The 72,089-nt window shown below is 39.0% G+C and overlaps 2 protein-coding genes, 1 long non-coding RNA gene and 1 pseudogene across 8 annotated transcripts in view; 1 reads left to right on the top strand and 3 right to left on the bottom strand.

Moving 5' to 3' along the window:
* Window positions 1-1,348, bottom strand: part of LOC120111576 (uncharacterized) — a 3,642-nt gene extending 2,294 nt beyond the window's left edge. For all 4 annotated transcript variants that reach the window (XR_016413140.1, XR_016413143.1, XR_016413141.1 and 1 more), the window contains exons 1-2: window positions 395-1,348; window positions 54-303 (exon numbers count right to left, since the gene is read on the bottom strand). This is a non-coding gene — a long non-coding RNA (uncharacterized LOC120111576). The remainder of the gene's footprint in view (window positions 1-53; window positions 304-394) is intronic.
* A 2,346-nt stretch (window positions 1,349-3,694) lies between these two features.
* Window positions 3,695-4,862, top strand: LOC103716577 (PRA1 family protein F2 pseudogene; annotated as a pseudogene). Its single transcript, XR_015986980.1, has one exon. The product of XR_015986980.1 is annotated as a PRA1 family protein F2 pseudogene (transcript).
* A 19,482-nt stretch (window positions 4,863-24,344) lies between these two features.
* On the bottom strand, window positions 24,345-32,250 carry LOC103716584 (E3 ubiquitin protein ligase DRIP2-like). The gene is made up of 7 exons (XM_088722957.1): window positions 31,905-32,250; window positions 30,645-30,744; window positions 28,449-28,647; window positions 28,073-28,311; window positions 27,935-27,985; window positions 25,035-25,107; window positions 24,345-24,491 (listed from the first exon to the last, which is right to left on the bottom strand). The coding sequence occupies exons 1-7, from the start codon at window positions 32,047-32,049 to the stop codon at window positions 24,345-24,347; spliced, it is 954 nt and encodes a 317-aa protein (XP_088579083.1). The 5' UTR covers window positions 32,050-32,250.
* Window positions 32,251-37,489: 5,239 nt separating this feature from the next.
* Window positions 37,490-66,523, bottom strand: LOC103716585 (E3 ubiquitin protein ligase DRIP2-like). 2 transcript variants are annotated; one of them, XM_039129574.2, is made up of 7 exons: window positions 66,143-66,523; window positions 64,866-64,965; window positions 62,146-62,377; window positions 61,747-62,009; window positions 61,609-61,659; window positions 53,417-53,489; window positions 37,490-37,855 (listed from the first exon to the last, which is right to left on the bottom strand). In XM_039129574.2, exons 1-7 carry the CDS (start codon window positions 66,270-66,272, stop codon window positions 37,685-37,687), a joined length of 1,020 nt encoding a protein of 339 aa, XP_038985502.2. In that variant the 5' UTR covers window positions 66,273-66,523; the 3' UTR covers window positions 37,490-37,684. The 2 variants fall into 2 exon arrangements, with proteins under 2 accessions (XP_038985502.2, XP_089786806.1); XM_089930680.1 differs by lacking the exon at window positions 37,490-37,855 and adding an exon at window positions 50,891-51,182.
* Between the last annotated feature and the right edge of the window lie 5,566 nt (window positions 66,524-72,089).

Genomic DNA, 72,089 nt, shown 5'->3' with positions numbered 1-72,089 from the left:
GCACTAGTACAACTGATGCATGATAAAATTTATGAATGTTATAGAAATTGAACCTGCAAGATGAGGCAAGCTGTCTCGAAGCCAATCCTGTGTGCACACCAATACCTCAACCGTATTTGGAGATAGACTACTACGAAAATCATCCAAAACTCTGCCAGCAGTGCTAAAGGCAGACTCAGATGCAACAGTAGAAATGGGAATTGCCAAGATATCACGTACCATCCTAGACAATATTGGATATTTTGATTCATTGAATTTCCAATACTGTAGAATGTCAAAATTTTGATCTTCTAATGGATGAATCTGCTCCAAAAAATTAAATGGCATGTCATTTTTATTAGTATTATTGACTAATATTTTAATGTAAGCATCCAAATTAGAGATCGTAAAATACCTTCTCTTCCAAATAAGTCTCTAATTCTGACTTAGATGGTTGGGTAACTTGTACTCCATGGATGAATTCTTTATAGCCATGCAGAAAACGATTCTCATCTCTTCCACCATGGGATGTAGACACCCTCTCATCCACTTGATTAAGAAAGACATTTGTGCCATATCAAATTGCATAATTATCATACAAAGTTTGAAGAACATCATGCACTTTGTTGATCTCAAATGAAGCACGATCATCATTACCATGGATTGTCTGAAAGCAATATCTAATAAGATTCATCTTATGTCTTGGATCAAGGACAACCCCTACAGCAAGAATGTGAGAGCATTCCTTCCAATACTTGTCAAATTTTTCTTGCATCTTTAAAGCCATCATCATCACAACTGCATTTGAACTCCTAGATTCTTCAATCAAGAGCATATTTATTCTCCAAATCTCATAGAAATACAAATTTGCAGTTGGATTTTTTGTTTGTGAAAAAACTTCAGTTATAAGATGAAAAACCTTTAAGAAGTCACAAATAATGATGCCTTGAGACCAATCTTCCTCAGTTGGCGCACCTTCAAAATTAGGATCCCGGGCCACAAGTCGCATAAATACATCCTTGAATTGTATAGCATCATTTAACATGAGATATGTAGAATTCCAACGAGTAGGTACATCTAAGCATATCCGTTTTTTACCATTCATCTTGAATTGTTTCACAATTCCCATAAATAATTCCAACCTTCCTTGAGATGATTTTATATATTTAACAGCCTCGCGGATCCTATGAATAGCACCCTCCGCTACCTTCAACCCATCCTTCACAATCAAATTAAGAATATGTGCACAGCAACGCACATGAAAGAATTTACCATCCAAAAGTAAATCTTTTTTAAATTGTTTTTGAAGTTCTGTTGCTACAACTGTATTTGCTGACAAATTATCAAGAGTGATTGAACCCAACCTTTTCTCAATATTCTAAGATAAAATACAGTTAGCTATAGCATCACTAATGACTAAGCCTGTATGTGGTGAAGGAACCAACTTAAAATTGATAATATGCTTTTTCAGTTTCCAATCATTAGTGATATAATGTGCAGTGAGACACATGTATCCCAATGTTTGATTTGATGTCCACATGTCCGATGTTAAGCTGATTCTTCCACAGTTCATCTTGAACAAATCTTCAAGTCTTCGTATTTCCTTTTCATAAATTTTAAAGCAATCAGAAGACAATGTTGTCCTTGAAACAATATGAAATTCTGGTCTAAGGTTCCTAACAAAGGTCTGAAATGCTGGATGTTCAACTGTTGTAAATGGCATCTCTTGTAGAATTACCATCTTTGCAAGGTCCTCACGACTTCTTTCCTGATCAAATGAATAGGGAACTAACTCGTTCAATGGAACACCATCTTTTGAAGTCACGGTGCCTATTAATATTTTCTGTTTCTTATCATTATATTTTTTTGCCTTACAAATATTTGCATGTTTGTGAAGATGGCTTGTCCCATTTTTAGGATCAGCTGAAAAAATAAAATGACAATAATTGCATCTAGCCTTGTCTTTTTGATTTTCTACCTCACAATAATGATTCCATATCTCCGACCTCCTTTTTCTGTTCATTTTAGAGCTATCTGTATTAGAAGGCTCCATTACTTGAGAACCACTACAACGAAGTACACTTGAAACTTCAGCCATGTTTTCATTGCTATCCATCTCGGACATTAACCTATTTTGCATGCAAGCATTAAATATAGATGTATGAGCATAAAATGCAACTTTATACAATGAAAACAAAAAAATTAACGGCTTAATAACGATGTATATCTATGACAAATAACTGAATAAGTAACAAATATTTTAAATTTATATAAGGACAAAAATTTGCCACCAAAAATATAAATAAATAAATTCCTTCTTTAGAGTAGAAACTTCAACTTGAGAGTACAGATTTCAATTGAATAGTTACACACTTACACTGTTACACAGTTACACTAGCAGGAGCTAATTAATATACAGGCATACGGACAATCTAAACTTATTGTGAGCTAATTAATATACAGGAGCTAATTAATATACAGGCATACGGACATTAACCTATTTCATAGGCTTATAGCGTATTCATTGAATTTCATTCTCCACCATCCATGTTTTTTCATAATTTACAGAATTACAGCATGCAAAGCCAACTATAGAAATCCCTACTGTATGGATCCTCCAGTCAAGACCCAAGCAGAGAAAGTAGATCGAGGAAGACCACAGCACTGTTCAAAACCTCTTGCAGAATATCACAAGTTATGCAAAAAAAAACAAAAACCACAGCACTGTTCAAAACCAGATCAAGGAAGACTTTAGCAGAGAGAATGTCGTGCATATAAAATCTTGAAAACTATGATTAAATCTCAAAAAAATTGTGCAAACTAGGTTAGATCTCACAGATTGGTAGAAAATAAAACAAGTAGGCCGAAATGATGCTCCCCAAGTGTGGCACGCCCCTCCTCCAAATCTTCCGACTATCCCCGAGGACCCCGACGACCCCCACCTCTCCCTCTCCCTCTCCCTCAAGTCCGGCGTCGTTGCCCTGTTACAATGTAAGCCCCCTTCGCCGGAACCATCTCCCGGCCTATGCTAAAAAAAATACGGAGGACTGGAGGAGGGACATACCTTGGGACGCCGAAGAATGGAAAAAGGGAGATCCGCGGAATGGGGAGTCGGAAGTCGAAAGATCTAGGGCACCGAGCACGGAAGCGGGCTACTCTTCTCCAAATGATCCTCCGCCGCAGCTCAAGATCTAGGGCACAGCCGCACGGGAGATCTAGGGCACCGAGCACGGAAGTGGTCTACTCCTCGACGTCCTCGTCTCCTCCAGATGATCCTCCGCCGCACGGGACTCGGGAGATCTAGGGCTAGGGCACAGCCGCTGCGCCGCACGGGAGAGAAAAAGGGAGGAACGGACCGTCCAAGTTCCAACAGGTGAAGCGGTCCAGCGGATGATTTATATATCATCCGTTGGACCGTTGCGGGCTGCGGGCAAAGCACAGAGGCCAGAGCACACCTGTGACCTGTTGTAGCACTGCGGGCCTGCGGCCCAATGGGCTGCATGTCTTAAAAAAATGATCCAAAAAATTGGGTCAGGTCGGGTCGGGGTGCGGGTCGAAATTGGACAGACCCGACCCGACCCGAAAAATAGAACGGGTCCAAATTTAGGACCCGACCCGGCCCCGCGGGTCCTAAAATGCGGGTCGGGTCGGGTCTTAAGCGGGTTGGGTCGGGTCGGGTCACGGGTCGACCCAACCCATTTGCAGCCCTAACCAGAATCACTCCCCCCATCAGATAGGCCTGCCGAGCCGTAGCCAACGTCTTTCCCTTATTCGTAGATCTTGAGATATAATTCTTTTCCTCTCCGTCTTTTACGGTTCTCGCGATGAAGACCGTCTCGCCCTCCGGCTACGGCACCATCCCCACCGCCGTCCCCCCTCCGCCTTCGGAGGCGCCGCCGGCGCCGTCCGCCGCCTCCCGCGCCACCGATCTGATCACCGGATTCAAGGAGCAGGGCCAGGCCCTGATCGCTGCGCGGCGGCCGTGGCAGGAGCTCCTCAACTCGGGGGCCTTCGCCCGCCCCTCCACCACCGGCGAAGCCTCTGCCCGTCTTCACCGCAACCTCGCTTATTTCCGCGCCAATTACACAATCGTCGTCCTCGTTGCTGTCTTCCTCAGCCTCATCTGGCACCCCTCCTCCCTGATCGCTTTCGTCGCCCTCTCCGCCGCCTGGCTTTTCCTCTACTTCTCCCGCAACGGGCCCCTCGTCCTCTTCGGCCGAGCGATCGACGACGGCGCCGTCCTCATCGCCCTCTCCGTGGTCACCGTCGTCGCCCTCATCGTCACCGACGTCGCGTCGAACGTCCTCGCGTCAATCATGGTCGGGGTCGCCATCATCGGGATCCACGCGGTCTTGAGGACCACGGACGATCTGTTCCTCGACGAGCACGCGGCCGCCAGTGGTGGATTGCTCTCGGTGGCCGGAAGCCCGGTGCGGCAGGCCTCCGTCCGGGTGGTGTGATGCGATTGATTGCTTTAGCTTGGGCTGGAATTAGTGTTTTCTCGATCCATGTCTTGAAGGATTGGAGGGGAATAGGATAGGAGTGGTTGTTTCTTCGAGATTTCGGGTCAGTTATCTGTTGATGGTTTGGATTAAATGATTTTGGTTGGTCTGCATTCTTTCTGTTCGTGGAGTGCTGATGGCTTATTGATGTGATTTCTTGGCTTGAGGAGACCGACGTTTGTGCTTACTCCTCCAGATTATGATTGCTGCTTTCCATTGGATGTTAATTTTTTATGATTCTCTGTAAATGCATTGGTGGGATTACTTGTAATAAGTAACAGCTCTTATGGTGGTAAGACCACACTATGTATGAGTTTCAATTATAATTTTGTATCATGACTATCAGCATTTTTGTTTTGAATATCATGTTGAATTAGGTTACATGAGAATTATGAAATTTCAAAGTATTCATGCTCGGATTAACTTCATGCATAGCTTGGTTTAATGAACTTTTGGAAATTCTATGATATTTTGATGAAACCATTCATTGAACACATCTAGTTTGAATTCATGTATTAGGTTCATAAAAGCACTCATTGTCATGAAACTTTTTGGTGACTCTCGCTTTTAAAACTTTTATTTATCTGTTCATTATCTTGCATTTTAACAATAGCTATAGTTCTTGATCATCTTATTGTTTCTGAGCTTTATAAGCAGATGGTCTCTTATGCCTACTTTCACCCAACTTAATCAATACTTATATTGATTACGAAATGCCATACTCATATATTCTACTTATGTTCTTTGTTGACCAGATATAGTATAGTTTTCTCTCCTTTTATAACTATCCCCGTCTAGATGTTTTTTTTAAAATTAGTTTCTAAGGCTTTAGTTGCACATTGCTTTTTCAAGGTAATTGAATGATATAATTTGCTTTTTTAATTGCTACATCATGGTAAAAGATGCTACCAATTTCTTTGTAAGTTCCTTCCCGATTTTTTTGTTTCTACAAGTATACTACCTCAAATTTCAACATTAACTTGATTGTTCTCATGCAAATTTTTGGATCTATACAAGTATCATAGTCTTTGTTTTCCAATGATATTGAAGAAATTCCTGTTAGTGCTGAATGCTAAATTCTGTTTTAACTTAGCATAAGCCAATATAACAAGGCTTACCAGCCCATGCTCATGTAAATGGGTTTTGCTTTATAAATCATAGAAGCTCATTCCATGGGGATCATGTGCAGCAACACCAAATTCCACATCCTTCTTGACAACTTCTATCAAAAAGTTATAATGCTTGTCATCCCAGGGAAAGTCTTCACCTGTGATCACCTGAAGAAGAGAATTGGAGATCTCCTGGGCTGCGTCTCCTTTTGGGAAGTGAAGACCAGCTAACTTCCTTTCTAACCTTGTATGATGATGCATAGAAAATATGTCATGGTGGGAAATATCTTGGGCATCTCTTTATTGAGGCTTGTAAGATCTTCTTTTTTGATGGAATAAGGTCCCTTCCTAATTGTTCTCTTTTCTATTTTATGAGCAATTTTGAGTCAAGAATATTTGATCATGGAAAAGATATTGGTTGGACTTCAGCAAATGGATGGTGGTTCTATTGGTATATTGTATATTTATATGACCCTTCATAATTTGTTTGCTAAAAAAATTGGATGTATTTGCTCCAAATAGTTACTTTTTATGCACTTTTCAAGAATATACACTTTCTCAATCAGCCCCTGTTAATTTTTTCGAGTGTATTCCAATTAAAGGTTCTTTTCCTATCCTCTTTGTTACTCTGACTGATTATTGTAATGATATCTTTTTAAAGATTTTCCCCATGATGTCATTTTATTTTTTATCTTCTATAGTTGTCTAATCGTTTTACCTTACACTTTTCATGAATAAATTAGACCCTAACCTTACTTATTGTTCATTATTGACAAAATTAAAAGAAAAATGCTTGTGGAATTCACAGCCATGGTATGCTATACCGGTCGGTACCGGTATGGCGGACCTTGTTCACAGCTTTCACCTAATGTTTCAACATCATTTGCTTAACAGATGTTACAAGCCAATAACCACCGGCCAATTTTTTTGTTTCTTTTCACAAGCACTCTAGGATTTTTTTCATTTGCTTTTCGTTTCCCCCTTTCCCCCTTTCCAATCCATTGGTATCCCTTATTTTGGTGGCCATGTTATCTTGATTCTCTCCTTTAACAAGATTCTCCATATAAATGTTTAATTATTCATTTCAGAGTAAGAACCTATCTGATAGGTTATCATATGATGTTTAAGTATTGACGGGATAAACATAATCAACAAACCTAGCTAATTTATTTAAAACAAGGTAAAGAATCTTATGCCATATTGATGGAATAAGAATCGTTGTTTACTACAGTTCCTGAAGTAGCTATGTCAAAGAAGATGGGCTTTGAAACAAGGTATGCAATCTCGGTACCGGGTATCATATCGGTACCTTATCAACTCCGTACGATACAGTACAGTATATCTCTATGCTGACATAGCTGTCTAACAGTTTTTTAATTTTCATTTCAGTACGCCTTATACGTACCTTGATACGGACCGGTATACGCCTCACTATGCCTTGGTATAGGACGGTACGCTTCAGTACGGATAGTACGAGGTTTGTACCAACTTGAATGCGTGTTTCGTACTAGTTTTCTTCTGGTACGGTATAGTACACCCGTACGGGGCAGTACGGGCGGTACGACAGACCTTGCTTTGAAACGTATCATCTATCTCTAGGTTTATATTTCAGATTGTGAAGAGGTTGCCCGTGAATTTCTTTTCTATTACTAATGAATATTGAGTCTACTTTCGTTCCATGAATATCAAATTTGTCTTCAATATTACGTTCAATTAGGTTTCATAAATTATGAGTTGGTAGCCTTGATGTTTTGAGGAACTCAATCAATGCATTGGTCTGAACTTTGTAATGTTCTAATGAAACCATTCAGTGGAAGCACCTATTTTGAATTCATTTGTTTATAATGCTAAAAGCTTCCAATCTCATGAAACTTTGATGACTCTCACCTTTTTTCTTTTTTCATATTGCATTTTAATTATAGTTATGGTTCTTGAGCATCTTATTTTTGGCTCTTTGGCTGACAAACATAGTTGGCTCCTTTCTCCTGCTTTGGACCAAATTGAGCAATACTAATTTTGAACTTCTGAAATGTCATAGTCTTGTATGCTGTACCTATATTCTTCATTGAATGGACATGGTCTAGTTTTTCTCTCCATTCAATAATTATCTTTTGTATCTAGTGTTCTTTCTCCTCCTTGTGACTTTGTGAGGCTTTGGCTGTCATGTCATTTTTCTTCTAGGTAACTGAATATTATGCTTTGATTTTTCAAATTGTTTGTTCTCGATCAGGTTATATCATATTCTTTACAAGTTTCTTCATAAATTTTTGTTTCTACGAAGATGCTACCTTGAATTCTGACATGATTGGCTCCTCTCTCAAGTATTTGGATGTGTATAGATGCTGCATGGTCTTTTTTACCCCAGTGACATTGAAGATTCTTTCTTGAGTACTGAAAGCTAAATTCTGATTTAACTTAAGCATTAGCTAACATATAAGCATAAGACAAAATGACAAGCCTTACCACTTGATGTACGTAGTCTGCTTTATGAATTGTGCATGTTCATCCCATGGGTTCTTGCATTCTTCTTAACAACTTTCATTATGGTTCTACTCAAGGTCGGAGGAATTGGTATCGGACCCATACCGACACAGCGAAATAGACAGGAGAGAGGGAGAATGAGAGAGGAAAAGAGAGAGAGAGAGAGAGCGGGGGAGGGAGGGAGGGACGCCGGCGGAGCCTGGCAGAGGCCGTGAGGGGGCCAACGCCAGGGAAGAAGGCTCGCTTAAGCGGCCGACCCCTGTTTGGAACGAAACAAGGGTCGTTTTGCTTAAGCCGCCCTTCTTCCCTGGTGCCGGCCCCCTCGCGGGCTTCGCTGGGCTCCGCCAGCCCCCTGGCGGGCTCCTCTGGGCTCCGCCGGCCCCCTCGTGGGCTCTATAAGGCTCCACCGGGTTCCCCCTCCTTCCCTCCCCCGCTTGCTCTCTCCTTCCTTCTTCTTTTCCGGTTTCGGAAATGCGTCCCATTTTTGGAGCCGGAACCGTACCGGTGAGCCATCGGTACAGTTCGAAATTGGCGGAACTGTCCGGTTCGGGTCGGTTCCGCCGACGTTGCTTCCACTATTTGTCATGTCAAAATCTTTATTTGTGAACCCATGAAGAGACAGAGATCGCCTGAGTGCCCTATATGAGATGGAAGACAAACCTTCTTTGCAACCTTTGTAGCGTGAGTGGAGAATATTGTTTTGGTGGGAGAGATCTTTGGCATATCTTCAATGAGGCATGTAATGTCCTTATTTTCTGATGAAATAAGGCCCTTTTCTAATTTCCTGCCTTTCTATTACATGGGCAAACTTTGGGGCAAAAATTAATCGGTTATTGAAATGGATAATAACTGACCAGATTTTATTGAACTTCACCAAATAGATAGTAGTTCTGTGGAATCAAGTTTTTCATTTATTGCATGATTCCTTTACAATTCAATGTATATAATTTTTGGATTTATTTTCTTTAAATAGTTAACTTTATATGCATTTTCTGTGAATGAGCACTTTGCTTTATTGGGCCTTCTTATGATATCCTGATATACAGCTTTTGTCACTCTTTTTGATTGTATCCAATTAAAGATGTGTTACTTGTACTCCTTAACATCTCAGCAGATTATTGCACTGTTATCTTTATAAATTTTCTCTATAAGGTTTTAGTGTTTATCTTCTATTATTGTCTCACTATTATTGTCTCAACCACTGAATTCCCTGCTTTCACCAGATCTCACACAACACCTGTAGCTGGTTAAGGATAGATGTCTCAACATTATCAGGTTGACAAGCCAATAACGCTGGCCAGTTTATTTCAGTTGCTATATTTGTGGTTCCTTGGCAAACTTGAAGCGTTATAGCTTTTAATTTTGCTTTTCTTTTTCTGATTTTTTTCCATATTTTTCGTTGGCGTCTTTGATTATGAAAGCGACAAAGTATGTTTGCATAAATTTTCTTATGTTACTGAATAGTTCGGACAAGACTTTGTGACTTTGGAAATGATATGTTTTCTTATGCATTTCATCATAATAATGAAAATGTACATTCAAATTCACATGGAGAAGGGGAAATATTAGCATAAGTTATAATTGATCGTAAGTTATAATGAAAACTTATGAAAATTCAACATATTTACTTGAGGCATTTGTGTTAGAATTGTAGTTTTGAAAAGAAAAATGTTTAAAACTTATCACATAGCATAAGGTTGGGCTCCTCCTTTCAGGTGTTTCATCAATATCCAGTGCTCAAATAGTTAGTTTAAAAAATAACATGTAAGCTTGAAAAGATTGTTATGCAAACATCTACATTACTTCTTTTAATTTCAGAAAGCATCTAATTTGTTGCTTATATGATTTAGGTTTGCAAGATAGACTCAACCATGCATGCTCTGAGTCCATTTTGTGTGTGTATGGTATGTATATGTAGATGTATATGCATAATGTTTATGCGTGTATATGCACTGAAAAGCATGGAAAATATGATAGTGACATACTTACTGCTAAGCTTCATGTGTGTATGACATAAAGTTGAACTTTGACTTTCCTCTTATGATGTGTTGCTGCTGCTTAACTACTCTTTTGGTAACTACATGATATCATTCCTTTTGCTACATGCCTATTGTTAGTGAAGCTGGTGGCATCAAGTTCCATCGCTCGCTGCTGAAAGCTTAATTTTTGTGTCTGATAATCTATCATTTCTTCACATACGAGTAGTAGGCAAAGTTGGATATCCCATGCTCCTGCTATAATGTGTCTGCTTTCCGTTTCTCTGTATTTATTTTTTCATTCTTTGTTGAGCATTTATTTGTTCCTATTTTGCCTGAAGCAGTCAAGGGTCCGTTGGTTTTCTACGTAAGCATTCAGGTTCAACAACCGTAAGGCGGATCTGTTGCCTGGACAAACTTTCTCAAACTGCCAACAGAGTAGCCACTTGGAGCACATTAGCACTGCATGCTTCAACATGTGAAGAGACACTACATTCAAGTCTTGAAGTGTTCACTGCATGTTGACAAAGGTTATGAATAGCACAGGTCGTCGCATGATTCAGATTATCCAGGGGAATGGGGAACTATCTAGCACATTTTGGTCCAAGCAGACAGTTTAATGCATTTTTTGCATGGTTTAATGTGGTTTTGGCATCCGTGACGCACACACAGTTTAACTCTTGTCAGATGCTCTCTTGTGACTTGATCCAACCTAGTGATGTAATGCATAACTGGCCTGATATCTCTTGGAACGGATAAGCAGATTTATCACAGCTGAAGTATTAAACAAGGAAAAAATGTTCGCATCGAATATTTCTTGTTGGTCTCTTGTTCACTGGAAGCAATAAGCCCTGCCAATGGGGCTGGTGGTGGCAATTGTCGTAAATCTGGTGTTGCATGGAATCCCATGGTTCACCAAGAATTTTGATAGTGATGAAGTGCTGATAAACAAAGGCAGTTCTACTCAGATGCAGGTTAGCGTTGTGGTTTAGTTCAGGCAGGCATAATTCAGAATACTGGGGCAATTCAACTGTAGAATGTTCCATATGAATTAATGCAGTAAAGCCCACAAGCTCTTGTAATGCATTCCTCTTGCACTCATACCTATGTCCACAACCACGGCCACGATCCGTAATAATAATGGATGAAGTGAAAGGGATGGAAATATTCAACATGTAGCCCTACTATATATTCTTGAAGAGTGCTGAAAAAGATGATGCTTTAATTGCTATCATTGAAAAAACCATAAATTCCCTGCCACAATAGCTCATATTGGTGAGGATATAGAATGACAAACGAATATATGGTCTAATGACTGAACATGATAACTTGTAAACATATATTAACAGTTACAAAAGGGCAGAAATACGGACTGTAATTAACCAAGGTTTGCCCATACAGCAGCTCAGAAATGGCATAGGCTGACAACTACGAAGCTCAAGGGGCACTTAAAGACACTGAAGTTCTTGGAGATTTGAAAGAATGAGACAGTCAAGAGGCTGGAACCTTGTGGCGATAAACTAACACAATGACAAGGTCCTTGCCTGAAGATCCAACCGGTGCCTGGATTATATCTGATGATAGAGTTTGGAACCACAGATCAGCTACATTTTGCAGGGTCATCACTGAGCTCACTGTTTGACCTTGGCACATGATCTCCACCTGTTACAGGAGAGTTCAGTCAATCAGACAGGAACATTTACACACTGAGCATGACTGGATTATAGATTAGTCAAAATTACATATACGTATGCACTAAATTGGGCATCTATAGCAGATCAAATCTAATGCTTGATAAGCAGAATGTACTAGTCTACTTTGTTCGCAAAAGCTAGGAGCATGGAACTTAAAACTGCTATCTTTTCCCAAACGTTCCACTATTTCACATGAAATAATGCAAGGTTTGTGCATTCAAGTTCATGAATGGTTTTTTGCATGTCATCTTCAATTTTCTAATAAAGAAAGTAAAGATACAAAGTAAACATATCATAATGATGAGAATATAAGGCTACATTTTAGAGTATATAAGTTTCGTTGTGTAGTTTCGACAACTTTAGATTGAAGTTAGTATCGCATGTAAGTGAAATTCAAGTATTCTAATACCTTGCATATTGAACATAGATATATATTATTTGCTTCTTGAAAACCATTTGTTCAAAACTTCATTATATGCAGCCATTTTTAAGCTTTTCAGGAGTGAGCTCATTTAAATCCTTTCTTCAATTTTTGATATGACACAGAAATATATTTAATTTAAGCAATTTTTCCTCATATATCGAGGTCAAGAGGCTATCTGATCACATGCAGCTATGGAATGTTACATTTATTTTTTCTAAAATATGTATTTCTTGTGAAACGTATTGATTTTAATCGTGTTTCAATAATCTTTTGAAGTACCATAAGAAGGGCTATTTACAGGCCCTAGGCAATCAAGGCTTATGTTGATGATGTATCCCCTCTTTTGACTAAAGAAAAAGAAAGGAAAAACATTAATTGGTAATATATAACCTATGTGCTTAGATAAATAAATAAATCTCTATAATATGATAGCAAGCAACAAAACAAATGTTGAAGTAACTCAAGCAAGTATATATGGTTAGGTTTGTTCAGTTTTGGCAGAAATAATGCAAAACTACCGGTCCTTGATAAAAATTCAAAACTAAGGATAGGTTTCAGTTTGTTCTTGGTCAATGTACATTGGTTCTATCGAAACTTTAATTCATGCAACAGAGTATCTAACCATGATGTACCTTTCATTTGCTTATTCATTGCAAAAGTGTATACAGATAAGGTATAGAAGTCATTGAGGTCCACTCCTTAGATTGACTGCCATTTTATGTTTACTTCCTGGGGATTGAAAATTCTATATGTGGATTAATTTGATGGCCATTTTATGTTTAGTCCCTAGCGTATTCATGTATATAAAGAACATAGTTTGTTGTGTACAGAATGATGCCTGACTATGTGTTCAGGGGATAAATGTAAATGCTATGTATGAAGTATGCACTAAACATAAAATAGCATTTATAGTGAACATTATTGTTAAACTCAAAATGATGCATCGTTCGAACTGTGTATGATGTTGGTTGCATATTGACTAAAAATTATTTTCTTTAGTTTTATAGGAGCTTTGTTGAAGACTTTAAAGACCTACAGTGGTAGATTGGTGTCACCTGTCAACTTTTCAATCACTGGATTGGATCCCAACACCATGACAATCATTGTTCTTACTACTAGTTGGGATGGAATCTCACTAAAACCCCACTTAAGCCCTTGAAGGGGTTACCTTCATAGGCCTTCATTTGTTGGTAAATTGACAATTTTATAAGGATTTGAAGCTCTCCTAGAAAAAAAATGATGTGAAGTCCTCTAGAAATGCTGGTTTATATTGCCTACAAGCAATCTTTGTAGTTCATCCTTTTCTTTCCAGCCATTGTTCTGCCTCAACCACTTATGCAAGGGTCTACTGGACCTTCTAAATCTTCTCTTGATTGTATTTTGGAATTTTTTGGTCCCCTTACAGGATTTGGTGATTAGCAGCATGATAGTAAGCCCAAATTACCCTGACTTAACTCGATCTTTGTTAAAACCTTCTCTTTGGCATTTGAATCCTCCAATATGCTATCTTTAGCCTTACAAGCCATTTTTGCCAACATTTCCACTGCCAACTGTTGGTTTTGTTTGCCCTTTTCAGTTCCATCTCTTTGCCTCTTTAGAGTATGGCAAATGAACAACATGATAGGTATTTGCTTCAATTTTCTCTAAATCCAATGGGAACAATTTAAGCCCAAAATTTTGTCCATATATCTTTTTCTTGCTATTTTTGCATTATTTTCTTCTAGCAACTTGTAACCTTGTTTATAGTGTCCGTGATGTATGCGAATTTGCTCGCACACTATTGCATCAACTTTTTTCTATTCTCCAACCAATAACATAAAATGTTACAACGTTTTCTTCTGTGCCTTTCCTGCCAATTTTATGAAAATTTTTATCTTGGTTTGTGTCAAAACCCAAGTAGGGATCACTTTGCCCATAATTCCGAGGTAGACTGTCTTCCCATCGTTAACTCATAATGTTCCTTGGCACCTTGCAAGTGATAGGTCTTTTTTTGAATCATGATGCATGACTCCTTTTTCCATTAATTTTGTTGGTTCTTGCGAATCCCCTTACTAGTTAGATCTTTTGTTCACTGACATTTTTGGATCCAAGACTTAGATATGGACCCAAGGCATTACGAGTTTTAGGGATTTGATTATGTTTTCTCTAGGCTAGATCTAGGCTAAGTGCCTTTTGTAAGCATCTCCATTTGCCTTCAAATATCACCACATTTAATGTCCTTCATGTATTGCTCCAATGTTGCCTTTTTTTAAATTTTTTTCTTTAAGTGTGCAAGATCTTGACATGTGAAATGCATGTATATGGTTTTGATTGAGAGAGAGAGAGAGAGGAGAGAGGTGATCGAAAGGTTTGCCATTCCAATGCGTACGGCCCCGTACTAGGTGTAACATATTGTACCGGACTGAACTATGTACCAGGTGTTGGTATACTAAACCAAAATCTGTACCGAGCATTCGAATATTGTACCACCACGGTATTGGTACAGAATCTGGTACCAAGAAGGCGAACCTTGGGTGATTGAGATTTGAGTACTTTCTAGCTTTATAATGATTTAAAATATTTATGCAGCATTTGCTTCTAAAAATTTAGGCTTCACACTATCCAGTTCGAATCCTTTTTCTTTCATTTTTTTTTTATTTTTGGATTTTGATTTGAAGTTGGCATTTCCTTTGCTGACCTCAGATCAAAATTAGAAAATAAAAAAAGGCTGAAACACCCTCAATATGGTACGGTACGGATCCATACCATACCATGTTGGTCGCTAATCTCCATAGATCCCAATACTAGTGCTGAGAACCTTATTTGCAAGTACACTTCCACACAATATAGAGCGCCACTTCTTTGATAAATAACTTAGGAAGCTATCTTTAGTTGTATTTTGAGTTGATTGATTCTCCATTCCATAAAAGTAGTCAAGGAGAGGCAATTAGTAGAAACTATATTTTTAAGATGCTTTACAAAGTTATGTGCATGTTATAGTGTCACACCTCTCACCATTTTCTTATGGAATACAAGGACTTTTTTGGATTTCAATGTTGCATGCCAAGTTGGTTCGAACATTTGAGTTTGCAAGAAGCCATCATTTCAAGTCCCACACATCTTTGTGTTTTGATCTACTTTTGTTGCTTTCAAATGTTTGACTTTGATGCATAAAAATCCTTTTCTTTATTATACCCTTGTTTTAAATATCAATTTGTATTTCCTTTGTAAGTGCACCAAAATCTCCATTGCAGGTTCAACATTTTCATCTATTTTTGGCAAGAGATAACATCATCAACCATCTTCTTCATCTATTGACAACTGGATATGAATTGACTTCCTGATTTAGTTTGTAATTGATAGAAGAATCTATGCCACACGCCTATTTTTTCTTGATTCTCTTTAATTTCTTTTTTTTATTTTTATGGTAAGACTTGGCATAATGGTAAGGTTGCTCCAATATGACCTAGGTGTAATACGGAAACACCCTCTTCACACATGGAGATAAAGCTATTTGACACTTTGTAGACCTTGTAGTGGCGGGAGCCTCATGCATTGGGATCCCTTTTTTGCTGTTACCTCTAGTCAGGGCCACATGATAAGGCATGTGTGATCTAGCAAGGAAAACAACAACCAATCATCTCCTAGAACATGATTTCTCAAATATGCAGAAATTGCGACCGCCCTTCCATCGCTAGGTCAATGGAGAAGATGGACAAATGGCAACAACCATCAAGCATGGGAGTACCACTGACTTTATCAGGTTTGTCAGCCTATATCCACCTGTCCAACTTCCAAGATTTATCATTGGCATCAAAATTGCACTCAAATTCTTTTGTCAAACAACTTTTGTAGTTTGAGAATTCATGCGTCAATTAGATCCTACCATCAGCTGCTCTTTTTTTCCCGCGTAAAATGTCATTTTGCCTTCTTCTAGTAGTATCTTAGCTCACTTTAGACTTAGTTGTCACAACATCATGTTGTCATTGTTTTGATTGATCAGTTATGTTGGTGCATTGTTTTTATGATCTTTTCCTTGATGGTAGTGTATCATTAGGGTCATCAAGAGCTCATTTATTGAACTCTACATTGAGCGCTAAGTCACCTTTCACTATTCATACATGCTATTATATCATCTCATGTTGGTCCGCTACAATTTCTTAGACTGCCAGTCTCCCAACAAACTCGTATGATGACCCATTATGAGTTTGAGGGATAGGAACGGCGAGGGAGGTTATAGATTGTAGATTATAAAACATGCATAATTGCTTCTTCCTCGAGACCCCAAAAAATGGGGGATTTATCAACAAAATTATCTTCGCTAGTTTGCATAATTCTAAATACCTCAAGTTTTATAAGATTAGAGAAAGGACTAGAAGGAAAGGAGAAACTTCTTTAGAACATGGAGATGGGAAGAAAGAACTACAGAAAAACATGAAATGCATCAAATTCACAAACCAGTCATGGCCATAAACCTAATTAAGTTTGATGCAACCAACATTATTGGCAAAATTAACAACATGGTTAGGGTGTTGGTATCAGAAAAGGAGAATTTCAAGAGAGGAGAGGGCATTGGCTTTCCATGTTGGGGCATTCCTGAAACATTTGAATACAAACTCGAAGCTACTAGAGACTTTGCGAATAGATATATAGGAGAAAAAGCCAAAAAGTTGAATGTACAAATTTGTCAAACACATAAAATTACAATCAAGGTTCACCGTCCCAGTACCGGACTTTGTACCGGTGCCACACTAGCACTGTGTCGGTATGGTATGGCATGGAGTCTTTTTGGTATACCGAGTGTCGATACGTCTTTCTTACTATGTACCAGGTATCAGGACCAAATCGTTCAACCTGCCTGGGTCTCTAAAAATTGGTATGAGACCATACATATTCAACATGCTTGATGCCTTCATTTTTTCTGCATGTATGCGGACAATGTCCTTTTATTTCTCTATTGGCGCATGTGAAAACACAGGGTATGATAAGTCATACCATGCTAAGCATAATTTGGTAGAAACAAGATAAACAATATGCGAGACATTGTGAATATTAAGAATGCAAAAATCCACATAGGATAAAATTTAAAATTCACTTGAAGCTCTTATAAAACCTTAAAAACCATTAAGATTCACATAGTAGCTTGTGAGGTGGTTGTATGTTATACCATGTTAGAAGGAAAGGATTTTAACAAAAAAAAAAAAAGGATATCAGCAGCAAACGACACAACATAGCATGCAATGTACGTGTCATGCCAATGTCTTAACAACACAACACTCGCATGACATTGGCTGCTTGTCAGAGTTTGGAATTCAACCATCCCATTGCATCGTATCATCCTGATGCACCCTAGCTAGCATGGCTCGTTATGGCAGCTACATATCATGGCAACTCCAAGCTAGCAAACCCTTAGCACCTTGTACATACACAAGTAACTGTCAAGAATGCTTGTAAATCATATGGTGCAAAAACCTGTTGATTTATCCTTCGTTTTTATTTCATGACATTTGTTGCCTTTTTTTTTTTTCTATTGAACTCACTATCATTTTCATTCCTCCTAGACTCCTAGTGACATGTTCACCCTGCCTATGAATATCCTAAGAAATACTTCACTGTATTATGCCTTCTATCTTTAAGTATTTGAAACAAAACATTGACATCCATGACATGATTAAAAGTCAAGTCCTTACAAAAATATTATTTATCATAATGTAAATTAAGGCTGAAAATGGATAGGATATATATCAAATATCAATGTATCCATATCCATTTCTGTTTTTATTTGATAGATATGGATAGGAACACAAATATGAAGGGATGCTAAAATTCATATCCATGCTTGTTTTAAATGGATAGGATATAAATTGGATGTTGAAAATACAGATATAAATGGAGATAACTAAACATTATGAGCCACCAAATCAAATTTATTACAGTTTGGAAGATAAAAAAACATGTTCATATTGTAGCTTATATCTCTTTAAAGTTTATGAGCTATATAAGACTAAATAGGATTGCAAACAGAATCTGCTATTGAAATTTCAATCAGAGAGTTATGTATCCATATCTATATCTGCTTTTTCTTGATAGAAATGAATATATATGTGGATATTAGTTGGATGCTAAAACTTGTATCCATATCTAGATAAATTAGGATATGGAAACAAATCAAAATGATTATATACAATCCGCTTGCATTGCTAACCTCAATGGTACACTTATCAATCAACAAATCAAAGAAAAGGATGAAATAAATAAACAAATTTGAATGAGGATGGCTGAACTTAACATGAAGGTGTTAATAATGTTAAAAGACATGGCATTATATAAAATAATTGATACAGAAGTAGTTCAGGTGAACCCATCACCTATATTTAGGCTATAACCTTATTGTGATGAGGAAAAAGGTTAGTCTCTTTACATCAAGTTAAATGGAAAACAACTTCGGAAAAGCAATAGAATAACATACTATGACAAAATGAAAGTGATGTAGGAGCAATTGGGACAGCCTTTTTATGGGTCAAGGTAAGTTGTGCTGGTACTGAGATCCGTATCGGTTACCTGCCGGTATCGAGACTCATAACGGTTACCCAATGGTACGATATGGTATGGTACCATGCTATTCCATTTTGGGTCCATATAGACATAGCGAGAGCCAGCGAAGAAGGGGGACAGGGAGAAGGAAAGAGAGAAAAAGAGAGAGAGAGGGAGGCAGAGGAAGGACGGAAGAGAGAGAGAGAGGGAGAGGGAGGTGGGGAGAGACAGGCCAGGAGAAGGGGAGAGTGGGGGCTTTCGAGTCCCCTCTCCTCCTGCAGCACAAGAACAAGGACGTAGTCCTTGTTTCGAAATGAAATAGGGGCTCTTCTCCTATTTTTATTGAATTTTTTAAGTGAAATCAGCACTCCCTCCCTATCTCTCTCTCTCCCTCTCTCGGCCTCTCTCCCTCTCCCCTTTTCCCTCCCTTTTTCTCCCTCCCTCCCTCTTTTTTTCCCTTTTCCTCACTCCTCCCTCTCCTCTGTTTTGCTGGATTTCTCGAATCGAGGGGTGAAACGTGCTGGTCCCCTCTCGATACGGCTTGGTATACCTCAAACCAAGTGGTTCGGGGAGGTACAACATTCCATGGTGTGCATGAATTTAAAAGATTAGACTAGGATAAAATCTAATAGAATTTCCATGAAAAGTTAGGATAGTAGGAACAAGATACTAAAGGATCTCAAGATTAACAAAGGAGTCCATAGTCAACATGTTGTTGATATTTAACAAGTAGTAGAAGCATACATAATGGCCTTTTTGGGTGCCTCGGTAAGCTACTTGCCCAATATGCCATATTTGGTGCAAGCTAGCAAGACGTTGGGTGAAGAGATAATGTTGGAGAGGGGTCTTTTTTTTTTTTCCAAATACAAGAACTTTGTTTTGGGTTTTAAGCAGTTATAATAATCACCTCTAAAATCAAATTGGTTCTCCTAAAGAAAAGAAGAATTAATTCCCAGCATAAACTCTCCTTTAGTGGTTCCGATTTCATTCACAAACTACATAGTTTTTTAACTACATCTCTTAGTGGAAGTGTCGTTGGAAGATCTTATTGAATTGATAAGATCTTTGCCATCCTAATGAACCCTAAGAAAACTTTTGTCTATTTGAATAGAATATCAACCAATTTATGAAACATGAATTGTTAATAGATGCCTTGGGAACATTACTTGAAGTCATCGCCCTTGCTAAGTGGTGATGATGCATAATATTTCCATTAATAATTTAACTACAATTCAAATATGCTATTTTAGTTATCAATTAACCTTTTCAGATTTGATTTCTAAACTATCCTAAAAAATCACTCCAATCAATTCATGTATTGTACTCATTCCCTTTCTTGCACTCATTCCTTCTCTTTGTCACCATGAGTGGTTGAAATTTTGAGTATTGCTCCAAGAATCCTTTTTCATGTACACCAAAAGTTCTACCATGTTGCATGAGGAGATTGGTGTATATTCTACAAATTAGCAGAATACACAGGGGTAGTCAGATGTGGAGTTGCCAAGCCACTATAAGTGGCCCCAAGGAATTTTCTGTGTGCACATAATGGGCACCCCATAGCATTTTACTAAAATTTATTTATTTATTTATTTTTTGCTAAGATGGTTGGATCATACTTGACGAGTACAGATACACCCAATAAAATAAAAAAATAAAATACCTCGGAGTGCCAGGGGCAACTCCTTATCTCCAGCCCATAGGGTACTACCGGAGTGACTGGCTACATAACTAGCCACCCAGTTCGCAGCCCTATTAGCTTGACAGAAAACATGCTTGGCCTAGAATGCCTCTCCATCCCTCATCATTGCCCAGTATCTCGGAGCAAAGGGCGGACACAAACATTACCCCTTGGCCCCCTGGATCCAACTAATGATCGTGGCTGAGTCCTCCTCCAGGATAATGGAACTGGCCCGTAAAACATACCGAGCATGACGAAGGCCCGCCCAAGCGGCCTTCAACTCCGCACCCGAAATCGAAATGTCGAAGAGCTGACTACCCCTTGCAGCCACGACCCTCGCAGACGGTTTCCGAATAACAAAATGTGCCCTGCCCCGCGTACCTCCGTCCAAGATGGACCCATCGAAGTTGACCTTGAGAAATTTGGAGGTGGAGGCTTTCAGGTGAAAAACACCATACGGAATGCTACTGAAGCAAAATGGAAACTCCAGATGTTCTGAGCTATCAAGGTCCCTTCGACGGATAAGATGTGACTGAGCTCCGCCGCCTGCACACGGGCGCTCTCCACCACAAGTCTTGGGGACATACTACGTTCGCCAAAGGTACGAGCATTCCTAGCCAGCCAAATCTGGTAGGACGTGCAAATCGCTCGGGTTGCCTCCTGGCGAAGCAGTGGGGACTCCGAGCATCGGCATATAGCCTATAAAAACTGGTTCCTCTAGCTCCAAACCTCCTGCAGGATCCCTGCCAGTCGCCAAGTCGCCCTAACCCATGTGCACTGAAACAAGGCATGATCCACCATCTTGTTCACACCATAATCCCCACATACAGGGAGAATCCTCAGTCGTCGTCTGCTAAGAACTGCTCTTGTCGGAAGACAGTCTCAGATCACCTTCCAAAGAAATAGGGCTACCCTTGGATGGAGTCCCAAGTGCCAGATCCAGGTGCAGTCAGGCCCCGGCTCATACTGCCGTCGGAGAATGCAAGAGAGATCGCCTACCCTGACGCTAGTCCTGGTAGAGGTGCTCCAAACTTGCACGTCAGGACCTGCACACCCAGGTAGCGGGAGGGATTGGACTCTTTTCGCCAGATGCCCTTCGAAAAGCTGAACCAACTTAGTCTCGTCCCATGCAGCCCCCCAGAGACAAGGAAGTCACAGACCCACAGACCCTTCGCAACCTCGACACTGACCATAGTCGGCCAATGCCACAAGGGGAGGGCATCTACCCACGAGTCTCCAGCCACATCAATACTGCGTACATCATCTATCAGCCATCTAGCGTGCACCAAAGTAGTAGGCAAGTACTTCGCAATCTCTCGCCATAGAAAGATAATTCTCCACCCTCGTGCTCGTGCCTTAGGGCCCAGCCGCCCATAGCGGGCTGCCATGGTCCAGCTCCAGATTCCTTGTGGCTCCAAAAAGAACCGGATTGCATGCCGGGCAATGAGCACCTTCCACCTCTCCAGGAGAGACAGAACCCCGAGGCCACCCTCATGGACTGGAAGGCAGATGCTCTTCCATGCCACTAAGTGCACCCTTCGATCACCTCCATACGAGCCCCATAAGAAGCTCCGAAGTAGCCGTCCAATCTTTAGTAGCACTGTCCTTGGCACCACCATATTTGCCATAAGATAGATGAGCATAGATCCAAGTACAGATCTGATCAGCGTCAATCTACCCATTATAGATAGAGACGCTGCCTGCCATTCCTCCAGCCTACTCTGAACCCGTTGTACCAGCTCGGTGCACTCAGATATCCGCACTCTCCCACCTGTGATCGGTACGCTAGGTAGCTCTAGGTCCCGTCCTGCTCTGACATTTCCAGAATTCATCAGATCCCCTGTCGAACCCCTGGCATCGTGCTAAGGTTGAAGGAGATGGTTGACTTTTGGGCATTCACTCTCTGCCCCGAGCAATAGTCGTCCAACACCCTCCTGAGGGCCCGTGCATCCTCTACTTGCACCCTCGTCAAGAGGAGACAGTCATCGGTGAAGAGTAAGTGAGATATCGGTTGGGCCCCTAGAGCTGGGACGTAAGCCTCCAGCTCTCCGGCGGCACATGCAGCCCGTGGTGCCCGAGACAAGACATCAGAGCAAATGATAAACAAGTATGGGTATAAAGGACATCCCTGCCGAAGCCCGAAACACACCCCAGCACCCAATCAATCCAAATCTCGTGGAAGCCAAGACTCTCCAAGGCTCGCCTAAGAAAGCTCTACCGAATTCTATCATAAGCTCGTTCCATGTCTAGTTTGACAACCAACAGGTTTCGCCGTATCGGGGTCCGCTGAAGATCCCACATCATCTCTTGAGCCAACATGATATTATCGAAGATGCTCCTACCTCTCATTAAAGCTCCTTGCTCCTGATAGATAATTTCGGAAAGCAAGGGCTTCATCCACTCCACTAGTATTCTAGCCACCACTTTATATAAGGCGGTGCACAAGCTGATAGGCTTAAAGTGGCTCGGTTCTGCCGCGTCCTGACGCTTCGGTATCAGCATGATGAATTTGGCCTTCCATTCATCAGGCATTCCTGCCCGACTGAAGAAACACAGAACTGCTTCAACCACAACCGTCCGGACAATGCACCAGTATTTTCAAAAAAAGAAGGGTAGGAACCCATCTGGACCAGGAGCCTTAACCCTATCCTCTCGTAGGGCCCAGACCGCCTCCGCACCTCCACCACCGGTAGAACCAATAACGCATTCTCTGTAGTTCCAATACCCATGTTGGCCCTTGGGAGTAGGTCGACCTCGTCACCCTCACTATCCTCTAACCATCTACAGCGGAAGAAATCAAGCAAGACCTGTCTAATCGCCAGGTCCTCCTCCACCTGCTGACCCGTCCCATCTCGCAGGGATCGGATCATATTCCTCTGTTTTCTAATAACCGTGGTCCGATGGAAGAAACTAGTGTTCCGATCACCCTCCCTGACCCATTGGATTTTGGACTTCTGTCTCCAGAATATCTCATGTTGTCGCAAGATCGAGTGATGAGTCACAAGAAGCTCCCAAAGGCATACCATGTTGGCCTCCGAGAGTGCACCCTTAGGATCTTCTTTTCTTTGAAGGTTAGCTATCGCGACCTCCACTCCCTCCAGCTTCTTAAAAATATCGCCTACAACCTCACGGTTCTAGCGGTGCAGCCATCTCTTGGTCAGCTTTAATTTTCGAGAAACACTCTGTATGGCATCGCCGCGCACCGGCAAGCTCCAAGCTTCTCGGACAATGTCCCAGGACTGAGGGTAAGATAACCTAACCTTCTCAAAGCAGAAGGGGCAATGGTGACTAGAGTCGGATGCCGTTGAGATCAGTAGTGGACAATGATCCGAGGCAATTCGAGATAAATAGCTGACTCGACAGGAAGGGAACCGGATAATCCAATTAGTGGACGCCATGGCCCTGTCAAGCCTCTTCCAAACCTTGGCTCTACTGGACTGGTTGCTACATCAGGTAAACCGCGGTCCGGAGAAGCCCAGGTCCACTAGGCCGTTTCGCGATAGGAAGTCTCGAAACTCCCTCTTATCTACTATAACGGTAAAAGCCCTTCCACCTCTCTTCTCACTAGCGTCCTGGATACAATTGAAATCTCCCACCACCGCTAACGGAAACCCCTAGGCAACTAAATGGGTGATTTCGTCCCACAGGACTCTCCTAGTCCTATGGTCAGTACTCGCATACACGCCGCTTAAAACCCATGGTGCTGTATTAGGTTTTGAGATGACCATAATAACCTGTTGGGAGCAGTTGTGGAAAATGTCTACTGACGCCACACCCTGCTTCCACATAGCCAAAATACCGCCGGACAACCCTTGGGATTCTACTACATAGATCTTCCAGTCTGCCGCTAGATGCCGCTATACTCGGTGAAGCCCACTGTCGGACATATGTTTTTCATAGAAGAAGTAGATCTCTGGTCCGTGGTTCTGCACCAACCTCCTGAAAGACGACATGAAGGGCGGCTTTGCCGCTCCTCTGTAATTCCATGCTAGAATCTTAATGGAGAAAAAACTGAGAGGTCGGCCACAAGCACGTCCACTTCCTGGCCCTCAGGGTCCATCTCCACCTCGGGATAGATGCCACCCTGCTGAACATCATCAACACTAGCTTTGGAGACAACCCGCATAACAACCGCCTAACCCGTTGCAGATATAAAGTTGTTAAATTAGGAGATTTAATTGTGGATAATTTATATTAGGAGATACAGATTGTTTATAGAAAACTGGTTTGTTCTCTAATTAAATTTTTGATGCATCATTTTAGATAGTTAGGGCATTCTTCTTAATAAATGCTCCTGAGGTATTTACTAACAGTAAGTCAGGAACGTTATAAAATTAGGTGAAATAAAATAAAGTCAATGAGTAAATGACAATTGATATACGTGGATGATGCTTTCAGTAAAACTTACAATTTTTTCTCCGACAATATAGATAAAACTAAACTAGCTGATATGCTACCTGAAATAGCATTTCATGAACATATTCATCCAGTATTCTCACTTCTATATTTAGTAGAGAATTCTTATGTACTTTTGTTTGTTAATGGAAGCAAAACGACCCAAAATTCAAAAATCCAATGATCATTTTAGGACAAAATTTGTAACCACTATCTATAATGTAAGTACCTAAAATTAGAATAAGCATGATGTATTGCTTTAAGAAGAAAATTGAAAACTCACCTCAGATTCATTTGCAATATCAAGTTTCCTCGCCAGATACTTTTGGATACAAGAAACAGGTAGATTGCCATCTCTGCAATAGAAAAAAGATAAGGGATGAGTTGTGTTACAAATCATTGACATGTCTTCATGACTGCACTAAATTAGTATGTACTAGGTATCTTAGGTTAAAATATGATTTAAGAAATCAAACATGACAGCTAGAAAATAATAAAAAAATAATTTAAGAAATAAATAAACAATATCATTGCTTACGAACAGACAAATGTATTATCTAGAACATCATATAGTAGTCTCCATGGCTGCAGTATCTTGGTTCCATGAATATACTTTTGGAGGCAATTGACCTGTTCATGCATGGCGCAATTCCTATAAGAAGTTGTGAAAGATGGGTTTTAGGGGCGCATATGGCAGATTTTGATGGTCACAGAAATTTTTGTGACCTCCAAAATGAGTAGTTTGAAGTGGAAATGCCTGATGCTAGAGCATTATGGGACAGCAGAAAATATCCTGATAAAGTTTAAGTATTGGGATGTTTCAATAATGTCATTTTTTGTCAATAAATATAGGTTTCGGAAAACCCAAAATATGAAAAGTTTGTTAGGGAGATGTAATCTTCATCAAGATTCAGGAACTTCTTTTTCTTGTTTTTTAGATTCATAGATTACAGGCATACCAAATGACATTGATGTCTATATATGTGGAAATATATGGAAGGAAATGTAGGTAGTTGGATTTGAATCAAGAATTGGCATCTTTTCATTTACTTTTTCATCCTATCCTTCTTAGAGGGTGTGTTACAGGTGGTGGTTGGGCTTCCTTTCTCTCTCTCCTTTAGTTGATTCCCTATGGAGGTCATTGTTCCAACAACACTGTAGGTGTCAGAAAACAACATAAATTTTAGCCTAAACGAATAAAAGGAGAGGCCAAAAAATAATTGGATATCTTTTTGCCTCATTTTGATGTGTCACAGATCAAAGTAAAATCATTTGTTCTGCAAACACGTTGTTTGTGATGTGTTTCAAGTAAAACCATTTGAATTTGATCTTACTTTATGGTTATGCTTAGTCAACATAATTCATAATTAATGCTTGTGGATACAAAGTACTATAAGTTATGCAACGAGCTATGTATGAATCTTAACAAGAAGCTTATGAAAAATATTGGGACCAATTTGTCCCAAATTTTTAATTTTGAGGATAGCTTATGAAAAATATTGGCTCCAATTTGTCCCAAATCATTTAATTTTGAGGATGCCTTTGAAGTTCGACACTACTTTATTTCCATTCATAATAAGATTTTCTAATTCTTTATTAACTACTGTCTTTATAGAATTATCCAGCCAGCCCAAATAATTCAAAATAAACAAATTGCTGATACATTTAAATCTGCACTTTTATATAGTCACGAGGATATGAAATCAGCTAATGGAGACCACCTTTAGTGGTTTATATAATTTATTGCCGATATTTACCTCGAGGCTGAGACATTTTAAATAAGGCTTTTAGATATTGATGAGAATATAAAAGCTGCTTACCGAGACCAACCTTTAGCCTCTAATTTAGATTATTAATAGTCAATGGTTAGGTTAAGGCTCGATCATGAATGATACTTAAGATTCTTTTGGTGATGGTTGATGAGTCTTAGGTGCCAGAGAACATTAAATGGGTACCATCAAAGTTCTACAAATTAATATTATGGAAAGAAGCCAAATAATAATAAACAATCTTGAGATTTTTTAATTTGCTGCTTAAGCATCTCATTAGAATTTATTCATTTCATAGCAGCAATGTAAAATGGTGTGATAATTTATATGATAGATCGGGTTCAAAATAAGGTGACATGAAATTTATAAACAGGGTAAAATGTGGTACTTTATGCTAAATTGCAGGATCCAGGTAACTCAACCTGTAATACAGTTTTCGTGAAAATAGGAAGTAAAATGATAATCCGGTCAAGAGGATGACAAGAAGCTCAAAAAGGGCAATCAAAAGGAGAACTTTAGTGTAGGTGTATTTAGTGTGTGGTAAGGAAGGAATGTCATAAATGCCTACATGATATCTTAATCATTATTCCAGCATTAGGAAACAATATTGCTAGGAGGAAAATTTTGAAATTCCAAAGGTGGAGAATTTTCCAACAGTTTTGAAACAACTCAAATAATTCAAAAAATGAAAAGAACTTAAAAAAAAAGTTTTCAAAACAATCATGGAAAAGGCTAAAACAAGCACGGAAACAAATGGCAGCAACAAAAATAGTATGTAAATTTATTTGTAAACCATAATTGCTTCTTGCACGAGTACTGAATAGTTCATGAATTAAATTTGTGATTCATTGAACTATGCATAATTAATTTGTTAATGCCATAATAATTCAAAGAATCATTAAGCCAAGGAAAGAATGAAGAAAAGAATTTTTAGAACTGAACTTTGTTACTATGCATTATGGAGCTGTTTAACACAAAAGAGTAAAGAGAGAGTTAACCATTGGCAATGTTTTAGGCACATTAATGTCAGATATAGTAGGCCTAAGGGACGAGGATTCTTGAATACGGGTCGAGAGGTTAAAAAAAGGGTGGGATGGAAGATCACTTGAATGGCTGTAACAAAAAGAGATTTACATAGATCCTCATGTTTAGGAGTCTGGCATCAGGTAGACAGATCTCAAAGTACTTATCCAGAAGGTATAATTAGGTTCATTAATTACATTATATGCTATAACTAAACATGCCATTGCACAGTACATAAACAAGCCAATAGGAAATTATCAACAAAGGTTAGGCAAAAGATAAGTATTTAAATATCAAAAGAAAAAAATGATCAGTAAAAATAACAGTCAAGGATGCAAAAGGGACATTGGAAACATATGCTCGACTCTGTAATGGGAGAAAGTGTACTCACGTAAGCCTCAAGTATCTTGCAGGTGACTGGTTCAGCGAGGAGCATCCTTCCCTAAAACCATTTTGAACAGATCAGAAAGATGATAGAGACTAAAACATGATCATAAGCATGGTTTATAGCAAAGTAACAGTATCTCACAGGTCAGCTGCAGCAACTAAAGAAAACCAATACTGGTTTAGCTGTTCTAGAGCTGAGGTTCCCGGCTCCCTTCTTCTTTGGCTAGCTCCTTCTAACCTTCGAGCTCTGGCCACCGCCGAAGAAATGGGGACTTCAGCGTCAGGACCACTGACCTGATCTGCTTCAACAACAGGAGTCCTTTGCTCAGGCCTGTCCGGATATGATTCTTCATTCTCTTTGTCTTCAGCATCACAATTATTCTGTATCGAAACAGAGTCACTCTTCAGAATCAATGCAAAGAGCCAAATAGGTGGTAGTAATCAAAACCAGGGCAAAGGAGTGTCTAAAGATTTCGAAATTACTTATTACAACGAACTCGTGATTTTATATCCTTTACCTGCCTCCTAGTTTGAGTTGTCTTTCTTCGAGTCGCAAATGAATTTGAGCTTTCAGATTGGAATTCACCTTGGCTTGCGAGTCGAGGAGTTTCTGCTACCAAGAGTGCAACAGAAGGGACTTCAAGAGTCCCAGCATCTTCCTTTTCCTTTTTAGATGGAAATATTTTTTCCCTTATGTCCTTTATATTGTGATCAGGCCTGCATATGATCAACTAGTAAATGAGCTTAAAGTTACATATCAGCACAAATTTATAAATGAAGTTCAACAAATTGCACCACATAGCAGTGAAGGACGAAATAGCATCATAAAAAAATTTGGATACATAGCCTAGAGTTGCTTGAATATGTTACCAATATCCACAAGGTTTTAGTACATTCCCACATTTCCCAGATAATAATAAACAAGATATCCCTTCATGTAAAACGAATATACTAATAGGATGATCAGATGACTTTACTGTTTATCAATGCAATTGACAAGCTGAAAAAGGATAATTGCCAATATTTTGGACATAAAAGGTAAAGCAGAGAAAGGTTCATTAAAAAGCAACAATGTTATTTACATAGGACAAATTGTGCAGAACTTAAATAAGCAAGTTTTAGGTCTGGAAAACAAGCACGACACTTAATCAGTACAGCTAAACTGGAGTCCATAAATGCCAGATCCAGAGTTTTTTGACGGCATAATAGTATTATATTTTTCATTGCAATATTTGTCTTTGCTATTGTCTCAAAAAATTATTGCCTATCACAAGTTTGATCCTTGTTGATATCATATTTGCCTACAGCTACAATAACATATTTATGATGTTGCCATGATTGAAACATAGAGAGCAAGGTAAATTCTAACAACTCTTGCAACGTCCATTAGGAATCACATAGCAACAAGGGACCATGGCGGCCCTGTATTTTTGGAGTTCTTTACAATCTCTTATGATCAATACAAGTGGACCTCTTAACTTTCGGTCCCTTCATCATCTAAATCCTTTTTCCAAATGTTTATTTAATGGCCAAGATGATCTGCTCAGAACAAATATGTCGTTTTGTTGTTTGTCATTATCAAATATGCTATTATGCTATGTTCCATTGATGGTCTCTTGTTTTTTGTGCTATTGTCTGGCAACATCTATCTGAATATTAAGGAATTTCTGGTTCAACTTTGATCATAGTATTAGAAATAATATGCTGAAATAGAAATTGCTTTGGTTTCGATTAATGTTTTGATCTGCTAGGAAATAGGCAAAGCTCTTGTAGTTAACCATATTAAAGAATAAACAATAGAATGAGCATTAAAATCTGATAATCTAAGCATACAAATTTTGTAGTAACTTATGATATCATGAATCTAAGGACTTTCATTCTTGCAGCACTCTAGTCTGTATTGGAGATTATTTGATGGAGAAGAAAAGCAGGTGATCATTATTAGTTGCAGTTCTAACACTATAACAGAATTTTCTACTTAGGTTAATACACCTGCTTCAGGATTTTCCTGCAATCTCGAACCCGCACTGCTTCCTAAGAGCTTCCATACTTTACTTGTTTTGGCAACTAAGTTCTATTATTCTCCTTTCCAGGCATTCTACTTCTTGTTTGGAAATCAAATATTTTCATGGTACTAGATTCCATTTCCTATATTCAGAGTGCAAAGGGGCTGAGCGAGCTATCAGGCTGCTCAGTCTCAGCTCAGTATATACTAGGGTTTCTTAAGCTCAGTTTGAGCTCGAGCCAAGCATAAGTTGTTCAAGCTCAGTTCATATATGCTATGAGATGAACTTTCTGTACTTTTGCAAGCAGTTTTTGTTGAGGTAAGCAAGCCAACACTCAAAATTGTTTGAGCTTGCACCTTTTCTAACTGAGCTAAGCCTAGGGAAGAGGATCTTGCGCTGCCTCATTCTCAGAAGTTAAGAAAGTATGCAAAACACTCATTAGAGCTTCGGCAGTAATATTACAGGAGAGGTTTAATCTCGAAAGCTTACATTGCGAAGCTCATATAATCAGATCATCAAATTAACTAGAGCCTAATGGGAAGTAATTAGATTAACTTTATTTTGCAGAACGACCATGACATCAATAGTTCATTGCTTAATGCAAAAGAAGAAAGCCAAAATAACAAAAGGATGTCACTGCACCAATTAACATTACAAGGATGACATAAATTGCAAGTACACCAACATGCCAATAGATAAAAGGTTTACCTGAGCTTTTCGAATGGATTGCAACCAAGATCAATATTACATATAGGGCAACAAGCTACCTCCCCTTCTGTAAGCCTCTCAAATATACACTTTCTGCAAACTGCTTGAAGGACAGAAATAAGAGGAATCATTTACATACATGCATACATGCATATATACATACGTTTGTAAGGAAAATTTTTCTGTTAATGTGTAATAGAAATTTCTTGAAGGATGGCACAAGTTTATATTAAAAACAAAACAGAGAGAGATAAAGAGAGATTGATTATAATATTTGTCAATTTATATCTTGAATGAACAAAGGAAAACCAGAATAACAAAGCCAAATGTAATATTTGGTCTAATGTTCTATGTAAGAACTTCTTGAAATGGAACAAAGATACATGAATTGGCAATGCTAACCAAACTCAACAAGAAGATAAAACTGAAGTTTAAGTACTGATATTAATTGGCATTTGATTTGATTTAAACTAAATTTGAAGCGAAAAAAATAGAACACTGTGACAAAATGCATAGAAAGACCCTCTTAGTAAACAACAAATAATTCAAGGTCTACAGATGTTCCAAAATCACTTAGAAGAACACCAAGTATTGAATCTTTACTAAAATTCATCAATGATGACACCACTTACAGAGGCTGGTTATAGAATGAAATCATCAAATAAAAAAAAAACCCACTGATCTATTATTTGGGATGGAAAATGGCTGCAAGTTTAAGATAATCAGATCTATATTTGTTATGGAGAAAAGAAAGCTAGTCAAATGACTTCCGGCAGTCAGTGTTATGTCGAGAAAAAAACTTGTCTGAGATAATGTGTTTTAAAAACTGTCAACCAACACATGAATAAAACTTCTTTTTTTCATTTCGAACCAAAAGCTCATGATAAATCTCAAAGCATAAATGCGGCAACTTGATAGATCAAATACAATATAACTGAAGAACAGAGACAAAAAAATCAATGCATATGATCCTGTAAGCTTATGCAGAAGTGTTATGGAACAATATATCATAAAAAAAGCTTTTTCTATCCAAATTTAGACGAGAAAATAGAGCCTTGAATCGCACAAAACTAAAGAAGAATTAAGAAAACAGTAGAATCCACCGATAGGAGAGAGATGAGATCAACGAACCAAAAGCATCAGCAATCCGATATTCCAAAATCCAAAAAAATACCGATCAATAGGAGAGAAAAGAAAACAGATCCAAAAAATGAGACGGCTTTTGATTAGAGAAGCTTGGGAGAGAGGTGGGAGACTCACAAATATGGAGACATTCAGAGATAGCGGTGGCGTCCGTGACAAGCTTGTGGCAGATTTGGCACATCATGCAAGCCTCCAAAAGGTCCCGCCTGATCTTGAGAACTCCCATCGAAGAAGATCCCGTCTCAGGAGCAACGCTCGCCATCTTTTGCGTATGTTGGACGATTGTCTCTCTTTGACTCGCCGGAGGATGCGGTCTGGGGGCGTCAAGAGGCGCACGTTAATCGTGGGGCACCGAAGAGGGGGAGAGTGTGAGCGGGCAGAAGGAGAGGAGGAAAGGTGGGATTCCTTATAGTGGGTAGCAGGCGTAGAACGTCGAGAAAAGCAGCCGAGGAGGGGAAGGAAGGGGTTTTGGGTGGGATTGGGAGTGCGAATTGGTCTTGGGGAGTGGAGGAGGAGGGGGGGGGGGCGAGTGTGTGGTTTTTTTTCTTGTTTCTTTTTGGAGTTATTGCGACAAAATAAAATGATGTGGCATCAAGGTGGGTTGAAATGCCCTCGGGGGACAGCAAGTGGACTGGCGGTTATTGACGGCTGAGATCTTGACAACTTGGTTTGAATCCGACCCAGCTTGTAATAGATCCTCTAACCTGTTTAATTTTTTAGGGATGGTCTAATCCAGAGATTATTATTGTATGGGTAGGCTGTTTTAGGGAGGTTTTGGACTGTTTGTGCTGCAACTTATCTCAAAATTTATTTTGCCATAAAATTAATTAAAATATATTAACAATTAAATGTTTTTGTAACTTGTGTTTTAAAAGAAGTTATGCTCTAGACGTCCAAACTCCAAAAACAATCTCCTTAATTGTGCATGTTTATTTGTTATTTAAAATATTATATATATGTGTTAGGATACAAATTAAGAAATCTATTTGTCATTTTAGAAGTATAAAATATTACACTAGGATAATTTTGTTGAAGGATGTTTATGCAAAACAAAAGATAATAAATAGCATTCCAAAACATTCTAAAGAAGATTAATTAAATTTAGTATGGGAAACTTCACGATATTCAAAGGATATCTTTTCTAGTCAACCAAATGATAAATATTATAACGTGCTGCTGTAAAATTTTTTTATAATACTATTACTACCTTAATTGTCTATAATTGTTGCTTACATATTTAAGAAAATTCTCGCTCAAAAAGAGAAAGGTATGAGCTTAGGCGAAAAAAGGAAAGATAATATTCAGAAATAATAACTTTGAGTTCAGAAGGAGATAAGTATATATTAAATTTTTGTTGTTGTTTTTGCGTATAACATTGCAGATTTACTAAACCATAAATGCTAGCTAAAGCAACCAAATCCACATTTAGAAAAAAATAAATGGATCCTATGTAAGAAAATGACAAATAATCTTCAGAGTACCAGAAGAGATATGCATATATTTACTTTTTATTACTGTCGTCACATATAATATTAGAAACTGCTAAACCACAAACAACGGCCAAACCAATCAAATTATCACACAGTAATAAAAAAAGAAAGGAGTCTATGTATGAAAAGGAAAGACAATCTCTAGAACAGTATCTTTCAATGCAAAAAAGATAAGCATATATTAAATTTTTACTATTATAATTGCATGTAGTACTGGGATTGCTAAACTATAAACAACAGCTAAGCCCACAAATTCTCACTTAAAAAAAAGGAAAGAAATCTTGGTGAGAAAAGGAAAGATAATCTCCAAAATACCATATTTGAGTTCAAAAGGAGATAAGTATATATTAATGTTTTACTGTCATTGCATGTAATACTGTGGACTGCTAAATCATAAACAGCGGCTAAATCTGCCAAATTCTCATTTGAGAAAAAGGAAAGGAAACTTGGTAATAAAAGAAAAGGTAATCAACTTTGAGTTAAAAAAAGGGAAGCATATATTAACATTTCATTATTGTCCTTACATAGAATACTAAGGACTGCAAAACCAAAACAACAACTAAACCAACCAAACTCTCATTTATTTTTTTTTAAAGAAGAAGAAAGGAGCCTAGCTAAGAGAAGGAATGATAATCTCTAGAATAATATCTTTCAATTCAGAAGGATATCAACATATATATATCAGCATATATTAACTTCTATTATTGTCATTGCATGTAATATTGAGGACTACTAAACCATAAACATTAGTAACACCCACCAATTCTCACTTCAAAGAAAAAGAACCTAGGAAAGGGAAAGAAACAAAATCTCTAGAATAGTAACTTCCAATTCAAAAAAAAAGAAGAAGAGTTTATTTCAATTTTTTTATTTTTGTCGTTGCATATAATAATAAAAATTGCAAAACTACAAACAACTGCTAACCAATCAGATTCTCAAAGGAAAAAGGAAAGGAGAACTGGTGAGAAAAAGGAAAGATGCCTCTAGAATAGTAATTTTGAGTTTAAAAGAAGATAAGCACATATTAACTTTCTGTTGTTGTCATTGCAATCAATACTAAAGACTACAAAGCCAAAAATGGTTACCAAACTAACCAAACTCTCATTTAAAAAAAATGAATGGAGCGTAAGAGAGAAAAGGAAAGATAATTTTCAGAATAACATCTTTCAGTTCAAAAGGAGGTCAGCGTATATTAATTTTTTGATTCTTATCATTGCATGTAATATTAGGGGGTGCTAAAACATAGGCACTAGCTAAACCCAACAAATTCTCAGTTAAAAAAAGTGAAAGGAATATAGGCGAGAAAAAGATAATTTTCAGAATACAATATTTGTGTTCGAAAGGAAAGCATATATTAATGTTCCACTGTCGTTGCATGTAATACTATGGACTACTAAACGATAAACTGTGTTCAGAAAGGAACTTTGGTGAGAAAAGGAAAGATAATCAACTTTGTGTTCAGAAAAGGTAAGCAAATATTAACATTTCATTATCGTCCTCACATAATACTAAAGACCACAAAACCAAAACATCTGCTAAACCAACCACGCTCTCGCTTAAAAAAAAAAAAAAAGAAGAAGAAATGGGCCTAGCTGTGAAAAGAAACGATAATCTTTAGAACAGTATCTTTTAGTTCAAAAGGATATCAACAAATCCTCACATGCATACACAAGATGCACTAGGCATTGAGGGTGGGCTGTCAAATGAGGAAGCTATTTGTGAGCCAACTTATGCTCAGCTCGATATTTAGAAGCTCAACTCACCGAAAAGCACCAGCTGAGATAGAGCTAGACTAAGCTTGCTTGAACTCGGCTCAGTTAAACTCAAAACATGATAATATTAATAATTTTTGAATATGATAAATTAGTTTTCTTATAATTTTCTCCATAAAAAATGTTTTTATATTTGCTTATTTTATATAATTTAATATAATTTATATAAACTATATTATATTTCAACCATAATATTTAGATATAAATAAAAGAAATAGCTCAAAATATATACATGAGAGATCCAGGAAACCTGTTGGTCACACTAGATCCTTCAAGGTTTTGTTCGTGAACAGCTGGAGTCTTGCTTAATATTAACCAGCTCAAGCTCTGATCCACCATGAAAGAAGTTGACCTTTTTTTTCTTTCTTTCTTTTTGTCTGATTACAAAACAAGTTGAGCTATGCTTGACTTGCTTGAGCTCAGCTCATTTGCAACCTTACCTATATAAGCATGCACACCCACACATCTACCAACTTACTACAACCATGTTACATATTATCACAACAAGATGGATAAGACTCTGCAATATTAATTTTGGAGTTTATATGGATGAAATAAGAGGATTTCAGACCTAGCTAAGCTGCATTGCACAAGCTCTTGATATCTGAGATTTCACGATCTCATTAATAGAGATGTTAAACACATAAACTTATCCAAGCATGAAAATAAGAGAAAACCAAAGAGACGAGGTTAGTTACATGAATTGAAAAAAATCATTAAACATATGGTTTGGGACAAAATCTAGCATTGCTAATATCATTGGAAAATTGACCACCTATGCCACCTTGTTTTGTTATGCCGTCTTCCTCTCCGAGCCAAGAAGACTCCTAACATTATTACCAAGATGAACTCCATTGAATATAACTCCATAACAGCTTCTAGGAAAAATCTTCAGCCTAGGCGCAGGTTCTTTGCCACTGCAGAACGAGTCGACAGCATAATTTCCTTCGCTATATGGGTGATCTTCCAGTTGGGATAATGAGATACGAAGAACGAACTCCACCAAAAAGAAAATCAAGCTGTGAGGCCCAGACAAATCTTCTGTTAAATCTTGTATGGTTGCATACTTGAAAAGCTGTTGGTCAAAATCTTCTCATGTCATCCTCAGAGCCTAATGGATAATGATATGAACTGCTTGAAATTTGTAATTTGAACTTTGATCACCTTTATCTGAGCAGAACGGATTAAAATCTGTTTCCCAACATCATTCTTCATGATACAACCAATTTATCCCTATTTTGCTCCTTGAAATCAACAACCAAGTTGAAATCACCAAAAAGAAATGCGTTATGCCTGATGCTATTAATTCAAACAGAGTTATTTGTAAAATACATAAGTACCAGGACTACCAGAATACATTATCTTCAATTGAAGATAGGAAAAAAGGCCTAAAGCAAGATTTTCTGTCTCTAGAATGGAACTTCCTTCAAGTAAATTGTACGGGCACATGGTATTTGATCTCCAAGCTATTTGCTTGTTAAGCTAATAATTTGACTCAAAAGGGATGCACTCCCTTGAATCAGCCCTTGTATTCTTCCATCTACATCTGTCTATAAAGCAAGGACAGCCTTCAGCAGCATGGCAAAAGCTTCTACCACCTATTAAGAATCAAGCATCTCAAATGAACGAACACCTAGGCCTTGCCTGCTCAATTATGATGCACCATCAAGCATCTAAAATTACATGAGTGACCAAGGTCCCACTTGTCCATCTGCATGCCAGCCCATACCAATTTCGTACTTTTTTACTGCAACAACCAAAAATATATTTTTCAAAAATGAATGTTCAGAATCACAGAGTGCAAATGTCATTCACCTCGTGGTTTCACCTCCCTTCCTAATGGAGCAGGTCCCACGTTCAAACCACGGAAGGTCTTTTCCAAGTATTTGATATGGATAATTCATGCCTCACTTCTCTAAAATGATTGGAGGCAATCCATCCATTCAACATTCTATAGAAAAAGAAAACCAAAAATCATATTTATAGGGTGCCAGGTCATTGACGATCTAAGAATAGATTGTAGAAGTGGCAATGTAATTTAAGCCCTAAGATAGCCAACCAGTGTCAGCAATTTACTCTGAAATCTAACATCGTAATGCTATTGAATCTTCTGTAGAACTTGCAGGTCTTAAGTTCATTGTAGAAAAATATTTTTCGATGTTCAAGTTAAAAAAGGGAAGAAATGCAAAATGTTGAAATGCCTAGACAGTGCAAGGACTCAAGTTGGAGCTTTGGATTGCTTGCAGCTAGAACTGACGCTTCTTTTTTCCAGATCTATAGTTTCAAATGAAACTTCAAACCATGGACTTATGATGGCACCTATGAGATAAGTTAGCGGTATCAAATTCATCACTTAGCTGATCTATAAATTCCCTGCTTGGGGTAACTACAATAGCTCATATCGGTGAGGATATAGAATGACAAACGAAGATCTGGTCTAATGATTGAATATGATAATTTGTAAACGTAAATTAACAGTTACAAAATGGCACAAATACAGACTGTAATTAACCAAGGTTTGCACATACAGCAGCTCAGCAATGACATAGGCTAACCAACTACGAAGCTCAAGGGCCCAATTGCAAGGGGCACTTAAAGACATTGAAGTTCTTGGAGATTTGAAAGAATAAGACAGTCAAGAGGCTGGAACCTTGCGGCGATAAACTAACACAATGACAAGGTCCTCGCTTGAAGATCCAACTGGTGCTTGGATTATATCTGATGATAGAGTTTGGAACCACAGATCGGCTACATTTTGCAGGGTCATCACTGGGCTCACTGTTTGACCTTGGCACATGATCTCCACCTGTTACAAGAGAGTTCAGTCAATCAGACAGGAACATTTACACACTGAGCACGACTGGATTGCAGGTTAGTCAAAATTACATATATGTACGCACTAAATTGGGCATCTATAGCAGATCAAATCTAATGCTTGATAAGCCGAATGTACTAGTCTACTTTGTTCGCAAAAGCTAGGAGCATGGAATTAAACTGCATCTTTTCACAAACGTTCCACTATTATCACACAAAATAATGTAAGGTTTGTGCATACAAGTTCATGTATTGTTTTCTAATAAAGAAAGTAAAGATACAAAGTAAACATATCATAACGATGAGAATATAGGGCCACATTTTAGAGTATATAAGTTTCATTGTGTAGTTTGGACAACTTTAAATTGAAGTTAGTGTCGCATGTAAGTGAAATTAAAGTATTCTAATACCTTGCGTATTGAACACAGATACATATTATATGCTTCTTGAAAAACATTTGTTCAAAACTTCATTATATGCAGCCATTTTTAAGCTTTTCAGGAGTGAGCTCATTTAAATCCTTTCTTCAATTTTTGATATGACACAGAAATATATTTAATTTAAGCAATTTTTCCTCATATATCGAGGTCAAGAGGCTATCTGATCACATGCAGCTATGGAATGTCATATTTATTTCTTCTAAAATATGTATTTCTTGTGAAGCGTATTGGATTTAATTGTGTTTCAATAATATTTTGAAGTAACATAACAAGGGCTATTTACAGGCCCTAGGCCATCAAGGCTTATGTTGATGATGTATCCCCTCTTTTGACTAAAGAAAAAGAATGAAAAAACATTGATGGTTAATATATAGCCTATGAGCTTAAATAAATAAATAAATCACTATAATATGATAGCAAGCAATAGAATAAATATTGAAGCAACTCAAGCAAGTATATGTGGTTAGGTTTGTTTAGTTTTGGCAGAAATCATGCGAAACCACCAGGCCTTGATAAAAATTCAAAACTAAGGACAGGTTTCAGTTTGTTCTCGATCAAAGTATATTGGTTCTATTGAAGCTATAATCCTTGCAACAGAGTATCTATCCATGTTGTACCTTTCATTTGGTCATTCATTGCAATAGTGTATACAGATAAGGTATAGAAGTCATTGAGGTCCACTCCTTAGATTGACTGCCATTTTATGTTTAATCCCTTGGGATTGAAAATTCTATATGTGAATTATTTTGATGGCCATCTTATGTTTAATCTCTAGACTATTCATGTGTATAATGAACACGATTTGTTGTGTACAGAAACATGCCTAACTATGTAGAAAGCACATTCTTAACTTTGTTCGAGGGCTAAATATAAATGCTATGGATGAACTAAGCATAAAATAGCATTTATAATGAACATTATTGTTAAACTCCAAATCATGCGTCGTTCGAACTGTGTATAATGTTGGTTACATAATGACTAAAAATTATTTTTTTTAGTTTCATAGGGACCATTGTTGAAGACTTTAAAGATCGGTGTCGCCTGTCTATATTTCAGTCATTGGATTGTTTCCCAACACCATGACAATCGTTGTTCTCACTACTTGTTGGGATGGAATGTCACTAAAACCCCACTGAAGCCCTTGATGGGGTCCTCTATAGGCCTTCAATTGTTGGTATATTGACAATATAGAAGGATTTTAAGCTCTCCTAGAAAAAATGATGTGAAGTCCTCTAGAAATGATGGTTTATACTGTGAGATACTGGGCTGAAGTCGGCTGGGGCCTAACGCCCCTTTTGGAAGGGGCAGAGTAGGGGATCGCAAACGCGATCCCCCTCCGCGTTCTCTAGGGGCGACGGGAACGGAGGCGCCGCGGACAATCCGCGGCAGCCCCACGGCCGTTTTGTGGCCGCTCTGCGTCCGCATGAGCGACCGCTGATCACGGCCGCCGCAAGAATTATGGCGGTCCACCGATCGAATTGGGGGCCTACTAAAAACCCCCATTCTTCTTCCTCTGTGATTGCTCCACCACCGACCCTCTCCTCCCTCTTCTCCCTTCTTCTCCAGTGACCGCATGCACCACTCCAATTAAGTTCAGCCACCCCGGGAGCCTAGCTCCTTTGATTCTCTTAGTCCCCTATTTTTCGATCTAGTTTGTCCGTTGGAAATCCCACCGCCGTCGCCGCGGCTAGCTGCCAGATCAAGCCACCTGCGGCCGGGATCTGCTGCCTCCGTCGACCGCTGGTAAGCCCTCTTCCCTTTTTGCTCTTCGATCTAGCCGGAATATGCTTGATTTCCTTTCCTTTGCTTTGGCCCCAAATCGAGATCACTCAATTTTCCCTCGACGCCCGTCGCCGCAGAAGCGGCCGGCCGCCACTGCAGTCGGCCGGCCGTCAGCCGGGCAGCAGCCCCTGGCCGCCTTGGCGGACCCCTCCCCCCAGCCGGCCCCTTCTTCTTCCTCTCCCGTTCTCCCATCTCCCCTATTCATGGGGAGCTCGGTGAAGAAGAAGGCCACTGTGGGCCGTGAGCAGAATGATGGGCCGATGGGCCCTGTTCCATTGCAGGCCCAACTTGGGCCCAGTCCAGTCCGGTTGGGCCTAGTTGGGTAGTACCCTTGTGGGCCCAACTTGGGTCCAGTTCAGATCCGAACCCGGAAACCGAAATCTGGAACACGAAATCCGAAACCCAAACCCGAAACCCAATAGTATTATTTTTTATTTTTGCTTAGCTCTGAAATTAACAAAGAAATTAATTAAATTTAAACAGGTGAACCTGATCCGCCTACCTGAAGTAGGAGTTAAGCGAGAAGAGATAAGTAACTTAATGCTTCAAAGTGCATTTTCTAAATTATTTGATAAATTGATTGAACTTCGAAATATGTTTTGTAATTAGTAAAATGGGTCTGGCATATTAAATTTCATTTGAAAATTTTGTTATATGCTCTGGAATTCATAAACTATGACTGGGCAATTTATGAAATCTGTTTTTATATATATGTATTCTCAACATGGCTATGATCTGTTCTGTTCTATTTTGGCCCCGCCAATGGGGATTATACGTTGGACCTATTGACTTGTAATCTGTGAGGAACCGGTTTCGACACCGCGCCACCGGTGATTAGAATAGTGGATTTCAACACCGGCTACTATCGGTGGATAAATATAGTGGATTTGAGACTTTTGTGCAACACCGTTGCCATCAGTGGATAAAAATAGTGAATTTGGCACCTTGTGCAACCCTTGCCACTGGGTTACGTGGCCGTAGCCTATTATGTTGGGATTCTGGTATCAGAGATTTTGGAAAAGTGATTATAAGTTTTGAAAACAGTATAACAATGTTATTTATGATTTATTTCATTCACTATCCTGTATTTTGATCTGATATGCTCTGACTCCACTTTGGGGTATTTTGTTGCTTACTGGGCTAGTGTAACTCATCATTTTATTTTTTTTCTATTTTTCAGATCTAGAGGCTTGAACGCATGGAATTGGAGAGTGCGTTAGATTTTCCGACGAATTATTCAGTTAATGGTCCTTTAGTTAGATTAGCTTGGACATTTGAATTATGTTAGCAAATGTTATTTTGGAATTTTGTAAGACTACTTTTAAATGACTTTAATTATTTATGTCAATTTTAAGCATCTGTTATTAACCCTTAAATAAGTTTTAAGTATCCGTGATTGCTTCGATATGATCAGCTGCCTTGCGCGCTTGCGCGGCCCGCTATGCGGGCGTGCGGCGTCTGCCGCGCCTCGGGTTCGGGGCGTGACAGATTTGGTGGTATCAGAGCTCAGGTTTCAAATTCCTAGAAATTGTGTTTGAAATAGTCAGACGGAGCTTAAGGATTCATCGGAAAGCTTGAGAGATGGGTATACATTAGGCTATTAGACGAAGGTATTTATTTGCTTTTGTGTTATTTTATCAGAATTTTGAAATGCTAAAATTAGAATGCAACCTAATTATGGTCGTAACAAAAGTGTGAATAAGCTATTCTGAGAGTTTTCTTGGTAGAGCAATTTATATTTTAAGTTATGGTTAATTAGATTTTGACTAAATTAAGTGAAGGAATATTAGTCGTGGGATATTATCGTGCAACGTAATTATTTTAGAAGTTTAACTTGATATCAGGCACTGTGGATATTGCTTCTAGTTGAAATTAATTATTTCGGTGGCAAGTTAAGATTCATTTATAAATAGTTGTTTAAAGTTTGGACTAGAAAATATTTTATAATATTCATTAAAATATTCTTCAAGGATTGAAATCTGTATGTGGATCATGTATGGAACTCTTATATAGAAGAAAAATATATTTGGGGATGAGACTTAAGAGTTCTTTTTGGCTCTACTTGAGACAAAAAATTTTATATCATTTTAGTTTACAACCAAGATTGGTATTTTGATAGAAAGTCAATTAATAAATCCGGAGAATATTGGTGGACTAAAATGTTTTTGGGTTGGTCAAAAAAGAGAGAGAATATCTTTGATTTGGAAAAGGTCTTGATGGTTTTTCTTATTAAGGAGAATTTCAATGTCAAAGAAAAGAATAGTGTTTTTGATTTTGACTGATATGGATATCATGGTGTCATTAGTATAGGTACTTCTATCTATTATGCAAAAAATAAATAAAAAAAATCGTTGGAAGGTATAGTATTTTTGATTTTGACTGATATGGATATCATTGTGTTACTAGTAGGTTCTTTCATCTACTATATAAAAAAGAGAGAGAGAGATAGAGAGAGAAAGAAATCTCTCATCTCAAGTCTGGGATTAATGATTCCTGCATTGGCTGATCTTAGATTTGGAATGTTTTAGTATAGATCTCTTTGTCGTAGATTTGTAGCTTATGCTTTTGAAAGAATTCAGAAATAGTTATCAATCTTGAAGAATTGATTTTAAAAGAGAAGCCAGTAGCAAATTGTTTATTGTCAAGAAAAACTAGAATTGGCTTAGCTCAAATTTGGATCTAGAATATGATTACTTGATTATATGATGGTACAAATACGGCAACTATCTCAAGGGTTAATCATGACCTAGTGTACTTGGGAAGCAAAGATAAAATTTTGCTTGGATATTATAAAAAAAATGTTGATGATCTGGGATCATTAAGAAATTTTGGAAAATATTGATTAGAGTTGCGCAACGAAAGTATGATGGACTGAATCAATTTAAACTGGTCAAAAATATTGACTGTGTTTTAGTAACATGTTATGATGAAACATTATGTTGTTCAATAATGAAAGATTTTGTTAATAAGGGAAGGTGAATGCTATTGATTCTCAGGTCAATCATAGTACGATTATGTTATCTCTTGGATAGACTTTGCTATTTTTGGGTATGCTAAGAAAATAATAATAATAATAATAATTTGAGTGTATCACGACTGGGTTAGTTAATTGTTGACCAAATATGGTCTAATTTGTTAAGTATTTAAATAAACCATGCATTATTTGCTCCCATCTTATAATTTATAAGTTTAAGTTAAAAGCTTTGTGGCATATTGAATCATGGTATCAATACTTTGTCTTCTCAAACTTGCTCTTGTGATTTGATGCAAATCATTTTTGAGATAGACCATTGCTATCTAATGATCATCAGTACATGTTTATTTTGTGAATTACATTCTTAGCCATATAATGATTTAACTCCAAGGTTGGTCATTATCCTTTGAGGGATCAGCACACTACCATAATAAGTATATGAGATCTATTTCATTTTAAGTTATATCCCAAATGCAACTAATTCTAATCAATCCTATTGTGAATCGATCCTGATCTGATCTCGAGTGAACATGCAACAAGATGATAATTTCAATCTGAGATTTTAGTTAGTCACTTATCTAGTGTTAATCTTGCGAATTTTATGAAATTTTTGATAGTTGATCCAAAGTTATCTATCACACTGATTTCGATCAAGAAGAATGAGATCTTGGATTTATATTACTCAATGGGCTAAGCATCTTTAAATTTGAAAGGCCTAGATCTCTCAAATTTCGAGGACGAAATTTTCTTAAGGGGGAGAGAATGTGAGATACTGGGCTGAAGTCGGCAGGGGAAGGGCAGAGCAGGGGATTGCAAATGTGATCCCCCTCTGCCTTCTCCGGGTGCGACGGGAGTGGAGGCACCGCAGACAATCCGCGGCAGCCCCGCGGCCGTTTTGTGGCCGCTTCGCATCCGCACGAGAGGCCGCTGATCATGGCCACCGCGAGAATCATAGCGGTCCACCGTTCGAATTGGGGGGCCTATTAAAAACCCCCCATTCTTCTTCCTCTGTGATTGCTCCACCACCGACCCTCTCCTCCCACTTCTCCCTTCTTCTCCGGTGACCGCATGCACCACTCCAATCAAGTTCAGCCACCCCGGGAGCCTAGCTCCTTTGATTCTCTTAGTCCCCTATTTTTCGATCTAGTTTGGCCGTTGGAAACCCCACCGCTGTCGCCGCGGCTAGCTGCCAGATCAAGCCACCTGCGGCTGGGATCCGCCGCCTCCGTCGACCGCCAGTAAGCCCTCTTCCCTTTTTGCTCTTCGATCTAGCTGGAACATGCTTAATTTCCTTTTCTTTGCTTTGGCCCCAAACCGAGATCACTCGGTTTTTCCTCGACGCTCGTCGCCGCAGAAGCCGCCGGCCGCCATTGCAGTCGGCCGGCCGTCGGCCGGGCAACAACCCCCGACCGACTTGGCTGGCACCCCCTAGCCGGCCCCTTCTTCTTCCTCTCCCGTTCTCCCATCTCCCCTGTTCATGGGGAGCTCGGTGAAGAAGAAGGCCACTATGGGCCATGAGCAAGATGATGGGCCGAGGGGCTCTGTTCCATTGTAGGCCCAACTTGGGCCAGTCCAGTCCGGTTGGGCCCAGTTGGGTAGTACCCTTGGGGGCCCAACTTGGGCCCAGTTCAGATCCGAACCCGGAACCCGAAATCTGGAACACGAAATCCGAAACCCGAATCCAAAACTCAATAGTATTATTTTTGATTTTTGCTTAGCTCTGAAATTAACAAAAAATTAATTAAATTTAAACAGGTGAACCTGATCCGCCTACCTGAAGAGGAGTTAAGCGAGAAGAGGTAAGTAACTTAATGCTTCAAAGTGCATTTTCTAAATTATTTGATAAATTGATTGAATTTCGAAATATGTTTTGTAATTAGTAAAATGGGTCTGGCATGTTAAATTTGATTTGAAAATTTTGTTATATGCTCTGGAATCCGTAAACTTTGACTGGGCAATTTATGAAATCTATTTTTATATATATGTATTCTCAACATAGCTATGATCTGTTCTGTTCTATTCTGGCCCCGCCAATGGGGATTATACGTTGGACCTGTCGACTTATAATCTGTGAGGAACCAGTTTTGACACCGCGCCACTAGTGATTAGAATAGTGGATTTGGACACCGGCTGCCATTGGTGGATAAATATAGTGGATTTGGCACTTTTGTGCAACACCGGTTGCCATTGGTGGATAAAAATAGTGGATTTGGCACCTTGTGCAACCCTTACCACTGGGTTACGTGGCCGTAGCCTATTATATTGGAATTCTGGTATCAGAGATTTTGGAAAAGTAATAATAAGTTTTGAAAACAGTAAAAAATAACAATGTTATTTATGATTTATTCCATTCACTATCCTGTATTTTGATCTGATATGCTCTGACCCCACTTTGGGGTATTTTATTGCTTACTGGGCTAGTGTAGCTCATCATTTTATTTTTTTTCTGTTTTTCAGATCCAGAGGCTTGAATGCAGGGAATTGGGGAGTGCGTTAGATTTTCCGACGAATTATTCAGTTATTGGTCCTTTAGTTAGATTAGCTTGGACATTTGAATTATGTTAGCAAATATTATTTTGGAATTTTGTAAGACTGCTTTTGAATGACTTTAATTATTTATGTCAATTTTAAGCATATGTTATTAACCCTTAAATAAGTTTTAAGTATCCGTGATTGCTTCGATATGATCAGCTGCCTTGCACGCCGGCGCGGCCCGCCGTGCGGGCATGCGGCATCTGCCGCGCCTCGGGCTCGGGGCGTGACATATAGTGCCTATAAGCAATCTTTGCGGTTCGTCCTTTTCTTTCTAACCATTGTTCTGCCTCAACCACTTATGGAAGGGTCCACTGGACCTTCTAAATGTTCTCTTGATTGTATTTTGGAATTTTTTTGGTCTCCTTAAATGATTTGGTGATGAGCAGGATGATGGTAAGCCCAAATTAGCCTGACTTAACTCGGTCTTTGTTAAAACCTTCCCTTGGGCATTTGAATCCTCCAATATTGTATCTTTAGCCTTACAAGCCATTTTTGCCAACATTTCCATCACCAACTGTTGGTTTTGTTTGCTCTTTTCAGTTCCATCTCTTGGCGTCTTTAGAGTATGGCAAATGAACAACTTGATAGGTATTTGTTTCAATTTTCTCTAAATCCAATGGGAGCATTTTAAGCCCAAAATTTTGTCCATATAACATTTCCTTGCTATTTTTGCCTCATTTTCTTCTAGTAACCTGTAACCTTGTTTATAGTGTCCGTGATGTATGCAAGTTTGCTAGCACACTATTGCATCAATATTTTTTTTATTCTCCAACTAGTAACATAAAATGGCTGCAATGTTTTCTTGTGTGCCTTTCCTACCAATTTTATGAAAAATTTTGTCTTGGTTTGTATCAAAACCCAAGTAGGGCTCACTTTGCCCATAATTCCTAGGTTAGACTATCTTACCAAATTAAGTTAACTCATAATGTTCCTTGGCACCTTGCAAGTGATAGTTCTTTTTTTTGAATCATGATGCATGGCTTCTTTTTCCATTAATTTTTGTTGGTTCTTGCGAATCACCATGCTAGTTAGATCTTTTGTTCATTGACATCTTTGGATCCAAGACTTAGATATGGACCCAAGGCATTACGAGTTTTAGTGATTTGATTAGGTTTTCTCTAGGCTAGATGCGAGGTAAGTGCCTTTTGTAGGTTTGCCTTCAAATGTCGCCACATTCAATGTCCTTCACGTATTGCTCCAATATTGTCTTTTTTAAAATTCTTTTCTTTAAGCATGCCAGATCTTTACATGTAAATGCATGTAGATGGTTTTGGTTGAGAGAGAGAGGTGACTGAAAGATTTGCTACTCCAATGTGTACTGCCTTGTGCTAGGCATAACATATCATCCCAAATTGAACCCTGTACTGAGTATTGGTATACTAAACCAAACTCCGTACCAAGCATTCTGATATTATACTAGCATGGTATTGGCACAGGAGTTGGTACCGAGAAGGCGAACCTTGGGTGATTGAGATTTGAGTACTTTCTAGTTTTTTTTGATGATTTAAACGATTTATGCAGCAAATGTGTGTAAAAATTTAGACTTCACACTAGCTTTCAAATATAAAGATTACATAATTATGTTGTGTTGGGAATCGAAGAAAGAAAAAAAGGATGTCTAATGCACTAAGCTCCGACCATTGTAGAGTTTTGGGACCGTCAACTGTACACAGCCTTGCTCCTACACTAAAGTGGTTGCTTCCATATTTCAAATTTGGGACACCAAGATCTTGTTGGAGCAATGTTGTCATTGCACTGAGGCCTGACCTCTAAAATTCCTGATTTGTGCATGTGAGGAAATCATGGAACATCCAACCAAACATATGGTGGAATCTCTGGGCTCTTGATATGTTATAATGATCTTTAGATCAGCCTAATGTTGTCATTCAATAATATTGATGGTTAATTTCCCTTTCTCTCCTTAACTCTTCCCCCTCTCTCTTCCTCTCTCTCCTTCTCCCTCTCCCCCTCTCTTTTTTTGTTGGTGCTACTATCTGGTTCGAACCCATTTTCTTTTATTTTTTTTTTAATTTTCAGATTTTGAATTAAAGTCGGCATATCTTTTGCTGGCCTCAAATCAAAATTAGAAAATAAAAAAAGGCTAAAACAGCCTCGATATGGTACAGTATGGATCCATACCATACCATGTTGGTCGCTGATCGCCATAGATCCTGTTGTGGTTGAAATTCGGCCTGAGGGTGAACACGGCAGAGGGAGTCGAGAAGACGCCTGCTGGGGTGGAGAGAGGGTGCCACCTCCTGCGCTCTGGTGTACCTGCACGAAGCCTTGGCCGAGGAGTCCGACGAAGGCCCTCCGATGGTTAAGTTAGTAGAGTTTTTGGAGGGATTTAGAACAACTTTCTTATGGCTTCTATTGTCTTTCTATTGCTTAGTGAGGGTCTTTTCCTATCTTTTTTTTATAGGGTGAGGGTTTTGGCTGTTACTTGAAGTCTCGGGCTGAGCTATGATCAGTCAGCCATTAGCTGGAGGTGGCGTGAATCACGGAGACTGATCCCGCCGGTGGAGGATTTGGAAGACATCATTCCAGATTTGCTTTGAGGTTCTGCGGAACCTTCGATGAGGATTTAAGAGATATCTCTCCAATCGTGTCCTGAGGATCTAGTTTTGTCCTGAGGATCCGCGGGATCTTCGATGAGCATTTGGGAGACGGCGGGATCGAGGTTGACAGGGTCGAGGTCGGCTCCCCCTGGGCCGAGGTCGGCTCAGCCCTTAGTGGGGTCCGAGGTCGGGCAGGCTTGGAGGCCACGGGATGTGCTTGGCGAGGTCTGAGGTCCGCTTGGCTCTTAGCGGGACTGAGACTTGCTTGGCTCTTAGGTTTGCTCGGCAAGAATCGGGTGATCCCATGCTGGAGTAGGACGATCTATTTTGCCTCCCATCATATCCCAATACTAGTTCTGAGAACCTTGCTTGCAAGTACACTTCCACATAATTTAGAGCACCACTTCTTTGATAAATAACTTAGGAAGCGATCTTTAATTATCTTTTGAGTTGATTGACACTGCATTCCGTTAAAGCAGTCAAGGAGAGGCAATTAGTAGAAACTATATTTTAAGATGCTCTACGAAGTTATGTGTAAGGCCTCTTTTGGATTTCAATGTTGCATGCCAAGTTGGTTTGAGCATTTGAGTTTGCAAGAAGTCATCATTTTAGGTCCCACACAACTTTGTGTTTTGATCTACTTTTGTTTCCAGATATTTGACCTGATGCATAAAAGTCCTTTTTTTTTCTTATACCCTTGTTTTAAATATCAATTTGTAATTCCTTTGAAATTGTACCAACATCTCCATTGCGGCTTCAACATTTTTATCTTTTTCTACCTTGGCAATCCTAGAGGATTAGTCTATAGGAGCAAGGGAGAAGTGAAGATAACTTCCAAAGGTCCTATTAGTTTATGTTTTTGTATTTTCTCTTTTTTTGTTCTAATACATTGCTCGGTTATTTTCCTAGCAATCCGGGTCCTGAAGGGGCAATTAGGGATAAATCTAACTTTTTGTATTTTTTTTTGCACTAATTAGATGCCATAGGACTCGAACTCACATCATTCGCTTGTCAGCAAGGCTTTTACCATTGCACCATGCAATGACCCTTTTCTATTTTTGGCAAGAGGTAAGATCGTCAACCATCTCCTTCATCTATTGACAACTGGATATGAATTGTCTTCCTCATTTATGTCTCCTTCATTTAGTTTGTAGGGAGGATCGACCCGTTCAGTAGAATTCCGAAGAAAGACTGTTGGCAGCAGGTGGAGACATTAATAGAAGAATCTATGCTACACACCACTTTTTTCTTGATTCTCTTTATTTTTTTCTTATTTTTATGGTAGGACTTGGCACAATAGCAAGATTGCTCCAATGTGACTTAGGTGTAATATAGAAATAACTTCTCCACACAAGGAGATAAAGCCATCTGACAACTTTCCGTAGTGGCGGCAGCCTCATGTATTGGGATGCCTTTTTTTGTTATTACCTCTAGTCGGGGCATCGGGACAAGGCATGCTTGATCTAGCAAGGAAAACAACAACTAAACATCTCCTAAAACATGATTTCTCAAGTATGCAGAAATTACGACTGCCCTTCCATCGCTACATCAATGGGGAAGATGGATAAGTGGCAACACCAATCAAGCATGGAGAGTACCACTAACTTTATCAAGTTTGCAAGCCTATATCGACCTCTCCAACTTCCAAGCTTCATCATTGGCATAAAAAATGCACCCTAATTCTTTTATCAACCAACATTTGTAATTTGAGAATTCATGCCTCAATTAGATCCTACCATTAGCTGCTCTTTTTTTCCTTGTAAAATGTCATTTTGCCTTCTCCTAATAGTATCTTAGCTCACTTCTGACTTACTTGTCACAACATAATATTGTCATTGTTTTGATTGATCAGTTATGTTAGTGCATTGTTCTCATGTTCTACTCTTCGATGGTAGTGTATCATTTGGGTCATCAAGAGCTCATTTATTGAACACTATATTGAGCACTAAGTCCACAAAATTATCTTTTGCTAGTTTGTATAATTCTAAATATCTAAATTTTTAATTAGGATTAGAAAAAGGACTAGAATGAAAGGAGAAACCTAATTATGTTTGACTATAAAATGCATCAAATTGACAAACTTGTCCTTGACTATAGTCGTGACCATAAACCTAATTATGTTTGACGTAACCAACATTATTGGCAAAAATAATAACATGGTTAGGGTGTTGCTATTAGAAAAGGAGAATTTTAAGAGAGGAGAGGGCATTGGCTTTCCATGCCGTGGCACTCGTGGAACATTTCAATACAAACTCGAAGCTATTAGAGACTTTGCGATTAGGTATGTAGGAGCAAAAACCTAAAAGTTGAATTTACAAATTTGTCAGACACATATAATTGCAAACAAGATTCATCATCCCGGTACCAGACCTTGTACTGGTGCCACACTAGCATTGTGTTGGTATGGTATGGCACGTAGTCTTTTGGCATACCGAGTGCCGATACGTTTTCCATACCATGTACCTGGTACTGGTACCGAATCAATCGACTTGCTCGGGCCTCTAAAAATCGTATGAGACCATACATATTCTAATCCTTGTCTAACAATTTGTAATACTTTAGCATGATGGTAGTTTTTCCATCATTTTTTCTGCAAGTATATGGACAATGTCATTTTGTTTCTCTATCAGCACATGTGAAAACACAAGGTATGATGAGTCATACCATGCTAAGTATAACTTGGTACAAACAAGATAAACAGTATGCGAATTTTTCAAATTTGTAGGTTTGGTATACATTAGAATTTGTCTCAAAATTACTTCACACTTGAGAGTAAAAATTTGGCGGGGGTGTCGACAAATATGCATCTATAAATACAATGGATATCAGCAGCAATCGGCATAGCATAGCATGCAATGTACGTATCATGCCAATGTCTTAACAACATAACATTGTATGACATTGGCTGCTTGTCAGAGTTTGGAGTTCTACCATCCCAATTCATCTTATCATCCCAATGCAACCTAGCTGGCAAGGCTCATTATGACAGCTACATATCATGGCAGCTCCAAGCTAGCGAACCATTAGCACCTTGTACATACACAAGTGAATATCAAGAATACTTGTAAATCTTATGGTGCAAAAATATGTTGATTTCTCCGTAGTTTTTATCTCATGACATTTGTTGCCTTTTTTTCTATTGTACTCACTAGCATTTTCATTCCTCCCAAACTCCTAGTGACATGTTCACCCTGCCAATGAATATCCTAAGAAATACTTCACTAGATTATGCCTTCTATCTTTAAGTATTTGAAACAAAACATTGATATCCATGACATGATTAAAAGTTAAGTCCTTACATAAATATTATTTATCAAGATAACCTTATCCATAACGTAAATTAAGGCTAAAATTCGATAGGATATAGATCAAATATCAATGTATCCATATCCATTTCTGTTTTTATTTAACAGATATGGATAGGAATGCAAATATCAATGGATGCTAAAATTCACATCAATGCTTCTTTTAAATGGATAAAATATAAATGGATGGATAGGATCCATTTCTCTCTCTCCCTCTCCCCTCCTTGCTTCCTTTTTCTCCCTCCCTCCCTCTCCCTCCCCCCCCTCTCTCTCTCCTTTCCTCACTCCTCTCTCTTCTCTATTTTACTGGATTTCTCGAACCAAAGGGTAAAACCTGCCAGTCCCTCCTTGGTATGGCTCAATACACCTCAAACTAAGTGGTTCAGGGAGGTACAATATTCCATGGTGTGGATGAATTTAAAGGATTAGATTAGGATAAAATCATAGAATTTGCATCAAAAGATAGGATAGTAGCAAGAAGATTCTAAAGGATCTCAAGATTAATAAGCGAGTCCATAGTCAACATATGGTTGATATTCAACAAATAGTACAAGCATATGTAAGGGTCTTTTTGGGTGCCTGGGTAAGCTACTTGCCTAATATGCTATATTTGGTGCAAGCTTGCAAGACGTTGGTTGAAGAGAGAATATTGGAGATGCCCTTTTTTTTCTAACTACAAGAACTTTGTTTTGGATTTTAAGCGGTAATAATAATCACCTCTAAAATCAAATTGGTTCTCTTAAAGAAAATAAGAATTAATTCGCAATATAAACTCTCCTTTGGTGGTTCCGATTTCATTCACAAACTATGTAATTTTTTAATTAGATCTCTAAGTGGAAGTGTCCCCAGAAGATTTTATCGAATTGATAAAATCTTTTGGCATCCAAATAGACCCTAAGAAAACTTTTGTCTATTTCAATAGAATTTCAACCAATTTGTGAAAAGTGAATTGTTAATAGATGCCTTGGGCACATTACTTGAGGTCATCACCCTTGCTAAGTAGTGATGATGCATTATATTTCTATTAATAATTTTAAATTCAAATATGCTATTTTAGTTATCAATTACCCTTTCTAGATTTGATTTCTAAACTATCCTAAAAAATCGCTCCAATCAATTCTTGTGTTGTACTCATTCTTTTTTTTTCACTCATTCGTTCTCTTTGTCACTATGAGTGGTTGAAGTTTTGAGTATTTTTCCAATGATCCTTTTTCATGCATACCAAAAGTTCTATCATGTTGCATGAGGAGATTGGTGTACATTCTAGAGATTTGCAGAATACACAGGGGTAGTGAGATGTGAAGTTGCCAAGCCACTATAAATGGGCCCAAGGAACTTTCTATGTGCAAATAATGGGCACTCCATAGCATTTTACTAAAATTTATTCTAATGAAGCATAGATGGAAAATATAAAGTTATTAAGTTAGGAGATTTAATTGCAGATAATTTATATTAGGAGATACAAATTGTTCGTAGAAAACTGGTTTGTTCTCTAATTAAATTTTTGATGCATCATTTTTGATAGTTCGGGCATTCCTCTTAGTAAATGCCTCAGTCCTCTTAATAAATGCTCCTGAGGCATTTACTAACAGTAAGTCAGGAACGTTATAAAAATAGATGAAATAAAAAAGAGTCAATGAGTGAATGACAGTTGATATATGTGAATGATGCCTTCAGTAAAACTTACAGTTTTTTCTCCAACAATAAAGATAAAACTAAACTAGCTGATATGCTATCTGAAATAGCATTTTATGAACATTTTCATCAAGTATGCATGATTTCTAGATTTAGTTGAGAATTCTTAAGTACTCTTTTTTGTTAATGGAACCAAAAAGGACCCAAAAGTCAAAAATCCAATGATCATTTTAGGACAAAATGTGTAACCACTATCTATAATATAAGTACCTAAAATCAGAATCAGCATGATGTATTGCTTTAAGAAGAAAATTGAAAACTCACCTCAGATTCATTTGCAATGTGAAGTTTCCTCGCCAGATACTTTTGGATAGAAGAAACAGGTAGACTGCCATCTCTATAACAAAAAAATCATTGACATGTCTTCATGACTGCACTAAATAGCTATGAACTAGGTATCTCAGGTTGAAATATGATTTAAGAAATCAAACACAATAACTAGGAAAAATAAAATAATAATTTAAGAAATATATAAACAATATCCTTGCCTACGAACAGACAAATGTATTGTCTAGAACAACATATAGTAGTCTCCTTGGCTGTAGTATTTTGGTTCCATGAATATACTTTTGAAGACTATCAACCTACTCTTGCATGGCGCAATGCCTATAAGAAGTTGTGAAAGATAGGTTTCAGAGGTGCATATGGCAGATTTTGATGGTCACAAAAATTTCTGTGACCTCCAGAATGAGTAATTTGAAGTGGAAATGCCTGATGCAGAGCGTTATGGGACAGTAGAAAATATCCTGATAAAGTTTAAGTAATGTGATGTTTTAATAATGTCATTTTTTGTCGTTAAATACAGGTTTTGGAAAAACTAGAATATGAAAAGACTGTTAGGGGGATGTAATCTTCATCAGGATATATTCAGAAACCTTCTTTTTCTTGTTTTTTAGATTCACAGATTGTAGGCATACCAAATGGCATTGATGTCTATATATGGGAAAATATATGGAAGGAAGTGTAAGTGGTTGGATTGAATCAAGAAGTGGCATCTTGTCATTTACTTTTTCCTGCTATCTTTCTCATTAGAGGGTGGGTTACAGAAGGTGGTTGGGCTTCTTTTCACTTTTCCTTGATCACAATAGAAAGACCATTGAAAGTATTGAATCCCATTAAGATCCTCTTTCTCCTTTAGGTGATTCCCTATGGGGGTCATTGTTCCAACAAAACTGTAGGTGTGAGAAAATAACATAATTTTCTGCTTAAACAAATAAAAGGAGCGGCCAAAAAATAATTGGATATCTTTTGGCCTCATTTTGATGTGCCAAAGATCAAAGTAAAATTATTTGTTTTGCGAAACACCTTGTTCGTGATGTGTTTCAAGTAAAACCATTTGAATTTGATCTTACTTTATCATTGTGCTTAGTAAACATAATTCATAATTAATGCTTATGGATACAAAGTATTGTAAGTTATGAAGTAGGCTATATATGAATCTTAACAACACGCTTATGAAAAATATTGGAACCAATTTGTCCCAAATTATTTAATTCTGAGGATTCCTTTTGTTGGGGGAAAAATGGACCACCTCACAAATACAATTAAAGCACCCAACTCCGACAGCAAACCGAGCTCATGCAAGGCCGAGTACAGAAGGCTGCCGAGCTCAGAAGGCCGAGCACAGAAGGCTGCCGAGCTCAGAAGGCCGTGCATAGAAGGCCGAGCTGACTTCGGAAGTCCGACCTCGCCGTTCACCTACCGCGGTCACATCCTCCCATAGCCCGATTGGACACCATACCCTACTGCCGCCCTCAGCAATTAATGCACGCGGCCTCCTCAATTAATGCATGACTCCAGCTTACTCAACCATCATTATGCATGGCCTCCGCAGATTTCCAACTCACTTCACAATTAATGTGCATGTCGCCTGCTACCTATGGATCTCCAGTTCCCCACGGCGAATCAACTCAGCTGTGTTCAATCAACCGTGACAATTCCCTGACTCCGACCTGGTCTCCTACGACGGCATTAATTCGCCTATGACAGCATTAATTCGCCTGATCGTGCACCAGTGCATGCGGTATGCTCCATCTCCTCACAGGTAACTCAGCACCCCTCTATAAAGGGAGAACCACTCCATTTTAGAGGAAAGGAAAAAAGAGAGACTCTGAACATATACTACTACTCATTTATATTTATCCTCTCTGACTTAGGCATCGGAGGACCGGCGCCGGAAAACCCGGCCACCGGCTTCCTGCAGGTCTCCGCGGAGGACGCCGCCCGCCGACGGACCGCCGACTGCCATTTCCGCATCGGAGCTCCTCCCCCTCGGTCGAGTGGTCACCCCCGGGTCCAATTTCAGCAATAGTTGGCGCTAGAGAAAGGGACCCGAGTCGCGGCCATGATGTTGAGGAGTAAGGGAGCTTCCAACGCCTCTCGGCGTCTTCCACCAAGTCCGGGACACTCCGTTCAGAACTCACCACCTCCGACTGGCTTAGCCCAGCAAGTCCAGCCGAAACAATTTGACATCCTGGTACAGCAGGTCCAAGCCTTGGCTGCGGCTGTCCAAGGCTTGCAACGCGAGGGAGCCCCACCGGCGCCGTCTCTGTGCGCCCAGGTTCTGCCGGCGCCTCCTCCGAATGGACCGGCGTACCAAGGCTAGAACATCCCTGGCTCCTCACAGGCCAACAATGAGGAGCGACGCTGTTGCCAAGGTTCAGCCCAGGCCTCCCCCGGAGGGAGCCCTTAGCGAGGGGCCTGGGCAACGGCCCACAGCCATTGGAAGTCGAGTCCGTCCCGGGATGATTTGCGCTAGAGCAAACTACCGTGGCGGACCCTCGGGGTGGAGAACTCGATAAGAAGGTCGAGAGACTCGAGCGCCAGATTGAGGCGCTCCACAGCAGAAAAGCGAGATGTGAAGACTTTGAGTTCACCACCAAGTCACCTTTCTCTCACCAGATCGAAGATGAGCCGGTCCCACCGAGGTTCAAAATGCCTCAGATAGAGCCCTAGAATGGGATCACCTTGACCACTTGGAGAGCTACCGAGCCCTTATGGCACTGCAAGGGTCCTCGGAGGTTGTGCTCTGCAAGGCCTTCTCTGCAGCCCTCCGAGAAGCGGCTCGGCTTTGGTTCTCCGGTCTGAAGCCGAGCACTGTGTCCTCTTTTGAGCAGCTCGGCAGGCAGTTCGTTGCCAACTTCGCTGCCAGCCGACGCCAGCGACGAACATCGGATTCTCTCCTCAATATCAAGCAAAAGGAAGGAGAGTCCCTTAAAGACTACATTGACCGTTTCACCGCTGCAACATGGGAGGTTCGCGATCTCGACCAGTCAATTGCAATGTCAGCATTGAAGACTGGAGCTCGGTCCTACAAATTTCTCTTCCCGATTGAGAAGAGCTTCCCTGCCGACTTTGTCGAAATGTTGGCCCGAGCTCGCAAGTATGCCAAGGTTGAGGAAGCCATGGCCTCTCGGCAGGAAGCAACTGAACGACCTGCCAAGATGCAAAAGAAGCACCCCGAGGAGCGCTTTCAACTAAGTAGCAGATCCCCCTGGTGCGAGGAGAATCCTCCTCGGCCCAAAAGTCCAGCTCGGCAGAGGTTTTTCCTCCAAAAATTTGAGGAATACACTCCCCCTCATATCCACCCGAGCTGAAATCCTCATGGAGATTGAGGGTCGGGGATACCTCCGACCTCCTCCAAAAATATGACCGTCAGAGTTGCAGAAGCACTCGAAGAAGTACTGCCACTTCCACCGAAATCACGGCCATGACACGAAAGATTGCTACCGGCTCCGTGACGAGATCGAGGCACTCATCCACCGAGGTCAACTGGGTCGGTTCGTCCGTGATCAAGCTAAAAGAAGGGAGCCAGAGGAATGGGGCTCAAAGCCTCCTTTATGAAGACCTAAAGGGTGTTAAAACCCCTCATAGCCATGCTGTAGTTATTGCAAAGTCTGACGTAAAAGGACTTATGGATAATAAAAGCACTACGGACAACTTGTTTCTTGATGCCTTCCAACGGTTGTAAAACAACTGGAGAAGATGAGCAACCCTCTTGCCGGCTTCGCAGAAGGTCCCATACCGACGAAAGGGGTTATCGGCCTGTTAATCACGGCTGCGCGCGCCCCCTGAGAGAGTACTGTGAAGCTAAACTTTCTCGTAGTCCAGGTCGGCTCGGCCTTCAACCCTATTATTGGCCGACCAGGCGCTCTCCGAGCTACGGTCCATATCTGCCACCCCCTCGTGCAGTTCTCCGCTGGCCGAGCTTAACATGGAGAAGAAGACTCTCTCAATATAGCTCCTATATACTACATGTCGACGACTCTGTGGCCTTGGGGGGAAGTGGCGCAGCCCAGAACTCAACGCCTGCCCCCTAAGGGTCTCCAACGACTCTCCGCCGGTGCTGAGCCAAGTCCCGAGGGACTTCAAAGCTCGGAAGCCATCAAAATATCTCCAAAAGGTACAGAACGCTACTTTGGCCTTAAATAATTTTGATATTTTATCTATCTCCAGATCGGAGAATGCAAAAGACGACCTACGGATATCTACATCTCCAACGTCGCCTCGATCTGAGTGGGGGCGTACAGTCGCCAACGGACAAGATCCGACGTCTCCGGATATCTACATCTCCAACATCGCCCAGATCTGAGTGGGGGCGTACGGTCGCCAACGGACAAGGTTCGTCATCTCCGGATATTTACATCTCCAATGTCGCCCCGATTTGAGTGGGGGCGCACGGTCGCCAACGGACAGGATCCGTCTCCGGATATCTACATCTCCAACGTCGCCCCGATCTGAGTGGGGGCGTACGGTCGCCAACGGACAAGGTTCGTCGTCTCCGGATATCTACATCTCCAACGTTGCTCTGATCTAAGTGGGGGCGTACGGTCGCTAACGGACAAGGTCCATCATCTCCGGATATCTACATCTCCAACGTCACCCCGATCTGAGTGAGAACGTACGATCGCCATCGGACAAGATCCGTCATCTCCGGATATCTACATCACCAACGTCGCCCCAATCTGAGTGGGGGCGCACGGTCGCCAACGGACAGGGTCCGTCGTCTCCGGATATCTACATCTCCAACGTCGCCCCGATCTGAGTGGGGGCGCACGGTCGCCAACGGACAGGGTCCGTCTTCGGATATCTACATCTCCAACGTCGCCTCGATCTGAGTGGGGGCGTACGGTCGCCAACGGACAAGGTCCGTCGTCTCCGGATATCTACATCTCCAACATCGCCCCGATCTGAGTGGGGGCGTACGATCACCAACGGATAAGATCCGTCGTCTCCGGATATCTACATCTCCAACGTCGCCCCGATCTGAGTGGGGGCGCACGGTCGCCAACGGACAAGGTCCGTCGACCACAAGCCAAAGAAGGCCGCTGAGTCGACCTGAAGCACTTAGCTCCAACTGCATGAGAGGTACACCCTACTTGGCACGTATATCTCCATAGACATTTAGCTATATTACAGTATGATCGACGACTGGACTACTTCCTTCGCTCGAGCCAAAAAGCAGCTCGAACTCGAAAGTCGGAGGTAATGTTAGAGGAAAAATGGACCACCCCACAAATACAATTAAAGCACCCAAATCCGACAGCAAGCCGAGCTCATGCAGGCCGAGTCGAGCTCAGAAGGCTAAGCACAGAAGGCTGCCGAGCTCAGAAGGCCGAGCACAGAAGGCCGTACACAGAATGCTGCCGAGCTCAGAAGGCCGAGCTGACTTCGGAAGTCCGACCTCGCCGTTCACCTACCGCGGTCACATCCTCCCATAGCCCGATTGGACACCATACCCTGCTGCCGCCCTCAGCAATTAATGCGCAGGGCCTCCTCAATTGATGCACGACTCCAGCTTACTCAACCATCATTACGCATGGCCTCCGCAGATCTCCAACTCACTTCATAATTAATGTGCATGTCGCCTGCTACCTACGGATCTCCAGTTCCCCATGGCGAATCAGCTCAGCTGTGTTCAATCAACCGTGACAATTCCCTGACTCCGACCTGGTCTCCTACGACGGCATTAATTCGCCTATGATAGCATTAATTCGCTTGATCGTGCACTAGTGCATGCGGCATGCTCCATCTCCTCACAGATAACCCAGCACCCCTCTATAAAGGGACAACCACTCCATTTTAAAGGGGAAAAAAAAGAGAGACTCTGAACATATACTACTACTCATTTACATTTGCCCCCTCTGACTTAGGCATCGGAGAGCCGGCGCCGGAAAATCCGGCCACCGGCTTCCTGCAGGTCTCCGCGGAGGACGCCGCCCGCCGACGGACCGCCGATCATCATTCCCGCACCGGAGCTCCTCCCCCTCGGCCGAGTGGTCACCCCCGGGTCCAATTTCCAGCAACACCTTTGAAGTTCACCACTACTTTATTTTCCATTCATAATAAGATTTTTTCATTCTTTATTAACTACTGTCATTATAGAATTATCCTGCCAATCCAAATAATCAAAAATAAACAAATTGCTTATACATTTAAATCAACACTTTTATATAGTAACGAGGATATGAAATCTACTAATGGAGACCACCTTTAGTGGTCTATAACATTAATTGCCGATATTTATCTCAAGGCTCTAGGATGCATGCTACATAAAAAACTTGTCTGTTGATGGTTGAAGAGGCTGATACATTTCAAATAAGGCTTTTAGATATTGATGAGAATATAAAAGCACTGAGCCCAACCTTTAGCCTTTGATTTAGATTATTAATAGTCAATGGTTAGGTTAAGGCTCGATCATGAATGCTACTTATGATTCTTTTGGTGATGTTTGATGAGTCATACGTGCCACAGAACATTAAATGGGCACCATCAAAGTTCTACAAATTAAAATTATGAAATGAAGCCAAAAAATAATAAACAATCTTGAGAATTTTTAATTTGCTACTTAAGCATCAAATTAGAATTTATTCATTTCACAGTAGTAATGTAAAATGGTGTGATAATTTATGTGATAGATTGGGTTCAAAATAAGGTGACATGAAATTTGTAAACAAGGTAAAATAAGGTACTTTATGCTAAGTTGCAGGATCCAGGTAACTCAGCCTACAATGCAGTTTTAGTGAAAATAGGAACTAAAATGAGAATCCAGTCTAGCGGATGACAAGAAGCAAAGAAGGGTTCAGTTTTGTTACTAGGATTTATTATACACAAGTATGGAGATATAGACTAAAAGTCTAAAACATACATCATAGAGTTAGAGATTGATTGATCAAGTGAATAATACTTTTTGCGATGTTATGCAACCAATCTAAAGTGAAAAGCCTGTAAAATAGTATAAGGCCCACAATGTTGGATGGCACAAAATGAAGGGCAATTGGGACAGTACCGAAGAAAAAGTTATATGTAGCAATATTACAAAAGTGGAGATGGACGGGTGACACAAAGGTACTCCACCACCCTTTGAGATGGCATGGGCTTGTAAAATGATTCAAGGAGAAACAAGGAGAGGTACTCCAATCTTTGTTAGAAGATTCTTGAAGAATAGGAGCTAGAAGACATAGTAGTGAAAAAGAACTTACAGTAACACCCAAAGTAGCACTAAATAGAAAAAATTGACAAATGAAAATTCATAAAGCTAAATCAGAATAGTTAGGACAATAGTCAGTGGTAATTGTTATACATATTATATGAAACGGACCAAAAATTGATTCATTTCCATTACATTTACCTTATCACACTAGAAAATGGAACATGACCTTAATAGTACCTAGAATGCTAAGGAAATGGGGAACCTGTTTTGAGGCATTGAGTTTCTTAATATATCTAGGCTTCATAATATAGGGCAATCAAAAGGAGAATTTTAGTGTGGGTGTATTTAGTGTGCGGTAAGGAAGGAATGTCATAAATGCCTACGTGATATCTTAATCACTATTCCAGCATTAGGAAACAATAAGGCTAGGAGGAAAATTCTGAAATTCCCAAGGTGGAGAATTTGCCAATGGTTTTGAAACAACTCAAATAATTCAAAAAATAGAAAGAACTCAAAAAAAAAAAAAATCAAAAACAATCATGGGAAAGGCTAAAACAAGAGATCATTATGGAGTTGTTCAACACAAAAGAGTAAAGAGAGAGCTAACTATAGGCAATGGCTTAGGCATATCAATGTCAGATATAGTAGGCCTAAGGGATGAGGATTCTTGAATACGGGTCGAGAGGTTAAAAAAAGGGTGGGATAGAAGATCACTTGGATGGCTGTAACAAAAAGATATTTACATAGATCCTCATGTTTAAGAGCCTGGCATTAGGTAGACAGATCTCAAAGTATTATCCAGAAGGTGTAATTAGGTTCATTAATTACATTATATGTTAAGACTAAACATGCCATTGCACAGTACATAAACAAGCCAATAGGAAATTATCAACAACAGTTAGGCAAAAGATAATTATTTAAATATCAAAAGAAAAAAATGATCAGTAAAAATAACAGTCAAGGATGCAAAAGGGACATTGGAAACATATGCTCCTGACTCTGTAATGGGAGAAAGTGTACTCACGTAAGCCTCAAGTATCTTGCAGGTGACTGGTACAGCGAGGAGCCTCCTTCCCTAAAACCATTTTAAACATATCAGAAAGACGATAGAGACTAAAACATGATCATAAGCATGGCTCATAGCAAAGTAACAGTATCTCACATGTCAGCAGCAGCAACTAAAGAAAAACAATATTGGTTTAGCTGTTCTTTAGCTGAGGTTCCCAGCTCCCTCCTCCTTTGGCTAGCTCCTTCTAACCTTTGACCTCTGGCCACCACCGAAGAAATGGTGACTTCAGTGTCAGGACCACTGACCTGATCTACTTCAACAACAGGAGTCCTTTGCTCAGGCCTGTCCAGATATGATTCTTCATTCTCTCTGTCTTCATTGGATGCCTGAATGGATGATTCAGCATCGGAATTATTCTGTACCGAAACAGAGTCACTCTCAGAATCAATGCAAAGAGCCAAATAGGTGGTAGTAATCAAAACCAGGGCTAAGGAGTGACTAAAGTTTTTGAAATTACTTATTACAATGAACTCGTGATTTTAGTTCCTTTACCTGCCTCCTGGTTTGAGTCGTCTTTCTTCGAGTCGCAAATGAATTTGAGCTTTCAGCTTGGACTTCACCATGGCTTGCGACTCGAGGAGTTTCTGCTACCAATGAACAAAGTGATCTTTTCTTTCTTCTGACGGGCAGTGGAACAGAAGGGACTTCAAGAGTCCCAGCATCTTCCTTTTCCTTTTTAGATGGAAATATTTTTTCCCTTATTTCCTGTATATTGTGATCAGGCCTGCATATGATCAAGTAGTAAATGAGCTTAAAGTTGCATATCGGCACAAATTTATAAATGAAGTTCTATAAATTGCACCGCATATATAGCAGCGCAGAACGAAATAGCATCATACAAAATTTTGGATGCATAGCCTAGAGATGCTTGAATATGTTACAAATATCCACAAGGTTTCAATACATTCTCACATTTCCCTGATAATAATAAACAAGATATCCCTTCATGTAGAACCAATGTACTAATAGGATGATCAGATGTCTTTACTGTTTATCAAAGCAATTGACCAGCTGAAAAAGGATAATTGCCAATATTTTGGACATAAAAGGTAAACCAGAGAAAGGTTCATTAAGAAGCAACAATGTTATTTACATAGGACAAATTGTGCAGAACTTAAATAAGCATGTTTTAGGTCTGGAAAACAAGCATACAACTTAATCAGTACAGCTAAACTGGAGTCCATAAATGCCAGATCCAGTGTTTTTTGACCACGTAATAGTATTATTTCTTTCATTGCAATATTTGTCTTTGCTAGTGTCCCAAAAAATTAATGCCTATCACAAGTTTGATCCTTGATGATATCATATTTGCCCACAGGCACCATAACATATTTATGATCTTCCCATGATTGAAACATATAGGGCAAGGTGAATTCTGTAACAACTCTTGCAACCTCTATTAGGAATCACATAGAAATAAGGGACCATGGCGGCCCTAAATTTTTGAAGTTCTTTCCTATCCCTTATGATCAATACAAGTGGACCTCCTAACTTACGGCCCCTTTTTTCTACTCTCTCTCTCTCTCTCTCTCTCTCTCTCTCTCTCTCTCTCTCTCTCTCATCTTTATCTGTTGGTTGCTGCTTCTAATTGGAAACATACTATCTAATAACAATGCAATGAACCTAGCCTTCACAAAATCTTCCATGTAATCTTTCGTATGTTAATCCCTTCTCTCTCTCCCTCTTTCTATCTCTTTAAATAAATATATACAAAAGGTCTCCTTCCCCCTCTCTCTTTCTCTCTAATATATATATATATATATATATATATATATATATATATATATATATATATATATATATATATATATATATATATATATATATATATATAAGAAAACTCTTATTGTTAAAAAACTAGAAATAGGAAACCTATATTGTCCAAGACTCTTATGCCACCACAACATGCATGACCGAACTCGTGGTCCCCTTTGAATTATCCCCTCTCTCTCAGAAGTTAGAAAAACTATAGATTTCCTTTTCATCATCTAAGTCCTTTTTCCAAATGTTTATTTGGGTGCCAAGATGATCTACTCAGAAAAAATATGCGGTTTTGTTGTTTGTCTTAATCAAATATGCTATTATGCTATGTTCCATTGATGGTCTCTTGTTTTTTGTGCTATTGTCTAGCAACATCTATTTGAATATTAGAGAATTTCTGCTTCAACTATGATCATAGTGTTAGAAATAATATGCTTAAATAGAATTTACTTTGGTTTCGATTAATGTGTTGATCTGCTAGTAAATATGCAAAGCTCTTGTAGTTAACCATATTAAAGAATAAACAATAGAATGACCATTAAAATCTGATAATCTAAGCATACAAATTTTGTAATAACTTATGATATCATGAATCTAAGGACTTTCATTCTTGCAGCACTCTAGTCTATATTGGAGATTATTTAATGGAGAAGAAAAGCAAGTGATCATTATTAGTAGCAATTCTAACATAGTAGACATAATCTTCTACTTAGGTGAATACACCTGCTTCAGGATCTTCCTGCAATCTCGAACCTGCACCGCTTCCTAAGAGCTTTCATACTTAATATATTTATTTTACAACTAAGTTTTGTTATTCTCCTTTGCAGGCATTCTACTTCTTGTTTGGAAATCAAATATTTTCATGGTACTAGATTCCATTTCCTATCTTCGGGGTGCAAAGGGGCCGAGCGAGCTATCAAGCTTCTCAGTCTCAGCTCAATATATACTAGGGTTTCTCAAGCTCACTTTGAGCTCGAGCCAAGCAAAAGTTATTCAAGCTCAGTTCTTGTAAGCTCTTGAGATGAACTTTCTTTACTTTTGCAAGTAGTTTATGTTGAAGTAAACAAGCCAAGCACTCAAAATTGTTTGAGCTTGGCCCCTTTTCTAACTAAGTTGAGCCTGAGGAAGAGGATCTTGCACTGCCAAATTCTCAGAAGTTAAGAGAGCATACAAAACACTCATCAGAGCAATGCCAGTAATATTATAGAGGAGGTTTAATCTCCAAAGCTCACATGGCAAAGCTTATATAATCAGATCATCAAATTAACCAGAGCCTAATGGGAAGTAATTAGATTAACTTTATTCTGCAGAATGACAATGGCATCAATAGTTCATTTCTTAATGCAAAGGAAGAAGGCTGAAATAACAAAAGAATATTACTGCATCAATTAACATTACAAGGATGACATAAATTGCAAGTACACCAACATGCCAATAGATAAAAGGTTTACCTGAGCTTTTCGAATGGATTGCAACCAAGATCAACATTACATACGGGGCAACGGGATACCTCCTCATCAGCAAGCTTCTCAAATATACACTTTTTGCAAACTGCTTGGAGGATAGAAAAAAGAGGAGTCATATACATACATGCATACATACATATATACATATGTATGTAAGGAAAATTTGTCTATTAATATGTAATATAAATTTCTTGAAGGATGGCACAAGTTTATGTTAAAAACAAAATAGAGAGAGAGAGAGATAGAATGATTATAATATTTGGCAATTTATATCCTGAATGAACAAAGGAAAACCAAGATAACAAATTTAAATGTGATATTTGGTCTAATGTTCTATGCAAGAACTTCTTGAAATGGAATAGTGATACAAATGAATTGGCAATGCTAACCAAACTCAACAAGAAGATAAAACTGAAGTTTAAGTATTGATATTAATTGGCATTTGATTTGATTTGAACTATTTAATTTGAAGTGGAAAAAAATTAGAACATTGTGACAAAATGCATGGAAAGACCCAGTAGTAAACAACAAATAATTCAAGATCTACAGATGTTCCAAAATCACTTAGAAGATCACCAAGTACTGAATCTTTACTAAAATTCATCAATGATGATACCACTTATAGACACTAGTTATAGAATGAAATCATAAAATCAAAAAAAAAAAAAAAGGAAAAAAACACTGATCTATATTTGGGATGGAAAATGGCTTTAAGTTTAAGATAATCAGATCTATATTCGTTACAGAGAAAAGAAAGCTAGTCAAATGAAATCCTGTAGTCATCCAAAAAAAAAAAATCGTATGAGATAATGTATTTTAAAAACTATCAACCAACACATGCTTTAAACTTCTTTTTTTCCTTTCCTACCAAAAACTCATGATAAATCTTAAAGCCTAAATGCGGCAGCTTGATAGATCAAATACAACACAATTGAAGAACACAAATAAAAAAATCAATGCATGTAATCCCGCAAGCTTAGGCAGAAGTGTTATGAAACAATATATCATAAAAAAACATCTTTTTTTATCCAATTCCATATGAAAAAATGAAGTCTTGAATCAAACAAAACTGAATACAATTAGAAAAAATAGTAGAATCCACTGATACAAGAGAAATGAGATCAATGAACTAAAAACAACAACAATCTGTTGCCCCAAAATTCTAAAAATCATCGATCAATCGGATCAGAAAAAAGAAAATAGATTCGAAAAATGAGACGGCTCGTGATCAGAGAAGTAGGCGAGGGAGGAGGGAGACTCACAAATATGGAGGCATTCAGAGATCGCGGTAGCATCTGTAACAAGCTTGTGGCAGATTTGGCACGTCATGCAGGCCTCCAAAAGGTCCCGCCTAATCTTGAGAACTCCCATCTCAAGAGCAGTGCTCGCCATCTTCTGCACGACTGTCTCACTTTGACTCGCCGGAGGCGCGATTTGGGGGCGTCAAGGGGTGCACGTTAACCGTGAGACACCGGAGAGGGGGAGAGCGCAAGTGGGTAGGAGGAGAGAAGAAGAGGCAAGTTGGGATTTTTTACAGTGAAAAGCGAGGGTGGAACGTCGAGAAGAGAGGCGAAGGAGAGGAAGGAAGGGGTTATAGGTGGGATTGGGAGTGTGAATTGGCCTCGGGGAGTGGAGGAGGAGGAGGGGGGGGAGGTCGGATTCAACGAGGATAGGAGGAGGAGGGGGTATAAAAAGGGAGTGTGAGAGTTTTTTCTTATTGTTTCTTTTTGGCATCATTGCGACAACATAAAATGATGTGGCATCGAGGAGAGTTGAAGTGCCCTCTGGGGACAGCAAGTGGATTGTCGGCTATTGGCGACTGAGGGTGTGACTACCTGGTATGAATCCGACCCAACTTGTAACAGATCCGCTAACCCGTTTAATTTTTTCGGGGTCGTCTAGTCTGGGTTTTTATCGTATGAGTAGGCTATTTTAGAGAGGTTTTGGACTATTTATGGCACAACTTATTCAAAATTTATTTTGCTACAAAAAATAATTTAAATTAATTAACAATTAAATGATTTTCCAACTTGTGTTTTAAAAGAAGTCATGCTCTAGAACATGTCCAAACTCCAAAAACAATCACCTTAATTGTGCATGTTTATTTACTATTTAAAATATTATATGTATGTGTTAGGATACAAAGAAATCTATTTGTCATTTTAGAACTATAAAATATTATAATAGGATAATTGTGTTGAAGGATGTTTGTGCTAAACAAAAGGTAATAAATAGCATTCCAAGATATTCTAAAGAGGATTAATTGAATTTAGTATGGGAAACTTCGCGATATTCAAAGGATATCTTTTCCAGTCAACCAAATGATAAATATTATAACGTGCCACAGTAAATTTAATTCTTTTATAATACTACTGTGCTACCTTATTTGTCTACAATTTTTTCTTATTTTATGATAATTCTCGCTCAAAAAGAGCAAGGAATGAGCTTAGGTGAAAAAAGGAAAGATAATCTTTAGACATAATAACTTTGAGTTCAGAAGGAGATAAGTATATATTAAATTTCTGTTGTTGTTTTTGCATGTAACATTGAAGATTTACTAAACCACAAAAGCTGGCTAAACCACCCAAATCCTCATTTATAAAAAAATAAATGGGGCCCAAGTGAGAAAATGACAAAAAATCTTCAGAGTACCAAAAGAGATATGCATTTATTAAGTTTTTATTATTGTCATCACATATAATATTAAAAACCGCTAAACCACAAACAACAGTTAAAACCAAGCAAATTCTCACATAGTAATAAAAAAGAAAGAAGACTATGTAAGTCAAGGAAAGACAATCTCTCGAATAGTATCTTTCAATGCAAAAGAAGAAAAGCATATATTCAATTTTTACTATTATCATTGCATATGGTACTGGGATTGCTAAACCATGAACAGCAGCTATGCCCACCAAATTCTCATTTGAAAAAAGAAAGAAATCTAGGTGAGAAAAGAAAAGATAATCTCCAAAATACCATATTTGAGTACAAAAGGAGATAAGTATATATTAATGTTTTACTATCATTGCATTTAATACTGTGGACTGCTAAATCATAAACAACGGCTAAATCTGCCAAATTCTCATTTGAAAACAAAAAGGAAACTCGGTAATAAAAGAAAAGGTAATCAACTTTGAGTTCAAAAAAGGGAAGCATATATTAACGTTTCATTATTGTCCTTACATATAATACCAAGGACTGCAAAACCAAAACAGCTACTAAACCAACCAAACTCCCATTTTTCTTTTTTTTAAAAAAAGAATAAGAAAGGAGCCTAGCTGAGAAAAGGAAAGATAATCTCTAGAATAGTATCTTTCAATTCAGAAGGACATCAACATATAGATATCAGCATATATTAACTTTCTATTATTATCATTGCATATAATATTGGGGACTGCTAAACCATAAACATCAGTAACGCCCACCAATTCTCACTTCAAAGAAAAAAAACCTAGGTAAGGAAAAGAAACAAAATCTCCAGAATAGGAACTTCCAATTCAATAAGAGAAAAGTGTATTTAAATTTTTTTATTGTTGTCGTTGCATATAATACTAAAAATTGCACAACTACAAACAACTGCTAACCAATCAAATTCGCAAAAAGAAAAGGAAAAGGAGAACTAGTGAGAAAAAGGAAAGATGCCACTAGAATAGTAATTTTGAGTTTAAAAGACGATAAGCATATATTAACTTTCTATTGTTATTGTTGCATGCAATACTAAAGACTACAAAACCAAAAATAGTAACCAAACTAACCAAGCTCTCATTTAAAAAAAAATGAAAGGAGCATAAGTGAGAAAAGGAAAGATATTTCAGAATAATATCTTTCAGTTCAAAAGGCGGTAAGCGTATATTAAATTTTGATTATTATCATTGCATGTAATATTAGGGGGCACGAAAACATAGGCACTAGCTAAACCCAACAAATTTTCACTTAAAAAAAGTGAAAGGAATCTAGGTGAGAAAAAGATAATTTTCAGAATACAATTTTTGAGTTCAAAAGGAGATAAGCATATATTAATGTTCCATTGATAAGCATATATTAAGGAGATAAGTAATGTCTCCAAATTTTCAATGCAAACACAACAATAGCAAGTTCAAGATTATGAGTGGGGCAATTTTTTTCATATGGCTTTAACTGTCGAGAGACATAAGTAATCATCTTATCACTCCACATCAACACACAACCCAATTCTTTCTTTGAAGCATTACTATAGATGATAAAACCATCACCACTAATAGGAAGGGTGAGGATAGGGGTTGACACTAAATGTTGCTTAAGCTCCTGGAAGCTCAGTTCACATTTATCTGACCACTCAAACTTAACTCCTTTATGAGTTAGTCAAGTTAAAGGTACAACATGAAAGAAAAATTCTCAACAAACCGTCTATAATAACCAGCTAGGCCCAACAAACTACGAATCTCAGAAATACTATTCGGCCTGCTCCAGTTGACCACTGCTTCTACCTTCTTTGGATCCATATATATTTTCTTTTTAGATATCACATGCCCTAGAAATATCACATTGTCCAACCAGAATTCGTTTTTCTTCAATTTACCATACAACCGTTCCTATCTTAGAGTTTCTAGAATTATCCACAAATGCTGCTTGTGCTCGGCCTGACTTGTAGAGTAAATTAGAATATCATCAATAAAGACAACAACAAATTTGTCTAAAAAGGATTTAAATATACTATTCATCAGATCTATAAAAGTTGCAGGGGTATTTGTCAGCCCAAAGGATATGACCAAAAATTCATAGTGCTCGTACCACGTACGTAAAGCAAGTTTAGGCGTATCCTCTACCCTTATCTTCAATTGATGGTACCCATGATGAAAATCAATCTTGGAGAATACCTAAGCACTTTTTAACTGATCAAACAGCTCATCAATCATTGGTAAAGGATACTTTTTCTTTATTATCAATTTATTTATCTTCTGATAATCAATACATAACCTCATACTACCATCCTTCTTCTTTACAAATAATACTAGAGCTTTTCAACGTAAAACATTAGGTCTAATGAAGTCTTTACCAAGAAAATCTTGCAACCGCTCCTTTAATTCCTTCATTTTATAGGGGGCCTTAAAAATTGGTGTGGTTTGGAAAATCAAATCAATTGCAAATTCATTTTTTCTATCTGGTGGCAAACTAAGGAGATCTTCTGAAAAGACACCCGGGTATTCCTTCACTATTGTGATATCCTCCAATCTTTGGTTTGATTGTCTAGTATCAACTACTATGGCAATATACGCCATACTCCCCTTTCTGAGTACCTGCTGTATTTGTATAGTAGAGACAACTCGAGAAAAAGTATAAGCACCACTACCCATAAAGCTAAATTCTGTATCACTAGGGATTTGAAAGTTTACCCATGTGGAGTGATTGATTAAAACCCTATTTGATTTTGATGAGTTCAAAGCATTTGAGTATATTTCTTGTTTACTAATGAATTCAATTAAGTATTTTCAGTGAAAATCTTCTCTAAGTGTCTCTAGACTTGGTTCATAGTATTTTGGATAAGTTAAGAAGTCAGCTTGAACCAAAGTCTGAGACTCGAGTCGACTCCAGAGTATCACGAGTCGACTCCAAGCGTATCAAGTTCACCGGCACGGGCTCGAGTCGACTCCGGATCGGTACGAGTCGACTCCGACTGAGAACAGACAGACGAACAGAAAGCTTCAATTCAAAATCTGTCAGCGAGTCGACTCCCGAAGTGCGCGAGTCGACTCCAATGTTTACCGAGTCGACTCCGGAGAAGTATGAGTCGACTCCAAGGAGTCACAGGCAGAAAAGTCAGAGAGCAGTTTTCGGGTCTGAGATTCGAGTCGACTCCAGTGGAACGCGAGTCGACTCCGATGGTTGGCAAGTCGACTCCAAAGAAAGTGAGAGTCGACTCTCAGAGGAACACAAGGAAAAAAGACATAAAGCATTTTGCGGACTCTGAGATTCGAGTCAACTGTTGGGAACCTGCCCATGCCGCTGATATTTCAAAAATTTTCAGATGGCAGCGGAATCGGCATGCGCGAGTTCGACGTTCATCGCATGAACGTTGTTTCGAGACCTTTCGTAATTAGGTAAGAATTAAAACTTTTAAAACTACTAGGAAGATCAAATCTTCACCTTGCGCGGGTAGATGATCACCGCGAATCTGAATTCGTGGTTTTAGGAAGAGGGTTCGCTTGAAGCCGTTCAAACGTCCGGCCTCTACGGGTATCCACACGAAGTAGAGAACCGATCAAAGCTTTCTTGTCTTCCCGGGGTGCTAGCTCCCTTGCAAAGACTCCTTTGATGGCTGATCTCTTCTCTTTCTTTCAACTCTTGAAAGTGCTTGAGAGGAGGAAGAAGAAGGATGAAGAAGAGGAAGTAGATGAACCCCTGCACAGCCTTCTTTCTGTTGCTTGCGCTGGATGAAGAAAAGGAAGAGGAGGAGGCCGCCAACACTTGGAGGTTCCTTCTTTCTTGCTTGCGGCTGCAACTAAGAGGGAGGAAGAGGGTGGCCACGGCACAAGGGAAGAGGGCTCCAATGCTTAGGGCGCCGGCCTCATGGTGCTTCTTATAGCTATCAAGGGCTCCTCCAAAGTTGGAGCCCTAGATAACTTTCCAAAGAAAGAAGGGGGCGCCGGCCCTAGCTCCTCTCTTCTTGTCGCCCCAAGCAATTGGAGAGGGGCTGATGCCCCTCTTAGTTGGTTAACCTAATCCTCTTCCAAAGAGGATTAGGTGCCTCTCTCATGGTTTCATCCTAATCTAATTAGGATTAGCCAATTTGGGTTCAATCTATGCTAGTCCCAATCTAATTAGGACTTGAATGGATCATGACTCAATTGAACTCTTCAATCCTAATCCAATTAGGAGTCATGTTGATTCATTAGATTAATAATTAATTAGGACTTAAGGAATCCTAATCCAATTAGGATTTGTTTAATTTTAGTCCTAATCCAATTAGGACTCTATTTGAATCCGAAGTCCTAATCCAATTAGGATTTCTAGGAATCCTACTCCAAGTAGGAATCCAATTTTAATTCAAAACTCCTAATCTCATTAGGATTGAGGAATCCTATTCCAAATAGGAATGCCAGTCCTAATCCAATTAAAACTCTAGGTATCCTACCCGAAGTAGGATTCTTGTTTCAAGTCCAATTAATTAATTCCTTTTCCTTCTTCAACTTCTTATCAATCAAATTGATTTCTTGTGATTCCTAATCACGA

The sequence above is a fragment of the Phoenix dactylifera genome, chromosome 5 (assembly GCF_051530095.1).
Source record: "Phoenix dactylifera cultivar Ajwa chromosome 5, Ajwa_hap1_PhDact_Kaust_v1.1, whole genome shotgun sequence".
Taxonomy (NCBI): Eukaryota; Viridiplantae; Streptophyta; class Magnoliopsida; order Arecales; family Arecaceae; genus Phoenix; species Phoenix dactylifera.
The sequence above is the reverse complement of the archived record's forward strand: the minus strand, read 5'-3'. Positions and strand labels throughout refer to the sequence as shown.

Excerpts from the sequence above, each read along its gene's own strand:
- LOC103716584 (XM_088722957.1), bottom strand. The coding sequence starts at position 32,049 with ATGGCGAGCGTTGCTCCTGAGACGGGATCTTCTTCGATGGGAGTTCTC. Across the intron at positions 27,986-28,072 it reads TTAGTTGCTGCAGCTGACCT|GGAAGGATGCTCCTCGCTGA; the intron begins GTGAGATACTGT and ends AAATGGTTTTAG. Across the intron at positions 25,108-27,934 it reads GCAAGATACTTGAGGCTTAC|AGATGGCAATCTACCTGTTT; the intron begins GTGAGTACACTT and ends TTTCTATTGCAG.
- LOC103716585 (XM_039129574.2), bottom strand. The coding sequence starts at position 66,272 with ATGGCGAGCACTGCTCTTGAGATGGGAGTTCTCAAGATTAGGCGGGAC. Across the intron at positions 61,660-61,746 it reads TTAGTTGCTGCTGCTGACAT|GGAAGGAGGCTCCTCGCTGT; the intron begins GTGAGATACTGT and ends AAATGGTTTTAG. Across the intron at positions 37,856-53,416 it reads ACATTGCAAATGAATCTGAG|GTGGAGATCATGTGCCAAGG; the intron begins GTGAGTTTTCAA and ends CTCTTGTAACAG.